Raw genomic sequence first — 72,089 nt, forward strand, 5'->3', positions numbered from 1 at the left:
CCTGTAGCGTTGAAGGCACCAGGTACTGGAGAGGAAATGCACGACACGGGAAAGTTAGAAGAGCTTCCGGTCGAGCTTCCGGGACTAAGCTCAGTGACGAACAGGGAAGACACTGATCAGGTTATTAGTGACTTAATCATTAAAGCACCGCTGTCGCCTGAGCAGAAAACCGAACTACACCAACTCTTACAAGAGTTTCAAGGTCAGTTCTCTAAGAGGCCTGGTAGGACTTCTGTCCTTACTCATGATATAGAACTTACCTCCCCAGAGCCAGTACGATCCAAGGCGTACCGGGTGTCACCCCGCCAGCGCGATATTATGGAGGCTGAGGTAAAGAAAATGCTACAGCTCGGTGTTATTGAGGCGGGTGAGAATGATTATACCTCCCCCTTGATTTTAGTTGAGGTACCGGGCAAGGAACCTCGTCCTTGCGTCGACTACCGCAGGCTTAATTCCATCACTAAGGATCAAATTTATCTGATCCCTAACATCGAGGAGCGCCTTGAGAAAGTTAGTAGCGCTCAGTTTATTTCCACCCTAGATCTTGTCAGGGGTTATTGGCAGGTTCCACTTACAGAAGAGGCTAGTAGGTATGCGGCGTTCATTTCACCAATGGGAACATTCCGTCCTAAAGTTTTGAGTTTTGGTTTGAAGAACGCGCCATACTGCTTTTCAAGCCTCATGGACAAAGTGTTGCGGGGACAGGAAGAATTTGCCTTACCGTATTTAGACGACGTAGCGATATTCTCCGCATCCTGGTCTGAGCATATGGCACACTTGCGGGCAGTGCTAACCCGCCTGCGCGAAGCGGGCTTGACAATCAAGGCTCCCAAGTGCCAATTAGCACAGGCCGAGGTTGTCTACCTCGGTCACGTGATTGGACAGGGTCGTCGCCGCCCCTCTGAAATAAAGGTGGCCGCTGTGCGAGACTTCCCGCAACCGCGCACGAAGACCGATATTCGGTCGTTCTTAGGTGTCGCCGGCTACTATCAGAGGTACATCCCCAGGTACTCCGATATCGCGGCTCCCCTGACGGATGCTCTAAGAAAAACAGAGCCCCAAACAGTCGTCTGGAGCGAGACAAAAGAAAGAGCTTTTAGCGCCCTAAAGAGCGCCCTAACAAGCCAGCCTGTGCTACGATCGCCAGACTACACAAAAGGGTTCGTTGTTCAGTGCGATGCTAGTGAGCGAGGCATGGGCGTTGTACTGTGCCAAAGGGACAATGGAGAAGTGGAACACCCCGTCCTGTATGCTAGTCGTAAGCTGACCTGTCGTGAGCAGGCGTACAGCGCCACTGAGAAAGAGTGTGCGTGTCTCGTGTGGGCCGTTCAGAAATTATCATGCTACCTAGCCGGCTCGAGGTTTATCATTGAGACGGATCACTGCCCTCTCCAATGGCTGCAGACCATATCTCCCAAAAATGGCCGCCTCCTTTGCTGGAGCCTCGCTTTGCAACAATATTCCTTTGAGGTGCGTTACAAAAAGGGGAGTCTCAACGGTAACGCCGATGGCTTAAGTCGAAGCCCCTAACGTAGGAATCCGCCTCAAAGTTGTTGGTTACTGATGTTTTCTTCCTGAGGCAGGATTTTTAACATATTGCTTTTGTTTAGTGTTTCTAAGTGATTATGTGCTTTCTAGTGCAATTTTCCAATTTGTGGACGCGTTCTGAGTGCTGCTTGACTACTGTAAGGAACTAGGCAGTAGTATAAAAGGGGAAAGAGCCTGGCAGAGCTTAGTGAGGGTTGTCTCGTGCTTGCTGACTGAGCGGTTGCGTTTCGGCGTAGTTCTAACGCTTGCTGGGAACGAGCACAAAAATGGCAACTCTCCCGAAGTCACTTTGCCGTGTCCGGTGTGATCCTGAACATGTGAACGAGGCCTTCTCTGTGCGCTGTGCTCAAGCAACGTCGAGGAACGATCGGTTTCGATTACGAGCATCATCGAGCGACATCCCTCTGGACAGCGGATGCAGTCCCCTGACCATCGGGATCTCCTTCTCCCGGCGGGGCGGTCTGTTACGTCTCGCCTACGACGCGCGGTATAGCCGGCGCTGATGCAACGGACGCCGCGGCTTCGTTCATCGCGGCCGCAACGCCTCCCGCCAAGCGCGTCCAGGCAGGTTTCAGTGCCACGTGTCGTCGTGCGTGCATGTGTGTGTGTGTGCATGTTGGTGCCCACGCTTGTCAAAGCGCGGCAGCCGGGGAGAGGAGCTCCCCAACTGGGAGGCGAGGAGGTCTGACCGCCGCCGGCCTGGCGGACGCGCCCGTCACGTCTGGACATGTTCAAGCGTCGCCGTATCGGACGCCTCTTCCCAAGCCGTTCCTTCTTGCCCTCGACTCCGAGGGTATAAAACGCCGCTGCCCCGGACGCCGAGACAGACTTCGATTTGCTTCCTTCGAGTAACGTGGTCGCCCTGACCGGCTGCTCTTTTGCGATGCCAGAATAAACAAGTTGTTCTGTTGCCAGTCGATTCATCCTTTGCCGGGACCTTCGGATGTTTCCAGCTTTGCCCCAGGCCGCCAGGCCAACGCTACCCTTGGGGCTTGCAACCCAAATGCAACACTCTGTGAGCTATATTTGCTTCTCGTGGGAGCGAAGGTGCGATATCACTAACTGGGACCAATTCGTGCAGCCTTGCTTTGTGATGTTCGTGTTGGCGTCGGATGGGAAATTTTGGCGAAAGGTGGTCCAATTGGGGATGTGTGCTTGTGTGGTGGGGCGCTTGAGGGGGCTTGTATAAACAGTAGTGTTGAGGATGCAGTGGTCGCTGCCGAGGGTTTCCTCGGTGTTGATCCAGTCAGCGTGTCTTATGTTGCGAGTGAAGGTGAGGTCCGGGCATGTGTCTCGGGTCACCGAGTTGCCTGCCCGCGTAGGAAATGCCGGGTCAGTGTGGAGGGTGAGCCCCAGTGTGGACGCCAACTCCGCCAGCATGCGTCCGCGCAATTCCTCCTTACGATAGCCCCATAGCTGGCTAGGGGCGTTGAAGTCGCCCACAATCAGCAGGGGGTCGCGACCCGCCTCTTCAAGTGCACGGCTAAAGAGGTCCGCGAAGGTCACTCGCTTCAGTTTCGGGGAGCAGTATACATTAAGTACGTGTAGGGGAGGATCCGACCGTCGAAGGAGAAGGATCCTTACCATGGCGTATGAGTACGGTGTATTGAGATCGAGGTCAATTTCAGAGGCGGTGTACGACTTGTGTACGAGGAGACACGACGAGGGATGTCGCTGGAACGTCGCGTAATTAGTCAACTTGGCCGCCGTTCCTGGCTCCTGGAGGGCGACCACGGCGGGCAAAGCCTCGAAAGTTTCTAGGTAGAGACGCAGGTTCGCGCGTTTCTGCCGGGCCTTGAAGCCTCTACAATTCCATTGCGTTACGGTTACCAATTTGTGTGTTTTCGGAGGAGGGGAACGCTTGTTAGGTCGTCCTGCCATCATTAGCAATGGAGGTGTCAGATGGGGGCTGATGGGACTCCGACCCAGAGCCAGCACCGGGTTGGGGTGCGGGGTTGGAGTTCACCGAATCCGCGTCTCTGGGAGTACCGATAATTTTCTTGTGCCTGTTGAAGGCTCGGATCCCCTCGAACCGCCGGCTCGTTCGGGAGGTGTTGGATTTCATGCACCGGCTGATAGCTGTAGGGACCGATGCCGAGCATTTGGTCTCCATGCAGCTCATCGCCGTTTCTAGCATTTTCTGGAAATGGGAGGTGAGACGCGCCTCCATTGCGGCCATTGCCGACTCGAACGCGGGCCATTTCGGGCTCACTCTCCATGGCGTCGGAACTCGGGATACCCGTCGCAGCAGCTAGCTTTTCTTCTAAATTTTGAATTTTGGTGAGCAAGTGCCCGATATGTGCTCTTAGCTGCTCATTTTGTCTGCGGCTTTCGACATCAATGCCGTAAGCCGAGGAGGGGGAAGAGGGTGAGGAGGAGGGAGGGGAGGAGGCGACCTCTGCCCAGCTGCTCACCTGAGTGTGTTGCTGCTGCGCCGGGGCGCGGTAAAGCCCTTGATAATAGGAAAGTACCGCCATCCATTGAACTTTGCCGCCGCCGCGCGACCTCCTCGCCTTCTCCTTGCCCCTTTCGTTCCCCTTCCGTGAGGGCCGGCTCTCCGCCCGATTTCCTGCGCGACGATTGGTCTCCCTGCCGTTGCCCTTGGAAACGCCTTGGTCCGGCGTTTTGCTTGTGTTTTTCTTTTTCCTAGGCTCGGCGAGCGAATATTACGCGAATATTGCAACGTGCAAGCGCTGTGCCGTGCTGTTGCGCGTACAACTGCAGCAAGCGGCCCGAATATGGTTACGTGGTATTCATGATACCTCAAGGCAAGCGTGACGGCTTGCGCAAGAAGCAATGGCTTCACAATATTGGCCGAAAGATCTTTATTCCTACCAAGAACAGCGTTGTTTGCGAGGTAAGGCGCCTTTCTCACTGCCCGTAATAACGCGTCACCTGACGCTGCGTTTTCTATTCTCCCTCCTTGCTCCTTAATATTTTTTTCTGCGGCAACTTGTTCATTCCATGAAAAAGAGGCTGTCCTCTGCAGCATGCTGAATATTCTGTGAGGCCCCATTTCATACGTTGTCGACTTCTGTACAGTCAGAAATACGGCACTATAGTCTGCTTTCTGCTGTCAATGATATGTGGGAAGGTACAGCCTCCTGATTGCATTTGTCGCGATTTTGCTAGGATCCCTGTCCTTTACTAAATATCGAAATTGTGGCTTGCAGATGAGCTAGTCTTTCCAGCTTGTACTAGTGTTCGTAGGTTACTTGGGAACAATTAATACTGGCCCTGAAAAACTCATTGGCAAGTAAACCTGCGGTATTACGGGTAATGAGCGCTAGCGAGTTCGCACTGCGTTTTTCTTTTTGAATTCTTGAATGTGTCTTGCCATGTTTCCACGCATGAGGGGGTTAACAGGTATTGCTTGGTTTTATCAGGGATACGGCCAATGTGCAGGGGGTGTTCACATGATCACACACGCTTCACTTTGATCGTGACTACTAAACGTTGGCCAGGAACCTTCTCTTTGAAAGCTGGAGCTCTAAAACCGCAATTCCGCGTTTTCTTTTTCTGCGGGAAACCTTTTCCCGTCGATGTAAAATCAGCTGGAATCATCGCGCCAATTTGCTGTATTTACGAAACCTAAACAATCAATAATGATTGTGGTTATGGCGTAAAAATAGGGGAACATTTTGCGAGCAACTTTGCGAGTTATTTCAATGGTATGCAAGATTTTTTTTTCATCTTGCCTGAGTGGTTAACTCGTCGCTCTATGTTCTAGCTACATTTCACTGAAGACAAGTTTGAGCCACGAATATTACACGAACTTGGGAAAAAAAAGCTGAGGCTCAACGCAGTTCCGACAATTTTCTCTCACCGACCTGTCCCGAAGCAAAGGAAGCCTCTTCGACGGAGACATGAAACCTCCCGCTGACAGCAGTAAGTTATTCTTGTGGCTTGCTGTTTTCCAATCTGCATTTATGAAATAAAAAACAAGAAAGTATAAGAAATTAAAGTAAATGTACAGATGACTCGTCAGATGTTATAATAGAGACAAGACTGACAATGTAGCCCAATGAAAATTGAGGTATATCAGTGGGTCACGTGACGGCATCAGATTATATAGTAATGGTTATGAATTGTGATAGCTAATCATGGTGACTGTTACGGATATTAATAGTAAATGATAGTAATAGGCCCGTATAGTGATGTGATAGTGACGGTTATGATAGATCACTTGACGGAATTACAGTAGATAGTGATAGATAGAGATAGCGATAGTTAATGATGTGGCAGTTATGCTCTCGCATTTCCACACGTTGGAGACTTAAGTGCACCCTGTAAGTTTTTTTATTGTTGCGTTCAATGAAATTACTCTCTTTTGCATAGCGCATGAGGCCACCGCATGCTTGCCCCATCACTGCAGTGCGCCGGCAATAGGGCCCGCCACTTCTCCTAGTGTACCTTGCTGTAAGCTGCTTTCTCCTTAAGCTCATGCAGCTGTTTAATTTTTCCATCAGCACCATCTAAAGACTGCCGTGGCGAACCTGGTGCGACCCACGAACCAGCTTTCATCAAAGGTAAATTATACATTTTATTTATTTCGTTGTTGAATTTTTGACATTGCGGTCTTTTACACAGAGGAGGGGGCCACCGCATGCTTGACCCATCACTGCAGTGCGTCGGCAATAGGGCCCGCCACTTCTCCTAGTGTACCTTGCTGTAAGCTGCTGTCTCCTTAAGCACACACGAAGTCAGTGAGTGGCCGCGTACTCATACAGTTGTTTAATTTCTCCATCAGCACCATCTAAAGACTGCCGTGGCGAACCTGGTGCGAGCCACGAACCAGCTGTCATCAATGGTAAATTATGCATTTTTTATTTCGTTATTGAATTTTTGACCCTGTGGTCTTTTACGCAGTGGAGGAGGCCACCGCATGCTTGCCCCAGCGTTGCAGTGCGTCGACAATAGGGCCCACCACTTCTCCCAGTGCACCCTCCTGTAAGCTGCTGTCTCTTTAAGCACACACGAACTCAGTGAGTGGCCGTGTACTCATACAATTATTTAATTCCTCTTTCAGCACCATCTCAAGACTGCCGTGACGAACCTGTTCCGTGCCCCGAAGCGGTTTTGCCCAATGGTAAATGGCCCCTTTTATGCATTATGTTGCGGCAGCCAACGATACAGTGCTCTCTAACGCAGTTTCTGCTGCCACCAGACCTTTCTTTCATACTTAGTCACAAAAGGGGGGCTTTCCGCGTCTGTTAGTAAATTCGCACGCGATGTTTCTCGTTCTTCAGTGCACGCTTGAACTACACGTACATTGCAGATACAATTTTTTTTTCAGCATCGCACCAGGCACTCTTGGAACGAATAGCAGAATTGGAGCACAATCAAGAGGACACAAATAGGAAATTACAAGCTGCAAGAAAAAGATACTTGAAGAGCGAGGCGCAAAAGGAACAGCTGAAGAAAAAGCTCAAACATCTTTTCAATGATGATCAGATGTCGTCACTGGAGCGGCCGTCAAATCAGGGATCGCGGTGGGAAGCTGACACACTTCTGAAGTCACTGAGGTTGCGGCTGGCATGTGGAACGCGGGGCTACAGTGTCCCAAGAGAATATAGTTACCCTTTGCCCTCAGAACGAACCCTGCAAAGGCACATCGAACATGCAAAGTTTCGACCAGGACTTCTTACTGATATTTTGGAACCCCTCAAGATCAAGGTAAATAGTTACCATATGCCAAGCCTGTTATACTGTGAGCTCAATTGCCTAGTATCAGGTCGCTTTGCGTAGTTGATTTTGACGGTTTTACCTTTCTTTTTATTGTTGCGAAACTAATATGCTGAACAGTTATACCTATATGTTTGGCTGCGTTTCTGCTTTTTTTTAGTGGTGTCTCCTGCGCGTCTTAAATCTGTATGTTTACTTAACAAATTAATACTATCGCGAGCTTTCAGTCATTCCTAACATCGATTTGCATTCTACAGGTGAACCTCATGAAGCCGGAGGAACGCCACGCCATTTTGATGGTAGACGAGATGCAGATCGCGTCGGGTCTCGTATATGATCATTCATGCTGTGAAGTTTTGGGCGCACCCACACTGCCTTTGTCCGATAGTTCGCTTCCTTATGACTGCTTAGCCACACATGCTTTGGTATTTATACTGGGAGGTCTTTCTACCAGATGGAAGCAAACCATCGGATATCAACTAACCGGCAACTCTATCCACACTGCCAGCTTTAAAGCTCATGTAGTTGACCTAATTACCGCCTGCGAGTCCATCTGAATCAATATTCATGTTGTTGTTTCTGACACGGGCAGTGCGAATCAGGCACTTTGGAAGTTCTTTGGAATCCCCGTAGGAAAGCACAGCAGGCCGCGAACCAGTTGCCCTCACCCCTGTGATCCACAGAGAAAGCTTTCGTTTATGACTGACATACCACACTTGTAGAAAAATCTAAGAAATCATTTGACGAAAGGCCAGCTCATTTGCCTTCCCGGCGAAATTGTGAAGAAACACGATTTGCCGACAAACTGCGTGAACGTCGAGTTTGTAAAGGCCGTAGTGAGGCATGACGAAAAGGATGACCTCAAGCTCGCGCCGCACTTGAACGCGTCTGTTCTTGACCCGAATCATTATGATAAAATGAAAGTAGGCCCGGCTTTTTCTCTTTTTCATAACGACACGGCTTCTGGTTTGCGTCTGCTTGAGGAAAAGAGAAAAATTCTCAGAAATGTGCGTACTACCGCGTGGTTCATTGAAACAATATTTAGGTGGTTTCGCCTGATGACATCACGAACGACAAACCTCGCTTTCAGCCATGCGGTTGAGGAGGCTTATCATGACAGCGTAGCATTTTTGCATGCGACAGCCGAAATGTTATCTAAAATTGTTATTGGTAACCAAAACAAAGCGGTTTGGAAGCCTGTACAAACAGGCATCATTTTAGCCACAAGAACATCTCTGGAAGTCCAAGATGTTCTTCTCAACAAATACAACTTTCAGTACGTCTTCCTAAGCAGATTAAGCCATGATGGTCTCAAAAATTTGTTTTCCACCCTGCGTGCGAAAAATCTTGTCCCGCGACTGTATGAATTTAAATGCAGCTTGAGGAGCGCAACTCTAGCGCAATTCCTCAAGCCCTGCAAGCATGGTAGCTATTCTGCTGAAGAGGAGGGCTATTTGTTGATGAATTTGCGGGATGCAAGTGAGAAAAAAATCACGACAAGCAACACTCAAGCCCCAGAAGACCTTGTAGATTTAAGTCCTGAAGTAGAGGAATCGATTGCCTACTTCGCGGGTTACGTTGTCTCCAGGCTGACAAAGCGGATACAGTGTGAATATTGTCATAATTCACTGGTTGATAATGGCATACCTTCAAAGTTGATAGAATTCAAAAATTTTTCTGAGCACCGTTAGTCTCTGGCTACTCCGTCTCAAGGCGTGATTGAGGTCATCAAAGTTGCTGAAAACTTCTTCCGCAACAATAAAGAAGCGCTGATACATAATTCTGTAAATGTGGCTGAGGTGCAGCAAAGCGTTACTCGAAACATTTCAGGGCAAACGTGCTTTCCTTCTTGTCACAACGTGATTCCTAATATTGTTCAGATATTCTGCAATCTGCGAATGCAGATTCTTGTGAAAACTGAAGCGTCAAAAAGATTTTCTGCGGCTGAAAGTGCGAGATGCGCCAGCAAGAGCATTGGCATGCGTGCCGCAGTGTCAACCATCAGGTGAGGTGGCAGTAAGCAGTTGCGCAAGACGTAAATTGGATGAAACTGCATCTGTAAAGTTTTGTACGTAACCTAAGTTTTAGGAGAGGGCGTAAAAGTCAAACGCCACAGTCGCTACCCACTGATATTGGTTAAGGCAGACTTTTGCGTGGTGTATGAAGCCAAGGTTACCAATATTCACTGCAGATATACTGCTATTTTCTAAGTATCACTTGCGCGTTTTATCTGCTACAGTCAGGTACAGCTCAAGAAGGAAACCAGAAGGAGACCCTTCGGCAAATGACATCGACCAATCACCATGACGGCGCGGTTAATCCTATTTCAGACAGAAACCTACCAGCCACATGCGATGTCACGTTATGGGATTAACCACGACGTCATAACAAACGGTTGACGCCGTTCGTTGGAAGGCATCCTTCGAGGGTTGTTTGCTGCTTCGTTTTTAGGTTATTTTGCAAGCGAGGACAGAACGCAACGAATCACCAAAGCATCCGCGCATTGCATCTTCTCTGCAAATAGCGTCTGGACTAAAAACGTGCTAGTTCTTGCTCCTGCAGCGTCGCCTTTGTAAAAACAATTCCGCAGTTTTTAACAGACAAGCTTTTAGTGTAAGATCCCATTGTCCGTCAACTTTCAGTTGCATGAAATTGCTGTATACATGTACAAAGTGATGTTGATTTGAGCTATGACATACACCACTGTTGTATTTCCATGAGCGTGTTTTTTCTCAACTGTCATCAATACTGCATAGCACATTTTTGTACTAGAGTAGATGCTTAATATTATGTGATACTCCCGTCTGTTACGTGTATCTTGTCAATCGATGTCCTTGTGCGTGCGCGAAAATAAATCATCCTGCTGACCATGCTCTCATTTTCTTTAATGATACATTTTTTGTGATGCCTAATCAAAATACCAGCTTTATATCCCCTACTACATACTGGAACCAAATTTCGGAAATTAATTCGGGTCGATAACTTGCGCAGCTCATTTGCATTCAACCTAAGCTTTCGAAAGGTTTATGACTCGATGCTATAATGCCAAGGGTAGTTTTTATTGCATATAGCTCAGTAACGCTAATTAATAGGGATCGCTAACTGATTCAGAGCATTTGCATTCATTTTAAGCTTTTCAACGATATATGACTTGATCGTATAGCTTAAAGTTTGGTTTCATACAAAATAAACTAATTAACGCAGATTAATGCGGATCGCTAACCAGCACAGTGCCACTACACTTGGCCTAAGGTTTCCAACGATATATGACTCGATGCTGCAGCGCCAATTTGGGTTTTATTTGTAATTTACTAAATATCAATTAATTTGGCTTGGTAATTGGTAAAATAAGTGTATAATTAACCACTTATCCAAACTAACGGTTGATCACGTGACATATACTAAGCTTAGACAGATAGCTTGGCAGTAGCGAAATAGACCATGTCCCGCTTTGACCTCTGATCTTGAAGTTCAAAACACCAGCCTGGGTCGTTTTCCGAAGTTTTACCGCGGTGACAGAGTTCACGCCCTAAGAAACAAACACAGACAAAGTCAGAGGCAGTACTAGATAAAGTGCACAAAGTAAAACACCTTATCATGTTACTTAAAAAGCGTCTGCAGTGCCGAACTCGCCTGAAAGCTTTGTTTACATCAGTATTCCCCATTCAAACACTCCTAAGAAGAAACCGATCTCTTCATGAACGTTACTTTGGGCATTCTCAATGCTTTTCTCGCAATTTTTCAAATATTTTGCGCACTCCTGGAGAGCAGACCTGGCCCAAAAACACGCGCTTCACTCACTGGTGCGGCCGACCGGCGAGCTCCAAGGAGAAAAAGCGTGTCGTGCGCAGAGCTCTCAGCCGCTGCGCGAGGAGAATCGAGGAGGAAAGCGCGGCGCGGGGGAGAGTGTCGCTACTTTCCTGTTATCTAGGGGTTTTAGGGATGGATGGATGGATGGATGGATGGATACGGCTGAACCCTTTACATCGGGCGGTGGCTCAAGCCACCTAGCCATGTCTTGTGAAATTTTACTCCTGTCTTGCTTTTAGCCACCAATCAGATAACCTTTGCTTGGTTACTTCTAACCTCTTAAAATCCACTTTCCCTTCACTATCCCTAAACCCCAATGCCTTGGGTAAGTCAGCTCCGCTGCCTTCCACTGTAGGGTGAAGCCCTTTACAGAAAAGTATCAAGTGTTCAGCCGTTTCCTCCTCCTCTCCGCACGCAATGCACAAAGTGTCTATCTCCTGGTACCTGACTCTATACTTCTTAGTCCGCAAAACTCCAGTCCTGGCCTCAAACAACAAAGAACTTCCCCTACAATTATCCTAGATATTTTCTTTGACAATTTCCTGTTTAAAGGTCCGGTATGTTTCTAGTGCCGATTTCGTCAGCATCCCTGTTTTCCACAAAGCTCTCTCTGTTCCTTTAACCTTTTTCTTAACCGATAATTGCTGATTTGCCCCCTTACTGCTGTCCAGATATTTGCTTGTCAATTTTCTAGTTCGCTTTCTCCATTTCGTGTCAACATTCTTTATATACAGGTATCTGAAAACTTTCCTAGCCCACCGCTTTTCCTCCATCCTTCTCAATCGTTCCTCAAATGCTATCTTACTGCTAGCCTCTCTGCTCTCGAAAGACGCCCATCCCATATCACCCTGTACCCCCTGATTTGGTGTATTGCCATGTGCTCCCAAAGCTAACCTCCCTACTCCCCGTTGCCTAATTTCCAGCCTTGCTTGAACATCTGGCCTCATACACAGGACCGCATTCCCGAAGGTCAGGCTAGGGACCATCACCCCTTTCCAGATCCCTCTTACCACCTCATACCTATTGTAATTCCACTGTGCCCTATTTTTCATGACAGCTGCATTCCTACTAGCTTTATTCATTACATATTTTTCATGCTCTGTCAGATACTCAACACTGTTATTTATCCACACCCCAAGATACTTGTACTCATTCACTACCTTTAGCACGAACTCCTGTATTCTATGCTCGCCGCCCTCTTCATTAAATGTCATGACTGCAGATTTTTCCTTACTATACTTGAAGCCTAATCTATCTCCCTCTGTACTGCATATGTCTAACAACTTCTGCAGGTCTTCCTTGTTGTCAGCCATTATCACTATATCGTCCGCATATATTAGTCCCGGTAATGTCTGTTTAATCAATTCCCCTTGCTTGAAAAAAGATAGGTTGAAACCTAGTCCGCTCCCCTCTAGCTTGGCCTCCAAACCTTGCAGGTACAACATGAACAACAAAGGGGACAGAGGACATCCTTGTCTAAGCCCCCGCTGTATCTCTACAGGCCCTGATACATTTTTTTCCCATTTTATGAGCACTCTGTTACCTCTATATATATATATCTTTTAAAAGATTAATTACTCCATTTTCCACGTCCAATGTGCCCAATATGTCCCACAAATGCTCCTGAGTAACGTTGTCATAGGCTCCCCTAATATCCAGAAATGCTAGCAATAAGGGCCTATGTTCCTTTTCCGCAATTTCTATACACTGTGTCAATGAAAATAGATTGTCCTCCAACCTCCTTTGTTTCCGGAACCCATTCTGTAGTTCCCCTAGCACCCCCTCGTTCTCCACCCAAGCCTGCAGTCTATCCTTTATAATTTGCATCACCACCCTGTAAACCACAGACGTCACTGTTATGGGGCGATAGTTACTTACGTCTGCTTTGTCCCCCTTTCCCTTATATATCATGTTCATTCTACTTAATCGCCATTCATCGGGGACTTTCTCATCCACTATCATTTTGTTCACTACCTGTATTAATGTTTGCTTGGATTTTGGTCCTAACTTCTTTATCAACATAATCGGGATACCATCTGGTCCTGTTGATGTGCCACTAGGAACCTTCTTCTCTGCCCTTTCCCACTCTCCTTGCTCAAGTGAAGCTATTGCTGTAACCGGTCTATCCTCCTTCGATAAATTATGTACCACGTGCTGTGCTGAAAATTTTTCCGTCATCCTTGTTCCTATGTGTTTTATTGCTTCATCCCCTTCTAGTCGAATACCCTCATCTGTAACAATAAACCTTTGTTCTAGCCTAGTTTTATTACTCATTGCATTTAGATGTTTCCAGAATTTTTGGGCTGCTTTTCTATCCTTTTTATTTACTTTTGACATCCATTGGGCACCCTTTTTTCTAATTTTCTCATTAATCAAATAGGATGCGTCCCTTCTACACTTTATGAAGGTATCCCATTTTCTGTCTACTTCGGGTTTTGGTTCCCCCCTCTTCTTGGAATATCTGTGTTCCCTGGATGCTTCCTTGCGCTTTTCTATTGCCCTCTTGACCTCCTCATCCCACCAACTCTTGGGTTTGCATCTTTTCCCTTTTAGCTTTACTCCCACCTTAGCTAGCTCTAGCTCCAGTAATCGAGTTAATTTGGTATAAGTCCATTCTGTTTCACTATCCTCAAAAATTAATTTCTCGATTTGTTTGGCTGCTACTTCCAATTGCTTTTCTGAGTAAAAATTTCCCCCTGATTGTTTATCTTGATTCAGTCCTACATTGCTTTTTCTTCTGAAGCTCAACTTGATACGCTTGTGGTCACTACCTAGACTTCTGGAACCATCTTCATCTATGCTCATTACCCCTAATCTGTTATACATCCTCTGTGACATTAGTGCATAATCTATCGTCGAGTGCAGACTCCCCGCCTCCCATGTTATGAGCCCTTCACACTTCTCGGTGCTGTTGCATACAACTAAATCATGCCTGTCACACATGTCCTGCAGCATGCTTCCTGTCGAATCCGTGTACCCATCCAGGTCTTCTATGTGTGCATTCATGTCGCCTAATATAATTATCTCGCCCTGTCCTCCTAGCTCATCAATGTCGCTTGCAATACATTCTAACATTTTCCTGTTTTCCTCTTTGGCATTAACCCCTGTCCACAGGTATACAAAGCCAAGGAGTGTTTGCTTGCCTGCCACTGTTCCTTTTAGCCATAAATGTTCCCTGCATCCCAGTCTAACCCTTTGAAAATTCATACTTTTATGAATGAATGCCCCAATTCCACCTCCCTTTCTGCTGCCCTCGGTTCTATTGCAATATTCCCATGCGTAGTCTGGGTTACAGGGTGGTTGCTCCATGTCTCTAAGATGTGTTTCCGCTAAACCATATACCATTAATTCCTCCTGTCTTAACTGTTCTTCTATTTCCTCCCATTTCAGTCTATTCCTGCCACCTTGCATGTTAATGAAACCTATATCTGAATTAACTTGGCCCTGGCGCTTGCGTCTCTTTCTTCCCCTATGGTTCCATTGTCCGTTTGATCTTAATTCTTCCTTCTCTACACTGGTTCCTTCAGAGCTCTGGGTCCCCCCAAAAAAGCTGTTGCCTGGCGACCTATCCTACTACCCACCTTCTTGCCAGTGGCACCACCGTAGTGGATGCCATCCTGTGCAAAAGGGTGGGGCCTAACCTCGTACACTTCCCTGTTGACCTCCATCACCTCGTATCGGGCTCCGGCAGCGCCACCTGGTTTGAGGGCGGGGAAGTGCTTGGCGTCGTCTCCGCTAGGGGGCGGTGGTGGCGCCTGCTTATTCTTCATTATCTTCTTTCGCTTCTTCTCTCCCGTTGACTTCACTCCGGGAGAGGAGGAGGCCGCGTTGATGTCTCCCTCGCGCGAGCCGGTGGCGTGATTGCCGCGTACCGCGCCGCCATTGGCTTCGTCGACGGGGGCAGCTTGCCTGTTTCCAGGCGCTGGCTTCTCGGTTACCCCATGTTGGGAGGGCTTGGCTCCGGCAAGATGAAGTCTGCGGAATTTTGCCTTACAATCTTTCGAGCCCATGGGGTGGGCTAGTCCACAGATTGCACAGGACCGGTTGCACTCGTGTGGCGCACGGCCGTCCTGCGTCACAGTCACAGTTTGGCCGCAAAGGCCGCACTTGGGCCAGTTAGGCGTGGGGCAAATGTCCGCGCAGTGTCCCACAGTAGCGCACTTCACACAGGCCGGCACAGTGCGCTTGTATTCTCGGACGGGGGTGAGTTCCCCGTTGTAGTGGACGTACCGCGGGACCACCTTTCCAACAAAGGTGATCACCCCGATGGATGATTTTCCGAGGCGGCAAATGTTGGCAACCTGGCCGCCTCGCCAGGCAATTTGGGCGGTGAGCGTTGCGCTGGTTTCTTCGTCGGCGATGCCTCCGATGACGCCGCGGCACACTTCCCCGGTTTGTTTCAAATGCCCGTGTACGGGCAGGGTGCCTTTGGTTGTCGACAACTTGAATTCGCCGAGCAGGCGATCGGCAATGTGTGGATTCCGTGCGCCCACAACGAGCAGATTCTGCTCCCAGGCGTGGACGATATTTAGAACGTGCTCGGCAGTAGAAATACCGAGGTGCGAGTTCAGGGCTTTGCCCAACTCACCACGTCGGAACGTATTTCGTAGGTCGGCGGTGACCCTGGGCTTGATTATGACCACGTAGTCTTCAGGGTGCATCTGTGGCATTGGGCGGGGTTTCCAATGACGCGACTGGGCTTGTTTTGTACGCGATGAGGCAGGCCCGTGAGTGAGGGCTTGCTGCTTGGCTTGGGACGCCGCCGATGTGGCAGCCGCCGTGTTGGAGCCGGCTCTGCCGCGCCGGTTGACAAGTTGAAAGAGCTCCTCGTGCTCGAAACGTGCAGGTTCCGCGGTAGCTTCAGGTTGAGGTGCCGAAACAGTTGTCCAGGTCATTTCGGCAGGGTCGTAGCCCCTTAGAGGGGCTTGGGAAGCCATCTTGAGATGCGGCGAGGGTGTCGCCGCCACGGGAGCGACGCAGCCGTTAGGCCTAGCGCCCGCTCCTGATGGCAAAGTGACAATCTCCCCTCGCAAAGCGAAAATTGGGCCCACCTGATGAAATTTGGTGTCCAGAGTCCTGGTGATGTTAGGGACCCACTCGATCAAATTTCAAGAGAGGCCTAATTGATGCGCCGAAAGAAATAGCGACACTTGACGGAGCCGATATGGCATGCGTCCGCTCGCGTTCCTTCCAACACGCGGCCGCAAGACGTGAAGGCATGACTCTTGCAAGCAGTTGAAGCTCTACAGCACGAGTACTGCGGACATCATCCAGGGGAGAACTGAGGCTAGCACAATGTGCCACCTTCCTCGTTTCCCTCAGAGGACGTTTGAGCTCTCCACCAAGAAGACAGTTATGGCTATTCAATGTCTTCGAAACCAATGTTGATATTAGTATTTTTAACGTACACTGAAGTCGATCGGCAAAAAAATTAGATGCAGTTTAACTACTGCTTGGCCTGCCTGGTTAGAGAGTGAAAGCTGTGGTGTATCGGGCGAGTAGACGCGGCTTGGCGTCTGTAACGTTGAGTGCGTTCCGCATACATAATAGGTAGCGCGCCCTCTCCGTTAACGATGAGTAGAAACTACTCAGACATTCTCGAGAAATCGACGTCGCGCGTGCCTATGTTTACTTCGGAGTGGAAAGCCCACAGGTTTACGCGCTGTCCGGGGGTCCTTCCCCGCTGTTTTTTTTTGTTTTATTTGATCGCGCGCGGGCGTGATTGCTTACGCGCAGCGCCGTTTTTTTCGAATATGCGCTGAATTTTGTGACACTGGGTGATGCACCCGGGCACACACTGAGCGTTCGCGTCAAAGCGCGCACTACCTGCAGATGAGTAAGCGGGATGCCAGGCTTGATGTTTTTACCGAGTGCTCGAAACCAACAGACGGTGAAGAAACGAGCCCCAAAAGAATTAAACTCGCCTCCAACCTACCTGAGCCTGCACATATCTCGAAGGTGCCCGGACAGTGCTGCACAGAAAGGTTCTCGGCACGCATCATACACAGTCTTGGAGGCGCAGAATCTGCGACCGCGCACGAGACCGTTAAAAGAACGCGTTAACATTTCCAGTCGTCCGAAAGCTGCAACATCACGCGCTGATGATGGTAATTAAGCCGGTCTCATGCCACTTTTCTTTCAGGAGACTGTACTCAAGCGCCACCCGCGCGTCGTTTGGAGCCAGAGAGTGAGAAACCAAAAGAACGGCGGTGGTGATCGTCCCTTCTGGTAGATACCGACGAAGCTTTCAGAGCGATGATGCAGTATGCACATGTGCCTGACTCGGCGCCTCAGTGTCGATCTTCTGATACGACACGCGTTACTGTGGAAGTGTATGGTCTGCCCGCCCCGCGAAAATATTATTTTTAAGAGCGTTAGCTCTTACTCATCATGTTTCGCGATTTCGGGGGACAGCGACCATCACTGTAAAAAAAAATCCGTCAAAATGACGGGAAATACCTTGGCAGCTCTATTTCCAAGCATTTGACCGTTAAAATGATGGCACCCCGTCATTTTAAAATGATGGTGCTTTTTCATCATTTTGATGTTTTTCTTGTCAATCTGAAATACAACTGAACCGTCAATTTGATTACATTTGACCATCACAATGACAGCAGAACATCATTTCTAAATGACAGTTTTTCCATCATTTTGACGTCTTTCTTGTCAATCTGAAATACAACTGAACCGTCAATTTGATGACATTTGACCATCAAAGTGACAGCAGAACATCATTTCTAAATGACAGTTTTTCCATCATTTTGATGTTTTTCTTGTCAATGTGAAATACAGTCGAACTGTCAATTTGATAGCATTTGACCGTAGCAGTTACAGCAAGATGTCATTTCTAAATGACAATGTTTTTTCCTGACTTCGATGTCATTTTTATCGATTTGAAAATATAGCCAAACTGTAATTATACCACTGATTGTCTGCGATGGCAAGCTGTCAATTTTAAAACTGTTTTTATGACTTCAAGACTTTTTGCAAATTTGAAATTATCTATAACTGTCAGTACAGCATTTGGCCATCAAGGTAATAGCAGGCTGTAATTTCGAAATGACTATGCTTTTAACCATTCCAAAATTTGGCTTGTCAACATGAAATGCAACTGTGTTGTCAGTATGATGGCCCAACACGACAAGTCTCAACATAATTCTGTGTCAATATATAGTGTGGTGAACCTGACCACATGAAAGTCACTTGCAGTGGGCAGTACCTCATAAACCATGCAACAAAAACAAATTTACATTTCTACTTGCACATTTATTCATAAATTAAAGTGCATTCAGCAGGCTCAGCAACTTTGGTGCGATTCCGCAGGCCCTGCCTTTGCCGCGCCCTTTCGTTGGGTTGCTCTGCCCAAGGTACCTGGAAACAAAACGAGGATAGAATAAATCCATGCTCCATAAACTGTGCCAATCACATACTCTGCCTACACGCGTGAAATGCCATGAATGTGTGAACTGCACTACCTTCTGCAACACACAGTATTACGAAATTGAAAGACGAGATTAAAATCAGGTAGCAACAAATGTGAGCACACTAGTAGTGCGCTTAAATAGCTACATATACATGCACTAACAATAGATGATGTACCTAAATGTAACCATTATTATAACTCGTAAAAACAGCCCACAATTGCACATACACACCGTATAGTATTTCTAGTAACAATAGGCGCTCATCATGTACAGGAACCATACACAGAGTCTAGAAACCATAACTATGCAAGAGCATTTTGCTGCATTTCAGTGTTTTCAGCTATCAGCCGCAAACATAGGTCAGTATTGATGTAACACCCTGATGTCCAGGTATAGGCTGCAATTGCACATGTGGCAACCATGCATACATTTAAAAACCTCATTATCATGCCTCATCATCTTACCATTTGCACAATGCTCATTCTAATTTCTGTGCCCTTGGCCACAAATAAGCGGAATTTCACACCTGAAATCTTCTGAGCAATCAACAAACCTGTCACGATGATGAATGTCTTAATTTTTTTTCTTTTACACTGCAACTGTTGACACAAAGGGCGGCCAACTTCTCAGGTGCCAACATAGCAGACTTCACGATGGCTCTTTCACCTGTCCATTTCAAGTACTGAGCAATTCTGGACAAATATGGGATCACAGCATAATTTTTTTTGAAAGGGGCTAATAACCCTGCCAGCCCCTAAAAGATCACCAGGTGAAAGGGGAAAGTGCCATGTAATGGTTGTGACAGTACCTGTGAAGCTGTCCTGCCTATGTGTCACGTCTCCCGTTTCAATGCAAAATGAAATCTGACATTCATCATTGCAAAAGGTTTGTTGAGTGCCCAGAAGGTGAGGTAGAGAGCTCTACTTTCTCGGGGCTGATTGTACACAGGCTACAGCGAGCACTGCATCAATGGTAACAAGGGAACCTGAGGCCTGTAAAAGTGCAGAGAGGCATCCGGCAACTTGCCACATGTGTGGACGCAACCCATAGTCAGACACACTGTAATGTTGCACTAGGACATTAGCCAGTGGACACGATACATAGTAGAGCGACTTAAAATAACTGCATTTACACTTAATCCTCGCTCCTATTTTTCCTGACGTCGGTACTTATAAAAGTGCTGCACACATTACATTTAGCAATAATTGACAGTCGCCCGTCCTATCTGGTTCTTCGTTCTAGCCCCTTTCTTGCAGTAGCCAACCAAAAAAATAAGCAAAACACTGAAAAGTGTTATCTAGATGCACTCACAGGACACGTAACCAAGTTTAGGCAATGCAAACTGCCAGGCTGGTGCATTCATCACATGACAATGATCAAATCCGCAATTCTGCAAGTGTCAGAATACCAGAACTGGGTGCAATTTAAAATTAAAAGTCCGGCCTTCATCTCGCAATTGCCAGAGCTAGCCAATGTGCAAGGCTTGTTAGCATGTACTGATGGCAAGCAGCACTATGTCAATAATCTTACCATTCTACTTTCTAAAGACGCCTGTGACTGGCAAATCACCATACAGGTGTGCCAAAAAAGCAACACGGTGCTGTGCCAGAGAACGAAGAAATGCACAAGAGGAATGTATGTGACGACATCAGAATTTCAGGGGAACAGGGCAGAACTGATCATTTGCAGGCATTGGCTAAGGAGGGCGAGTGCCTTTCCTCAGGAAAAAGAAGCCTGCTGCTCACACTATTGCCTCGGATTCCGATTGCTTATCAAACGCATCATCCACATTCACTCATTTACCTCTGCAAAAACTTCATGGTGAGGGGGCAGTCGGGAGGGTACGCAACGTTGAACACAAAGAAGGCACCAAGGAGGAGGCCCATGGCCTTCTCAAGGCTTCTTGTAGAATCCACTGCAACGATGATCTTCTTTATGTCCCCCATGCTTGATCCTGCAAGGAAAAAAAATTAGTCACACGCAAATGCTACCCACTAAAGGGGTGATCTAATAATTCGAGTAACTCTATGGCCTTCGATGTGTCCACTGAGAGAAGCCGAATTCAAATGTACTCGTAAAAAGCCATACTGGGTCTTGTTGCTAGGCCTTATGGTACCCTGGCAGTAGACAGACACATGCAACATGCCCTCCCTTATCAGTGCTTTACACGCCACTAATTATATCTGTTGAAGACGCTTGCTTCATGTAAACATACTACATAGAACTTGTTTATGGAAAAAGCTTTACAAATATTGCACGACAAAAAAGAATTAACTTTGTCGGCAGAATACTTCGTTTTTTTTTTTAAATAATGGGAAATAGTGATGAGGTAACGAAACTTGGGCAAGCACCGAGGCAACTTTTCAAAGGCCCTCCATTTTGTACCTAGCCTGCCATGACATTGATGAGAAAAGCCAAGCTCAGCTTCGTTCATGCTTTCTAGCAGAACGTCATGCTTTTGGCAAGTCAAAAGGCCGCACATTAGTCTCGATGAACTCTGGCATATCACCTTATAGTGCAGAGATTGCCCCACCCTCCCCACTTATCAACAGTACTGCTACTGAGTTCCAAATTTTTTGTACACTCTAATAAGAATGGAAAACTACTGGCCATACTTGCACATTGTTATCATGTTTAATTATTAAACAAACTGTACATACATAAGATGAAGCAGCAATTAAGCCTTTCATCCAGGGCTAGCCTCATTCCTAAGTTTTGAATATGTCCTACTAAGTAGAGTGAAGTTACACAAAATCAGGTTACATCGTAGAATAATAAAATACACTGTACAAGCCATGTATTGAGCCAAAGTTCTATAAATGACAAATACATACCAATCACAGCAAGGTGCGGAGTTGTTGGCAGTCCTTCCAGCCCCCCTTCAGCTGCATGCTGGGAATTCACAAGCCACATGTTATTAGACTCCAGAGAAAACATCAGTGATCAGATACATGCATCTCAATAATAAATCATAACCATACTTCCAACGATCCTGCTGTCATCAAGGCACTTTCTACACCTCGGGTACAGTATCATTTCAGCAGAAATGGATGAAAATGCGGTATAAAATTACAAGACTACAAATTTACTTGATTCAATAATTCCCAGCTAATGGATACGCCAGTCGAAAGAAATTTTTGGCCCTTGTTTGAGGCTTATAGGCAATAAGCTATAAAAATGAATAGAATTTATTTGGAAATAACTATTGCTGAAATAATTAGGCCCATATCTTAATGCTATACAAGAATGAAACTGCACACTATCAGTACACGAACTAAACACTGAGCTGCCCCATCGCCACCGGACACCGACGTATGGGGCTCGGTGTGCCAGGAAGCGAGGAACAACAAAAAAGAGAGAGCGTAAGAAATAAAACAGAAAAAAAGCTGATCAGTGCACGAAAAGTAGTCTGCTTTTTATTGACGAATACTTTTACGAACCTACGACAGTAGTGCCGACACCATGAATTCAAGGGAGCTGCAGATGGCCAGCATGGTAGTCATAGCACATGTCTTGGCCTGAATTACAACTGAAAATGTAAAAAATGGTTTTTACGACTATTTTTACTGCCCATTAAGCCCATTCATAAGGTGTTCTGCATTTAAACAGAGGCGCATGGCGCGCTAGAGCTCGACCAACTCGATTTCGATCCTTGGCCCGCGTAGCAGTAATCGTAACCGAAAGTCAGGCTCGATCGCGATTGTATGTGCCCGCATGATAGAGATACTATAAACGACTTTCTTCGACTTTCTTCAATTAACGTGCGCCAATGCTCTTCGTACGCTTCAGTGTTCCTCACAGGAAGTTTTTTTTTTACACGTGGGCGCACGCAGCCCCTGAAAATCGCTGCACGTGGCTGAACCATGAGGCCGCGATTCACGCTTTACGTAGAAGCACGTCTCTGAACGGCAATCTCGGGCCCACGGCCATCGGTGCGTGTATACATTACGCGTGAGAACTAGCGTGCTCCTCGTAGCTATGTGCCGCACAGAACGCGTACTGCACGAACGAAGCATATAAGCAGAACACTTACCTCTACCCGCTGCAGTTGATTTTCGGCTGCAGCCCATACGTTCCTTGATTGCGTCTTCGCGGCCTTCCAACGCGTCGCACACAAAAAGGCAAAATGGCGCAAAAAGCAGAACGCACACCCGGGCAGAAGCAGCGCGCACAAAGAAAAGCGAGAGGGAACCACGACAACCGGACTCCTTCCTTGACAGCGGGGGCCGGAAGCGCGCGTTGAGCGACGTCTCACATGACGTACCCCTACGCGCCAGCCAATAGAGTTTCTCGTTTTGTGTTGCGCTCTCCGTCTCTTTCTCCTCGCCCGCTCGTTCACGGCGAAGTCTCCGTCTTTCCCGTTTGACGCCGGCGGCTCGTCAAAATAGATAAAAAAGTGGCCGTCAAAATGACGGTTTGTTTTTACAGTGCACCTTTGATCACAGCGCCATCCGTGGCCGCAACCACTCATTACGTTTCGAGATTTCGTGAGGCCTTCTACCACCCTAAGTTCAACACGCTATCAGTGCCCATGGCTGCAACTAGAAAACAGTGCATCTAGCATTGAGACCTGTAGCGCCAACTACAATAGCACTGTAGAAACAACCACCTGCAGCGAGACAATGATGAATTCACGGTCCAATATGGTTCCTCTCAACACGGTCTCTCTAAAAGAAGCATCGACCTGATGCATTAAAACAAATAATGCGACTAGTAAGAGATAAAACGGATCTTGCGAACATAGAGTATGGAAATGCAGCGTCCTTTAGAGCGCATAATACGGCTTCAGACGGACTACATGGACAAGTTCTGTGGTCGTACGCGGCATCGCTGGGATGCAGTCATTGCGTCAGGGATGACTTCATAATCCAGTTCACCTAGCCGACGAAGAACATTGTACGGGCCGAAAAAGCGGCGCAAAAGCTTGTCACTGAATCCACGGTGGCGAATGGCCGTCCAAACCCAGACATACGTCTCCTGGCTTGTATTCCGTGTTGCGTCTTCGTAGGTTGTAGCGTCTGGCGTCGTTCCGCTGCTCATCTTTGATCCGTTATCGGACAAGCCTTCGAGCTTCTGCGCATTGAAGGTAGGCGGCAACGTCGACGTTCTCTTCTTCTGTGATGTTGAGCAGCATGGCGCCTAGCGTGTTCGTAGCCTCCCTGCCATGGACAATCCTAAAAGGCGTCATCTGAGTGGTCTCCTGCACTGCGGTTTTGTAGGCGCAGACGACGTAAGGCAGGATGACATCCCAGGTTTTGTGTTCGGCATCGACATACATGGCGAGCATATCGGCGATGGTATTGTTCAGGCGCTCGGTTAGTCCGTTGGTCTGCGGATGGTATGCAGTTGTCCTCCGGTGGCTGGTTTGGCTGTAACGCAGGACGGCTTGCATTAGTTCCGCCGTGAATGCTGTTCCTCTGTCCGTGATGAGCACTGGGGGGGGGGGGGGGGGGGGGGGGGGCGCCGTGTAGAAGAAGAATGCACTCCACAAAAAATTGGGCGACTTCTGCTGCTGCTCCATTCGGTAGGGCTTTCGCCTCGGCGTAGTGGGTCAGGTAGTAGGTCTCTATGATGATCCACTTATTTCCAGACGTTGAAGTTGGAAAAGGGCCAAGCAAGTCCATGCCGATCTGCTGAAAGGGACTTGATGGAGGTTCAATGGGGTTCAGAAATCCTGCTGGTCGTGTGAAAGGGGTATTTCGTCGTTGACAATCTCGGCAGGTTTTCACATAATGTGCGACATCGGCAGACAGTCGGGGCAAGTAATACTTGTATTGAATGCGTCGGAGGGTGCGAGTAAACCCGAGATGTCCAGCTGTCGGCTCGTCGTGTGAAGTGTGTAGAACTTCGCGGAGTCAAGCAGGAAAAACAAGGAGGTAGGCAATCGGCGTCAAAGTGGCTGCGTCCGGACTTGTAAACGACGGTGACGTCAAACTCCTGGAGACGCAGACTCCATCGAGCGAGTCGGCAAGAGGGGACCTTCAAATTGGCAAGCCAGCACAGCGCGTGGTGATCGATGACCACCTTGAACGGTCGTCCTTACAGGTAGGGGCGGAATTTGGACGTGGCCCACATGATGGCAAGGCACTCCTTCTCAGTTGTCGCATAGTTAGCCTCGGCCTCGGAAAGGGAACGGCTAGCGTATGCGATGACTTTCTCCAGCCCGTCGCTTTTTTGAGAACGGCCCCTAGGCCCACGCTGCTTGCGTCGGTATGAACTTCAGTATCGGCGTTCTCATCAAAATGCGCGAGGATCGTTGGGAAATGTAAACGACGCCGAAGTTCCTTTAAGGCTTCTGCTTGCGGCGCTTCCCATTTAAACGGCACGTCTGCTTTCGTCAGTTGAGTCTGGGGCTCGGCGATGCGCGAAAAGTTTTTCACAAATCGTCGGTAATGCGCACAGTCCGAGAAATCTCCGCACTGCTTTCTTATTTGCCGGCGGTGGAAACTGTTCAATAGCAGCTGTTTTCTGCGGGTCCGGGCGTAGTCTCTCCTTGCTAACGATGTGGCCTAGAAACACCAGCTCTCCGTAGGCAAAGCGGCACTTCTTTGCTTTAAAGGTTAGGCCAGACGAGTTGATGGCGTCTAGTACTGCTCGAAGTCTTTACAGGTGCTCTTCAAAGTTAGAGGCGAAAACAACATCATCTAAAAATATCAAACACATTTGCCACTCCACGCCTGCCAGCACTGTATCCATTACTCGATGAAACGTCACTGGTGCGGAACAGAGACCAAATGGCATCACCTTGAACTCAAACAGCCCATCCGGAGTGATGAATGCTGCCTTCTCGCGATCTCTTTCGTCGACCTCAATTTGCCAGTAGCCGCTGTTGAGGTCCATCGACGAGAAATATTTGGCGTTGCAGAGGCGGTCCAGTGTGTCGTCGATGCGGGGGACGGGGTAGACGTCCTTCTTTGTTATGTAGTTCAAGCGGCGGTAACCAACGCAGAGTCGAAGTGCGCCGTCTTTCCCACTAGAACAACCGGTGCCGCCCATGGGCTGTTTGAAGGCTGGATGACGTCGTCGTGAAGCATTTCTTCGACCTTGGTCACGGATGGCTTGTCGTTCTCGCGGTGACACATGGTAGGGGCTTTGACGGAGAGGTCGGACTTGTTGGTCCGTTATAACGCGATGCTTGGCAATTGGCATTTGTCGGACCTTCGGCGAAGTCGAAAAACACTCACTGGAGCTTCGAAGCAGATTGCGGATCTGGTCTTGTCTGTACTGGTTCAGGGCTGGGTTGATGTAAAAAGTGGGCGAGTTCTCTTGAGCAGGCGAATGTTCTGCGGAGAGGTCGGAGAGGGCGAAGGCGTCTCTTACGTCGGATATTTCGTCGAAGAAAGCAATCGTCGTTCCTCTGTTAATGTGCCGGTATTCTTCGCTGAAGTTAGGCAGCAGTACTTCGGCGTGGCCATTGCGGAAATGTGCGATGCCTCTAACGATGCAGATTCCTCGGTCTAGAAGCAACTGCATGTTCCCCTCGATCATTGATTCAGCGTTAATGGCTTTCGTGGCGCCTTCGGTCACGATAACACTTGAACGGGGTGGGACGCTCACTTCATCCTCCAGGACACTCAGGGCAACGTGATTTTCCCGAGTTTTCATCGAAGCGATGACTTCGTCCGTCGAAAGCGTGATCAGCTTGGATCGCAGGTCGATGATCGCCTGATGCTCATTAAGCAAATCCATACCCAAGATCACTTCGCGGGAGCATTGCGGTAGCACAACAAAGGTCGCAGGATAGGCATGTCCTTTGACAGTCACTCGCGCTGTGCATCGTCCTGATGGCGTAATGAGGAGGACCCCGCGGTGCGAATTTGTGGGCCGTCTCAAGCCGTTGTGACTTTTCTCAGATGCGCAGCGAATGTTCCATTCAACACCGAGTAATCGGCTCCTGTGTCGACTAGAGCGGTAACTTTCCAGCCGTCTATGGCCACTTCTAAGTCGGAGGTCCTGGCTCTTGCATTGCATGTCGCTCTCGGCGTCGGGTCACGGCTTCGTCGCGTATGCGAGTCGCGGGTGGGGCGTGCGGTCGAAGCTTTTCTGGGTGGCGGCGTCGTTTTGAAGGCAGTTTGCGTCGTGGTCGGGGTTGTCAATTTGTGCGGCGTCGGTGCAGCGAGTGTAGGTTCTTCATGCGGCGTCGCGGGTGCAGCGTCTTCATGGGCCGTGGTCGGTGGAGGATCTTCGGCGTTTCGCTGATGAGCAACCTCACCTCCAGAGGTTGCTGCCTTTAGTTTCCCCTACGGGGGCTGGGAGACCTTCCTTGTAACGCGGCTGCGTAGCTACGGCGTGGAGACGCTAAGCGAGAGGTTGACGGCGATGGTGAGCGCGAAAAGCGGTTCGGCGTGTGCTCCTCTCGACGCAAGCACTCGTCGATTTCCTGCGAACGTTGGCCGAAGCGTGGGCGTGGGGCGTTAACGGCAAATCCTCGAAGACCGATACGTCGGTACGCGCAGTGACGAAGAATATGGCCGGCCTCACCGCAATGGAAGCACAACGGCCTGTTGTCTGAAGTCCTCCAGGCGTCGCATTTCCTGGAGCTTGAGCTTTGATCATAGGCTAGGCGGGCTGGGGCAGGGAGGTGGCGTTCGGGAACAAGTTGTTCATGTCGGACAGGATGCAGGGGTTGTAGTTGACGCTGAGGACTCCTTACTGCAGCGGCGTAGGACATGGCCTGGGGTTCTGTGGCCGTCGGGGTGCCAAGTGCCTGTTGCACTTCTTCCCGTACCACATCCATCAGAGGCGCTGCTTGTGGCTGTGGGGAGGATGGTAGTAGTCGGCGTAGCTCCTCTCGGACGATTTCGCGGATAACTTCCCGCAAGCTGTCGCTGGTGGTGGCCGTCGTTTCCGAACGGATTGCACAAGCAGAGGAAGGGCGAATGTACTGCCGGGCTCGGACATACGTCGAGGGTCTTCTCAATCCTGCAGGCTTCTTGCATGAATTCCTCGACTGTTTTTGGCGGCTGAAGGACGAGGCTGCCAGAGTTGTTCTTTTACGCCGTGCATTAAAAACTGAACTTTCTTTTCCTCGGTCACCTCGGGGTCGGCGCGGGGAAATAGGCGCTTCATCACCTCGACATAACCGCGGACGGGCTCATTCGGAAGCTGGATCCTGGACTCGCGGAGTCGTTCAGCTCTTTCTTTCCTAACGACCCTGGTGAATACCTTCAATATTCTCTCTTGAATAGCTCCCATGTCTTAAGGGACGATTCGTAGTTTTCGTACCACGTGCGTGCGGAGCCTTCTAATGAGAAAAACACGTGTCCATTTTTTGCCGCATCATCCTACTTGTTGAATGACGCCACGAGCTCAAATTGGTCCAACCATTCTTCAGGGTCTTTGCTTAGGGATCCTTTGAAAGTTGGCGGCACCCGCGGCTGCTGCAGTATGATCGGTGTCGACATCTTCGGCGAGGTTGCGGTGCTCGTAGCCGCGTCTTTTCGCTGTCTGGTGCGGTCCGGCAGGGTCCCGAACTCAGGCTCCTCTCCCTGGAGACGTCGGCTGGCTCGCTGAGCTGCTTAGTTCTCGACTGCGAAGCGCTGAGGGCTGGCTTCACGACTTGAAGGGGGCGTCCGGAACATGGAAGGCTACCCCGCACCTCCACCAGATGCCACGTAGTGGTGACGGCAGTCGAAGGAGCGATGAAGAAGGGCGAAATGTCTTCAAAAAGAAAAGTGTTTATTGGGCTGACTTCCGCCCACAATGGACGGAATCACTCGGCGGCGGCGAAGCGAAAAGCGTGCTCAGCGGTCGTCGAACAGAATGCCCGTCGCTGTCGGCCGTGCTCAATTTAAAGCTGATCGCGAACTTTCGAGATAAAGCGCGAAATGTTACTAGAACTTTCCGGAACAACGTAGAATAAGCTGTGCCTGGCTGCGATCAATCGAGATAAATCTATATAGTCGCGTCTTGCGTCGCAAAGAAAGCGATAATGTGGTGTGGCGGCAGATTTGAAGAACGAACAAACACAGCAAATATTCGCGGCATTACTCCCCTCTCAAAGAAGCATCGACCCGATGAATTAAAACAAAAAATGCGACTAGTAACAGATAGAACGGATCTTGCGAAAATAGAGTATGGAAATGCAGCGTCCTTTAGCGCGCATAATACGGCTTCAAACGGACTACATGGACAACTTCTGGTCGTACGCGGCATCGCTGGGATGCAGTCATTGCGTCAGGGATGACTTCATAATCCAGTTCACCTAGCCGACGAAGAACATTGTACGGGCCGAAAAGCGGCGCAAAAGCTTGTCACTGAATCCACGGTGGCGAATGGCCGTCCAAACCCAGACATACGTCTCCTGGCTTGTATTCCGCGTTGCGTCTTCGTAGGTTGTAGCGTCTGGCGTCGTTCCCCTGCTCATCTTTGATCCGTAATCGGACAAGCCTTCGAGCTTCTGCGCGTTGAAGGTAGGCGGCAACGTCGACGTTCTCTTCTTCTGTAATGTTGAGCAGCATGGCGCCTAGCGTGTTAGTGGCCTCCCTGCCATGGACAATCCTAAAAGGCGTCATCTGAGGGGTCTCCTGTACTGCGGTGTTGTAGGCGAAGACGACGTAAGGCAGGATGGCATCCCATGGCTTTTGTGTTCGGCATTGACATACATGGCAAGCTTATCGGCGATGGTTTTGTTCAGGTGCTCGGTCAGTCCCTTGGTCTGCGGATGGTATGCAGTTGTCATCCGGTGGCTGGTTTGGCTATAACGCCGGACGGCTTGCATTAGTTCCGCCGTGAATGCTGTTCCTCTGTCCATGATGAGCCCATCGGGGCGCCGTGTCGAAGAAGAAGGCACTCCACGAAAAATATGGCGACTTCTGCTGCTGTTCCGTTCGGTAGGGCTTTCGCCTCGGCGTAGCGGGTCAGGTAGTCCGTCGCTATGATGATCTACTGAATACCAGACGTTGACATTGGAAAAGGGCCAAGCAAGTCCATGCCGATCTGCTGAAAGGGTCTTGAGGGAGGTTCAATGGGGTTCAGAAATCCTGGTGGTCGTGTGGGAGGGGTATTTCGTCGTTGACAATCTCGGCAGGTCTTCACATAAAGTTCGACATCGGCAGACAGTCGGGGCCAGTAATACTTGTCTCGAATGCGGCGGAGGATGCGAGTAAACCCGAGATGTCCAGCTGTCGGCTCGTCGTGGGAAGTGTGTAGAACTTCTTCGCGAGGACAAGCAGGTACAACAAGAAGGTAGGCTGTTTTGCTCGCTGCAAAGTTCTTCACAACGACCTCATTCTGCACACAGAAGGAGGACAGTCCTCGGTTGAATGAAGCGGGGGCTGAAGAAAACTTTCCTTCCAGGTACTCGATGAGGCGTTTTAGGTCGGGGTCCGAGCGTTGCTGCTGAGCAAAAGAGCTGGGGCTGATGGGTCCCAGGAAGGCGTCCTCATCGTCGTCCGGCGGCGTTGTACCTACAGGGGCTCGTGAGAGGCAGCGGCGTCAGAGGGCTTGCGTCCGGACTTGTTAACGACGGTGACGTCAAACTCCTGGAAACGCAGACTCCATCGAGCAAGTCGGCCAGAGGGGTCCTTCAAATTGGCATGCCAGCACAGCGCGTGGTGATCGCTGACCACCTTGAATGGTCGTCCTTACAGGTAGCGGCGGAATTTTGACGTAGCCCAGAAGATGGCAAGGCACTCCTTCTCGTTGTCGAGTAGTTAGCCTCGGCCTTGGAAAGGGAACGGCTAGCGTATGCGATGACTTCCTCCAGCCCGTCGCTTTTTTGAACGAGGACGGCGCCTAGGCCCACGCTGCTTGCGTCGGTATGAACTTTAGTACCAGCGCTTTCATCAACACGTGCGAGGATCGGTGGGGACTGTAAACGACGCTGAAGTTCCTTGAAGGCTTCTGCTTGGGCGCTTGCCATTTAAACGGCACGTCTGCCTTCGTCAGTTGGATCAGGGGCTCGGCGATGCGGGAAATGTTTTCACAAATCGTCGGTAATATGCGCACAGTCAGAGAAATCTGCGGACTGCTTTCTTATCGGCCGGCGGTGGAAAATGTTCAATAGCAGCTGTTTTGTGCGGGTCTGGGCGTACTCCCTCCTTGCTAACGATGTAGCCTAGAAACAGCAGCTCCTCGTAGGCTAAGTGGCACTTCTCTGCTTCCAAGGTTAGGCCAGGCGACTTGATGGCGTCTAGTACTGGTCGAAGTCTTTTGAGGTGCTCTTCTAAGTTCGAGGCGAATACAACGACGTCATCTAATTATACCAGACAAATCTGCCACTTCAGGCCTACCAGCCTGTATCCATTACTCGCTGAAACGTCGCTGGTGCGAAACAGAGGCCAAATGGCATCACCTTGAACTCAAACAGCCCATACGGAGTGATGAATGCTGTCTTTTTGCGATGTCTTTCGTCGACTTCAATTTGCCAGTAGCTGCTCTTGAGGTCCATCGATGAGAAATATTTAGTATTGCAGAGGCGGTCCAGTGTGTCGTCGATGCGGGGGAGGGGGTAGACGTCCTTCTTTGTTATTTTATTCAAGCGGCAGTAACCAACGCAGAGTCGAAGTGCGCCGTCTTTCTTTCCCACTAGAACAACCGGTGCCGCCCATGGGCTGTTTGAAGGCTGGATGACGTCGTCGCGAAGCATTTCTTCTACTTTGTCCCGGATGGCCCGTCGTTCTCGCGGTGAGACACGGTAGGGGATTTGACGGAGAGGTCGGACGTGTTGGTCCGTTACAATACGATGCTTGGCAATTGGCATTTGTCGGACCTTCGGCGAAGTCGAAAAACACTCACTGGAGCTTCGAAGCAGATTGCGGATCTGGTCTTGTCTGTACTGGTTCAGGGCTGGGTTGATGTTGAAAGCGGGCGAGTTCTCTGCGTCAGGCGAATCTTCTGCGGAGAGGTCGGAGAGAGCGAAGGAGTCTCGTACGTAGGATATTTCGTCGGAGCAAGCAATCGTCGTTCCTCTGTTAATGCGCCTGTATTCTTCGCTTAAGATAGTCGGCAGTACTTCGGCCTGGCCATTCGGGAAATGTGCGATGCCTCTTGCGATGCTGATTCCTCGGTTTAGAAGCAACTGCATGTTCGCCTCGATGATGGCGTCAGCGTTAATGGCTTTCGTGGCGCGTACGGTCACGATAATGCTTGAACGGGGTGGGACGCTCACTTCTTCCTCTAGGAAACTCAGGGCAACGTGATTTTCCCGAGTTTGCATTGAAGCGATGGCTTCGTCCGTCGAAAGCGTGATCAGCTTGGATCGCAAGTCGATGATCGCCTGGTGCTCATTAAGAAAATCCATACCCAAGATCACTTCGCGGGAGCATTGCGGTTGCACAACAAAGGTCGCAGGATAGGTATGTCGTTACAGTCACTCGCGCTGTGCATCGTCCTGATGGCGTAATGAGGTGGCCCCCTGCGATGCGAATTTGTGGGCCGTCCCAAACCGTTGTGACTTTTTTTTAGCTGCGCAGCGAATGTTCCATTCTTCACCGAGTAATCGGCTCTTGTGTCGACTACAGCGGTAACTTTCCGGCCGTCGATAGTCACCTCTAAGTCAGAGGTCCTGGCTCCTGCATTGCATGTCGCTCTCGGCGTCGGGTCACGGCTTCGTCGCGTATGCAAGTCGCGGGTGGGGCGTGTGATTGGAGCTTTTCTGGGTGGCGGCGTCGTTTTGAAGGCAGTTTGCATCGTGATCAGGGTTGCCATTTTTTGCGGCATCGGTGCAGCGAGTGCAGGTTCTTCATGTTGCGTAGCGGGTGCAGCGTCTTCATGGGGCGTGGTCGGTGGACGATCTTCGTCGTTTCGCTCGCGCGCCACCTCACCTCCAGAGGTTGCCGTCTTTAGTTTCCCCAACGGGGGCTGGGAGACCTTCCTCGTACTGCGACTGCGTAGCTGCGGCGTGGCGACGCAAAGCGCGAGGTTGACGGCAATAGTGAGCGTGAAAAGCGGTTCGGCGTGTACTCCTCTAGACGCAGGTACTCGTCGATTTGCTGCTGACGTTGGCCGAAGCGTGGTCGTGGGGCGTTAACGGCAAATCTTCGAGGACCGATACAATGAAAGCACAACGGCCGGTTGTCGGAAGTCCTCCATGCGTTGCGTTTCCTAGGGCTTGAGCGTCGATCGTAGGATGGGCGGGCGGGGTCAGGGAGGTGTTGTTCGGGAACAAGTGGCTCATCTCGGGGAGGACGTAGGGGTTGTCGTTGGGGCTGAGGAGACCTTACTGCGGCGGCGTAGGTCATGGCCTTGGGTTCTGTGTCCGTCGGGGTGCCAAGTGCCTGTTGCACTTCTTCCCAAGCCACATCCATGAGAGTCGCTGCTTGTGGCTGTTGGGAGGATGGCAGTAATCGGCGTACCTCCTCTCGGACGATTTCAGGGATAACTTCCCGCAAGCTGTCGTTGGTGGTGGCCGTCGTGCCCGAGCGGATTGCACAGGCAGAGGATGGGCGATTGTACTGCCGAGCTCGGACGTCGAGGGTCTTCTCAATCGTGCAGGCTCCTTGCATGAATTCCTCGACTGTGTTTGGCGGCTGGCGGACGAGGCTGCAAAGGAGTTGTTCTTTTACGCCGCGCATTAAAAACTGAACTTTCTTTTCCTCGGTCATCTCGGGGTCGGCGCTGCAAAATAGGCGCTTCATCTCTTCGTCGTAACCACGGACGGGGTCGTTCGGAATCTGGATCCTGGTCTCGAGGAGTCGTTCGGCTCTTTCTTTCCTCACGACACTGGGGAATGCCTTCCAAAGTTCTCTCTTGAATAGCTCCCATGTCGTAAGGGACGGCTCATGGTTTTCGTACCACGTGCCTACGGAGCCATCCAATGAGAAAAATACGTGTCCAATTTTTGCCGCTTCATCCAACTTGTTGAATGACGCCACGCGCTCAAATTTGTCCAACCATTCTTCGGAGTCTTCGCCTAGGGATCCATTGAAAGTTGGTGCCACCCGCGGCTTCTGCAGTATGCTCTATGTCGACATCTTCGACGAGGTTGCGGTGCTCGTAGCAGCGTCTTTTCGTTGTCTGGTGTGGTCCGGCCGGGTCCCGATTTCAGGCTCCTCTCCCTGAAAACGTCGGCTAGCTCGCTGAGCTGCTGGCTCGTCCTCGGGCGCGAAGCGCTGAGGGCTGGCGTCACGACTTGAAGGGGGCGGGGGGGGACGTCCGGAACATGGAAGGCCACCCAGCACCTCCACCAGATGTCACGTAGTGGCGACGGCACCCGAAGGAGCGATGAAGACGGACAAAATGTGTACTAAAAGAAAACTGTTTATTAGGCTGACTTGCGCCCACAACGGACTGAATCACTCGGCGGCGGCCGAGACAGAATGCCCGCCGCTGTCGGCCGTGCTCAATTTAAAGCTGATAGCGAACTTTTGAGATAAAGCGTGCAAAGTTACTAGAGCCTTCCGGAACAACGTGGAATCAGCTGTGCCTGGCTGCGATCAATCGATATAAATCTTGTCGCGTCTTGCGTCGCAAAGAAAGCGATTAAGTGGTGTGGCGGCAGATTTGAAGAACGAACGAACACTGGAAATATTCGCGGCAATATCTACTCAACCTTGGGGGATTCTCCTAAATATTTGAGTAACACTGTCGTTTGCCACATTGTAGAGCTTTCAAGACTTCATCTTTGCAAGTTTAAATCGGTACAGCGCCGAATAGTGGCACCGCGTTGTCTTTGTAATAATTCTTTGAACATTAGCCTTCATTGATGAGCATGTAGTATTCGCCGTGGAAATTTAACAATTTGCATTTCAGTTCTTGTCATTTTGTTTCAGGTTCAACAGCCGAACGATGACTATGACGTCAAGCTGAGTATTGGTTACGTGAGGCATGAGAAAATAATATTTTATCGCTGCTTCCTGTTCTTTGTGATTTCGGCTATTGAGGCAGGTCAGCTTAATTAGCTCAATGAATCAAAACGACTAAAGGCCATTATATTAGAATTTAATTTCTGTGCCTTCAATAACATACAATAAATTTCAATGTCACAGCTACTCCTGCGTATTTGAAGCCGAAAGCGAAACCGCCATAACAAAAATCTCAAAAAGGCGAGAAATGAAAATTATGCTACTGAATTTGCTTCAACTAATGGCCGCTCAGATCTCATGTAGAAAAAATGAATAATTTATTAGCACGGAACCTTAACCAAAATGCCATTTCTTCAATGAAAATAAACGATATTGAAATTTCCGAGCAGGATTTAGCAAAAACATTTAGTAAACAGTTTGTAAGTGTCTCTAAAGCTGCTCTTGTTGAAAACCTCCTAAGGGACGTGACGATAGTTCCAAATTCTATATTTCTTAAATCTGTTGATGAAGCTGGAGTATTTACACTTTTTCATGCAATAAACTGCTCTACGGCCTGTGACGTCAGCAGGATGCAAATGAAGCTGATCTGGCAAATTTTAATGTCATTTTGCTTTGTGTTACGCATATTATGAATGTATGTATTTCAAATGCTGTCTTTCCTAATGGTATGCATTGTGCCCGTGTTTCTGTCGTTTACAAAAAAGGCGATAGAAACGAAGTGAGCAAGTACATGCCAATATCAATACTTCCTATATTTTATAAGTTACTTGAAAAATTATCTATCAGCAATTTATGTATTTTGAATCTGATAACCATATATTTACGAGCTCTCAATATGGTTTTAGAAAATACTTATCCACACAATCTGCTTTACTAGGCCAGAAAGAAGACACTTTGAAGGAGCTTGAACAAAACAGAATAGTAATTGGAATCTTTATTGATTTCACGAAAGCTTTTGATCTTATTAATCTCAATTTGCTACTGCATAAGTTAGAACTATGCGGCTTTCGCGAGGACGCAGTCTCACTAATCAAATCATATTTAGACTTTCGCAAACAGGCAGTTACATTACAAGGTTTCACATCTAATATGCAGCCCGTCTGCCCTGGTGTTCCCAATGAAGTATACTTGGTCTGTTCTTTTCAATACCTACATTAATGGCATTGTTTGTGTTGTACCACTCGTAAAATTCGTTATTTATGCGGATGGCACAAGTGTATTCATATCTGGGGACAACATAGATGAGTTGGTAGATAGAGCAAACCGCGTGTTAGAGCATCTAGATCAATGGGCCTGAGAAACGCATTAAAAATATCACAAAGACGAAAGATGTAATCTCTGCTCTAAAAACAAACTAGTCAATTTGAGTGAAACTATGTATTTAATGTCCTGCCCTTCAGAAGTAGTAGCAACGTTCGAAACAATAGGTGTTGTATTTAATGAAAACAAGTCATGAGACGTCCACGTATTACATATAACCACAAAATTATGCCAAATTCTTAGTCTTCTCCGCCGTAATCGTCACGTACTCCCAAAATCTGCGTTGCTCTTAATCTATCATTCCCTTTTTAATTATCGCCTTAATTATTGTGACTTAGTTTGGGGTGCTACAACTCAGAAAATCTGCAAAAGATACACGTACTGCAAAAAAGTTTTCTCTGCCTTCTCGAAAACGTGCCGCGGTGTTATCGCACCACCGAACTTTTCCCGAGGCATAAAATAATTGCTATACCGAACATGTTGCCTTATCGTCTGTGTTGAGATTTCAAAGAAGAATTATCTAATCACGCACGCAGGACAGCGCCCGTCCTGTCTGGTCTTTCTGTGTGGTTTGTGTAAAAATTAGAGCTGTTTTTACTTTTGTTACACAAAGTTACACCAACTAGCCCAGCAAGAGGTACTGTTAAACACACGCTTCCTTCAAACTCTAGGAGAATTAGACAATTAAACTCCGACGTATGGAGCCAGAAGCAGGAACCAATGAAAAATAAAAACGTATCGAACTAGCTACGATGTACAAATGCTAAAAAATAGGCTGCCACAAATATTGAACGAACTTCTAGAACAGAACATAAATTTTCGGAATATCTCAAATAAACATTTAGCGGAACTATTCCTCTCTTACACATAACTTTTCTTGCATTTTTTCATGAGAGTGCTATTTCTTTTGCATGCATTGTCTCACCTCTCTGTAATATAAAAAAAGTGTCCATGGTTGGCTTTGTTCGTGTTTTTTATTTCTTGTGATCGTGTTGTTTTTCACCTTTCGTGAGTGCTTGTGTTGCCTTTTCTTCCACTGTAATAAGTTTTAATTTCGACCTTCCTTGCTGTTGCCAAAATGTAGGGGGTCCAAGGCTCTGTCAAGCTGTCAACGGGCAGCTTTTACTCCGGGCTCCCTGTCATCATGTACCGCTCTCGCGAATTGCTAGCGCGTCCCCGACTTTCCGAAGGGGAACGTTATCGCGTGCAGGTTCGAACAAGATAACAAAGAGATGAAACAAAACAAAACGGAGCCGTATTTTTAATTTAAAGGAAGAGGAGCCAATAAGAAACGCACACGCCAAAAAGAAAAGCACACACTCAACAAGCGTACAAGACTACAGAATAAAAAGAAAGAGTTCACCAGGTACTGAGCGTCCCAGGTTAAGCGGGGATGACTTGCCGGCAGGGCGAACGCGGGTCGATGTAGTGCGTCGCGTCGCTGGCGATGCATCGAAGGAAGCGGCGGAAGGGAGCCAGGTGGTAATAGGAGCGGACAGGAACACAGGGAGACTCCGGTGGTCTCCCGTCAACAGCCCGAAGAACTTGGCAGTCGCAGGAGGAACGTAGCTAGGTCTCGTCGACGGCGTCATGAAACGCCAGAGGCTTAAAGCAAGCTATCCAAGGGTGCTTTTCGGCCGCACGGACCCTCAATTCATCGGCTGCCACCTCCACACTTGCAAGGAACGCAGCAGACTTGCGTCGGTGATCCAAGGGACGTCACGGCAGCAGGGACCCAACGTCCGACGGCTGCCACCTCCACGCTTGAATGACCCAATCTCCGCTGCACTGTCTTCCTTCGCACCTCGGTTTTCTGACACGTCAGCTCTCCGCTCCTCGTGTTTGCCTCGCACACACCCTTCGCACGCGAAAACGCGCAACGCTGGGCTGGCACGCGCAGCGCTCCGCTGTCCGACGCACCACTGTTGACGCACGTACCGCACTCAAAAATCCCATAAAATAAGTTGTGCAGCTCACAACCGCATGATGGTCGAATAAAAAGTGTTATTATTATTAGTGCATGAGAGCATACTCGGATTGCAGGCAAATGCGTTTTGATGATACACAAGTGCAGCTTTATTAGAGGTTTAATTATAACCCAACTGTGAAATAATGCAAATTACCACTATGAACACATTAATGGTTGGCAAAGGTGGGCCGCTAGCCGTTTCTTTTAATGTTTGTCCCGCGTCGCATCAAGCAGTTTAAGACAGCAATATAAAACCAGTGCAGTACGTTTTTGACAGTAACTGCGAGGCAGCTGTTGAATATAGTGAGATACTGTTATGATCACATTGATGGGAATGCTCTAATCATGAGACGTGTAGCAAAATATTTCTTTCACAATAAATTGCAGAAAACTACAGGAGTCCCGACGAAGCATCTTAGGATGCAATGATTGTTATGGTGCTCTTTTGCGATATGGGAAACATTGCGTTCATTAGCAACTTTCCGCTCAAAAAAAAAATGTGTTTGTTGAAATTTTCTGCGCATGATGTGTACTATTTTTTAGCATGAATAGAAAAAAATTGAGAGCAAGCAGGCGAAAATTTGGTGTTCATGCTCCTTTAATACCTACAACTACTACTGCTGCTACTGAGTTCGTAAATTCGGTGAGAGGTCGTCTCTTCTGCTTCCTTCAGGCAGGCTGTCCTCCCATGACAGGAACACTTCTGAGCCGTCCGGTGCCTCATTGACAACTGGCAGCTGCACATGATGAAACATACAAGACATGTTATCATCTCAGAAAAGAGAGCAATCATCCGCTTCCTCAACATATTAGAAAAACACGAACTTGTGATGGCCAAACTGGAAAGAAGGCCGCGGTTCAAATTTTTGTTTTCCTGAACATAACTAAATAGATATATGAAGATCCAGACATGTACACCAGCCTTCCCTAGCCCCAACTTTCACATGAACCAATGGGTTCAGTGCAGTTTTTTTTATTACTGTTGCGGAGTGCAATCGCCTTCCTTTAGGTTTATGTGACTCGAAATATTTTGTGAAGGAGTTGGAGAATTTTTGTACGGCTCCTAGTGTTGGTGTTGTGATGAATGTTGGATTTTATGTCCTTTAAGTGACTTGTGGCTGTGGTGGCTAATGGTTTTATGGCTTTTATAATTGTGTGCCACTCCCGCTTGGGCCAAAGTTATGGCGCGCAGTATGTACAAATAAATAAATGAATGAACAGCTGAACAAGACACTATACCAAACTGATAAATGTCAACAACAAGCAATATGTTAAACATTTGCAAGCATGTGGGGCATGGTTGACCAAGGGTAAACCGAGCTGATGAGGTTGAGTTGAACAGAAGTACATGGAAAGTGAGGTGCGAACTCTGGCACATCTAGGCGCTGCGATTTGAAGACGCAAGTGCCATTTCCGCTCCCGACTGCCATTAATGCCCATGGTTGTGGGAGTAGCTTACTCTGAATCCCCACCCTCTCCCGAGTCTGTCCAATTGTTCCAAAGGAAGGATTGCTGGGTCAGTTGGTTCATCATTCAAGGCTTAAAAACTGCACGAAAAATGGGATGATACAGAAAGAAGGAATAGACAGCACTGAACCTGCAATTGAGTGTATTTTATGTGAAATGGCAATATACAGAAAGCATGCACAAAGAGCTCATAGACAAAAACTTAATACAATACAGATATTACATACTTCGAACGAAGACAGCGCAAAAAAGAACAACGACAGAAGAGGACACTACAAAGAACGCTTCTCTTCTGTGGTTGTCCTTTATTACGCTGTCGTTTATTCCAAGTATGAATCACCAACTAGCCTACCACTTTGTTTTATTGAATTACTTGGACATTACAGATATCACATAGAAATTTATTATCTCTTTGCTACTTACCTTCAGTGTCCCTGTAGAGAAACAACAGTTCGCAATAACAGCTTATGATCCACAGGTTGCTGTATTACTCTACTGTATTCAAGCCCAGTTGCTAATAGAATCAATGGACGAAGATGAGTATCTACAATAGAAGGACGAAGGTGAGGCTGCATGTGCACAGGTGTGAAAGATGAATTGTCATACAGCACTAGCAATATTAATATATCACGCAAATAAAGGCACCGAAATTCTGGTGCGTACCATAACTTCATCTTACTAGAGACTTAAGTCGTATCCATCCGCAGTGTGTGCCTTTTGACATGATTCCCACCCGAAATAAAAAGGACGTAACCTAAACCAGCAATGCACATTGAACTCCTTGTACAACAAAGCGGTCTTTTCTCTGGCATGGTAATATTAAGTATATGGGGAGACAACCAGCTAACTACCGATATGTATAACTGCTAGAAAAAAACAAGGATTTATGGACGAGAAGTGGGAGTTGCTTGGCTAGTTGGTTCACGTTTCGTGACAAAGAACAACAGCACAAGGAAAAAATGTAGACGTGGAGGCCAGTGCCCATGTTTGTGGGAGTGGCTTACACAACTGCTCGAGTCTGTTCTTTATTACCTATTGTTGGCCAGCCTTTTTGTAATCAGTATAAGTTCCGCACTGAGAAATGAGCAGCAATAGAATTTTGAAGTGATCTGAACGACAGATTACACGCAAAGGTATAAATCACAAATTACCTCTAAACTTTCCTCGACTCGCCCATCGTCGTTGATGGCAAGGCAGCCGAGGAAACTGGAGCTGCCAGTAGAAAATCCATGAGACACCAGGCGACCCAGTTGAAGTGCCTGTCTATCTCAGCTGCCTGGACAAAAATGATGTGAACTATTAAATGTGTTGGTAAAAAACATTTGAAGGTTGTGATCACAGCATTTCTCTCAGTGGATTAAGCTTTACTATACAAATTCTCAATGCAAGAATAAAATTTCATAGATAAGTGTCTAATGCATATGCACAGGTACTGCTGAAATTAATGCATGCAATTTACATCTGCAATGTGGCTAAACTACATCCTGCTAGTTGCTGCTTTGCAATTCAAGCCACGACTGTGCATTATGGTTCAACTATTGTCATTCTAGCAATATCTTACTTGGTTAATTTCTAGGTTTATTTCTTTCATATATCTTTCCCAGGCTGCACTGCGTATACTACTTCACAAATGCTGCTAGTACACAGTGAAGCCTGATAAAGAAATATGAAATCCAGAAATTCAATTAACTACATTGTTGCTCTAGCTGGTGGCCAGAAATAGCGACGCGTACAGCAATGCTGTCAGCGCTGCAGCTCGCAATTTGCAAATAAAAACGACGAACAACACATGTGTAACGAGGAAGACGAAGTTTGCATGCAGCGCCGTGCACCCGTGCACGAGCGAAGATTCTAAGTGCTGCGTATGCTGCTCCTGCCTGAGGACAATACTCTCGAGTCCTTACTATCTCAACAATGCATTCTCAAGATCGTTTTCGACGCTCCAGAACTGTGCGACGACGGCGAAGAGAATCGACGCGTTGCTCCAGCGACAACACATGCTACTGTCGCACATGCGACGCTGACTTAAGCAGTTCAGCTGCACTATGAAAACAGCGCCAAGAACCCGATGGCACGAGTATCGTTCGAGCCTGAAAACGTCATTGAAAGAAGTTATTTTTCATCAATGACAAGACTTTGCCCTTCTACATGCTGATAAGAAGGGAGGCTTCGTCGTCCTGCCTTCAAGAATGTTTGGTGAGAAAGCCACTCAAGCAGTCCAAAAGAATATTTTTTCAGAATAAGGTGGAGCCTTCCAAGGTAAAGACCCAAGCGTATAAGCTGTGCAAGGACCTTGCTTTAGAGGAACTTTGTAGAGCTGTTATTAACTAAAAGCGCGATAGCTTAGAACTGTTTTTACCGCAAAAACCCATAAGGTTGACGAACTCTTTAGGTGCATAGTAAATGAAAAAGGTACATGGCAGCGTGAATTAAGCGGGTTTCTTCAAACGTGTCTAAAGTAGGTGGTGGCGGACGACCCGTACTTGTCTAGGAACTCGGGAGATATAGTCACTTGCATACAGGGCGCTCAGGTATAGGCTATTCCTTTTAAACTGTCATCGAAAGCCCCATGCCCCAGGATACCCTGTTTTGCGCTGTCAGGTCTTGTATTGAAGATGTGGGTGTAATAGCCTTTGAGAACGCCTGTGGTTTAACGCGGAATGATTTCATGTCTTTACTTAAATTTTGTCTTGGTTCAAACCTTGTATCGTTTAACGATTAGGTCCTTGTTCAGCGCAAAGGTATTTGCATTGGTTCGTGTGTGGCACCTGTACTGGCTGACATCTTGTCCAGCATTGACCGTTATATGGTGCGCATTTGGACGACGATACAACTCTGAGAATTTTTCGGTATGTTGATGAGTTTTTGGGGTTTATTCAAAATAAACTCGGTGTGACGCACACTGTAACTGCGGAAGAGGTTGTGTCGGTCTTCAGACGACATGGGAACGGTCTAACCTTTACTCACGAATTACCGGGCCATGACAAGCTACAGTTTTGAGATATTTGACTAACACCAGATCACGTATGCTGGATGTGCTCGCCACGGGCACAAAAAGACCTGTTGTCTTTCGAGTCAGCACATTACAAGACTGTAAAACGTGCCATCGAAACGCATTGCTTGCAATGCATCCTGTCCATGTCTTGCGCACATCTGATACATGAGAGCCTCGATAATCAGGTCATTAGGATGATGAAGGCTTGATTTCCTGTTTAGATCATTGTTGCGGTGGCAGAGAAGCTACTGAGCAAACTGAAAGATAGGACGTGCCGGAATAGTGGCCGTTCTAAAGAAATGAGGCCAACGGTTATACCGTATGTGCACAGGATTTCCCACAACCTGAAGAACGTGGCAAAACGCTATGGTGTGCCGGTTGTGTTTTCCACCCCGCGCAAGTTCACCGCATCGAGATCCAGAGAAATGGTTGTGCCGGGGTCAAGGGCAGTGTGGCAGATGACATCCGCCGGTGTAAAACACGGCAGTATAGCGAGCTGCATAGATTCGAGCATATGCTGCAACGTATTCCGACGCGTGTCGGTCGGCGTAAGTCAATACAAGAACACTCAGGCCCCAGCATGAAAAAAACAGGAAGCCAAGCTCCAAGTGTCCACCTCACATAGAAATCTGAACCCTGGCCATGTCACTTAGGACACCGCAACATAAAGAGCCCTAAAGAAAGAGGTGGACATGAATGCTCCAGGAAAACCAACCAATAGGTACCGCGCACTTGTCCATCGTCCCCAGTGCGCGAGCGAATAGGGCACCACATTAATAAACTCCTTCGTTAGCGAAACTCAGCCCGTCCCCCAATGTTTCCTCGTTCGACTTCTCGACTCGGCGGACCAGGAAAAAACAAAAAAACAAGGCAAGCGCCGATCCATCGAGCAGCCAGCTCCCTTCACGCTGCGTCTACAGACCTGCCAGACTATAGAGAGAGCTCAAATAAGCAATCCGAAAGCGGCTCCCTCTTCCGCTCCGGACAACGAATCAGCAACAAGTCTTGGCCAGCTTCAGCCATCCATAGCCGGCCACCCACCTCTTCGGCCCGTAGCGCAGCCGCTGCCACCGCAGTCAACCCGAAACCTGCCGTAAACCTATCGCGGCTCCGTACCACTTCTTGTGGATCAGTTTGCCCTGGTTGGTTGAGACCGACGGCACCAGCAGGAGTCCAACCAGTCAATAAACCTGTTATCCTTCTTACCATATATTGTCGCTTTCCTCTAACTCTGCGTGGATCCAGGCTCACGAGGAAAGCGTGACAAAGGCCAAAATAGGACTGATGATGGGTTCTTCGTTGCCGGTGTCTTCTGTGCCTCATTCAGACTTGCCGGCTTCAGGAGACTCAATAGAGGTCTAATTGACAAATGGTTTATAGGCAAGAATTATGTACAAAGTATTTCCAAGAACTTGCAGTGGACAAAATCTCTGGCTGCCGCGTGCGGACCTCAAGTCAAGTCGTCCTTTTTATTTACATGAGGACGATGCAGGTAGGCCAGGGCAAGGAAGTGAAACACATTTCACTGGAAGCAGCCCGGGCCCCCATGTACAAGGCAAAATACCACGAAAACGACAGCGCATGTTGGATAACTAATGTACTATCGGGGACAGAAGTGCTATACTCTACGCAGCGGGAGCGGGGCAACGGAAAACTGCATCGCAACGCCATGTACAGGCGACATCTGGGATCGAGACAGTCAGTGCGAGCCCTTTATTAACTGCAGGCATGTCTCTTGACTCGTTTCAGTGTTTCGTGCTTGAGCGCGCCAAAATGCTGAGCGGCGCCGCAGCAGTAGCAATCTGGTGGCCCTGTTTTCATGTTGTGTCTTCTTTTTTTCCATGCACGTTCGAGATATGGCTTGAGAGCTGGCGCGCACGGCGCCGCTCGGCATTTCAGCGAGCTCAAGCACGAAACAATGAAACGAGTCAAGTGACATGCCTGCAGATAATAAAAGGCTTTCATTGGCTCTTGATGCCGCCTGTAGATGGCGTTACATGCAGTTTTCCGTTGCTCCGGCTTCCGCTGTGTGGAGTATACCACTTTTGTCCCCGATAGCACACTACAGATTGGCTGGGCAAGAAGGTACGTGAATTCAGCAATATCTAACAGTGCGGGTCGATTTGGTTAGGAAAAAAAAGCAGACAATACGCAGATAAAGAAGACTGACAAGAATATTTACTTTTTTTCATATTTTGAGAGAAAGTGTGTATATAAAACTTTAGCTAAGGAAAAAGATGAAAACAATCGCGTGTATCCCAGCGCAGATATAAAAGAAAGCATTAAAGACCCCGTATCAGAGCGTCACGAATTTCACGCAGCCTGCTCTTTTCCACAGATATGCCTTTACTTATCAGTTTATTTAATTACTATGGGAAACGGCAAAGCGCAAGAAAATTTTTGTTTTTCTCTTTTTTATCTTGTTGTTTTTCTTTTCTGGTTTTCCTATCAAACATGGCGCAAATTTGGCCAGCTTAATGCAAAAAAAAAGTGCGTGCACCCCACATCTGCGGCCTACCTGCTTTAAACGCTGGGAGAACTGATTTTTCTTCTCTGAGAACAAGAGAAGAAAAACAAGACCAAAAAGAGGAAAAACAAAAAGGTCTGCGAAGTAAATCACGACCTGAAGTTCGTCGCATGTGTCAAGGGTGTGGTGTATAGTGTTCTCTTCACGTGCGGGAAGAGCTATATAGGCCAGACAGCGAGATGCCTGAATACTCGCCTGCGTGAACACAGCACTGTTTTGAAAGGGGCCCCTTTTTCAAACCTAGCTTCGCACTACAAAAAATGTAATCGCAACAGTTCAAAGCTTACTGAAGAACCATGTATACTCCATTTTTTAACGATAGTAAGGTCTTGTACAATCACAAAGATAAACTAACTAGAGAAATCCGGAAAGCATTTCATATCCACAATACCTGCGACACATGCGTAAGCCCCCCACCCGTCCTCGTTCATGTCTGTGAACTATTGTATCTCGATCACTATGACTGAAGTTCACAGCTTATCAGTGTTGTTTGTGCAACTAGCTCATGCGTGTTTTGGTTGTAAAGAGAGTATATTTTGTATCTTCCTTTTCAATAAACCTTCACTTGCTGTTCAGCGCCTGTCTAGTCTCATTTCTGTCCCTGTTGCTGCGCTGTTTTTGTTCTTGAAGTAATTACCAACTCGCTCAGTTCGCCGTTCTACAGAGGAACCTTGCTAGTTTGACACGACACTGAATCTACTCTCACATCAGTTTTTCAAAAATGATGGTTAGTAGCAGCTACGAAGGGGGCACATTGGGTGCAATTGATGCCATAACCACATAAACAGAGAAAGAGAGCTTGTGGCGAGGTTGAGTTAGACACTATACTTTCACTGCTTTTAGCTTTGCTGGCTGGAGGAACCTGGCTGAAATTTGATAACCCAATTGAAATGGTGCAGCGTTCATTTGACCTGTAGTATTCTTTCCCAGCAAAAGTGCAGCCAAGATATAGCTTCTACGCGTAACTGGGAACCATTGGGCTAAATGTAGGACGTACAAATGCAAGCATGACAGTTTTGCAGTGCACGTAAGGTGTTCGGATGCATGGCACAGCATAGTGATGCATTTGTTGAATGGCACCACAAGCAACGTTCGGTGAATTTTCAGTGCGTCGACATGGGCTGATCTGTCCTCCAACACCGAAAAGTGTGCGAACAGTAGTTTCATTAAAGTCTCTCTCTCTCTCTCTCCATTTGCAAAGATTGGGTTGCCTGTCACGCATTCCGCGTTTTCTCGCACGCGGACATGCACATGCAAGATTTTTTGAAGCACACCGACACCAGCTCGGTGTCAATGCCGCGGCAGCGGCCTAAAAACCTATTATAAACGTACGCATGGTTCTGCATTCTTCCCATAGTGTCTTTCAAAATGCTATTCAAAGCCTCTTTTGCTCCCTCGCGCCCACAGCCGAAGACGATTTCATAAAACCGCTTTTCCGACATACGCACTGAACGCATCTTTTTGTATAAGATCACATGCGGCGATAGGTGTGAGAACATATGAAGAACCGGTACGTTCGAAAGAGCCCAGAAATGTACGAGCAGCATGATGTGTGCTGGAGCAGCAAAATTTTGGAACTGCAACGAAGCGAACAGCAAATGGCCGGGACGCTATATGCGCGAGTATGTACAGTCGATTTAGGGAGAAGCAGCATGGTGTCTGCGAATAACGGCGTTGTGTCTGCTAGAGTGACAAAGGTATACACACCTCCGCTCCGCAAACAGTTAAGATCGCACACAAGTGAGAATATACAGGCTATGAGCCTGGCTGTTTGCGTGTTTAACGATGCTACAACGATGACAGTTGATATATAATGAAAAAAAAAACATCCGACACAACTGCTGGGACGCCCTAATGTTGCAAACAACGAAAATAACCAGCAGCAAAGTGGTACCTTAACCACATCGCTTAACAGTTAGAGATTCCATTGCGCTCTGCGGCTGCTGGCTAACTCTGAACTGCCTCAGACATCGTGCGCCTGCCGCTTCGGAATCGTTGGCCAGCATGTCGACAATAAAATTGTCCTTGCTTGGAACGGCAGCATCTTCTTCCGCACCGTTTTCATATCTTCCGCTTCTGACCCAAAATAAAATTTCAATCCTTCTTTGAGTACTAAGTCGTACGTACTCGGCGACATAGTGCCATGCGGCTGGCGGCACTCGGTCCGTCTTTCTTTGTTTACGAGTAGCATGTGCTTTTCAAGCAGACGACGCACCTACCCGTTGTCGTCACAATTATCTGCACCGATTTCTCAAGGCCACTGTTGTGGCTGCCAACTTAAGACGTCACGCAAAATACAGGAAACCATGGATCGAACCCGAAAGGCTCGCTGGAACTAGTACGACAATAAATTATATAATGCTTGTTTGCGCTTCTTAAACCATGTACTACGCTATCAGCATCACTACGTGCCTATCGGAATAATGAACGACAACCCAAAAATTTGATGTCTCTACGTTTTTAATGATTGGGACTGGGGATTCGATAGTACTGCCCTTAAAAGAGATACTGGTATCGTCTTCATATATCACATATAGTGCCTTACTACTTATTTTGACGATGTAATTAATCTAAGGGGTGAAGAGTAGTGGCCCTAAAATTCTTCCCTGTGGAACCCAAGTCCTGATGTGCTGAAAGGAAGATAACTGTTTTCGTATTTCTACGCATTGGGAACGTTGTTGCAGACAAGATTCTAGGAGAATGAGTGCTTCGCCACGTAAGCCATAAAGTTCAAGTTTCTGCCGTAGTTTTTGATGATTTAGGCGAACGAAGCACTTGGAAAAATCTATGAAAATTCCTATGCATACCTCTTTATTTTCTACTGCTTCAAGAATTATCTATTTGTTCCAGTGAAGCTGTTTCGATGGATCGGCCTTGCACAAATTCATGTTGAATTTGCTACAGAATTCACGTAGCTTCTTAAAATTATTTTTTTTGAACGTTTGGGAAAAAAAATTGTCCTGCTCGAGCTCCGTGCCTACTCGAGCGAGGCTTCTGCTCACAGAGCTCCACAAAAAACGACCCCCGAAAAGTGATGTTGCGGCGCATGGATATCAAAGTACCTCTCACCCCTTCCGCACATCAAACTAAATGAAACAAACCAGCGCTCCCCCTGAAATCATTGTGATGAAAAGTGAGCTTTCCTACTCGTTAAAGGCGATGTCAATTAAATTCCTGGATAGCAAAGTACCTCTCACCCTTTCCGCACATCAAACTAATAGACATGAACTAGCGCTCCCCCTGAAATCATTGTGATAAAAGTTGCGAGCTTTCCTGCTTACCAAAGGCGATGTCAATTCAATTCAATTTAGCTCTTTATTTACGTGAGAACTGGAAGGTCTCTAGGGCTAAAAGTTGGAGGCAGCTACTTGACTGGGCCCTGGAGCCGTTAACAAGGCAGCAGCAGACATTGGTTGCCGAGTGGGATTTCTAGAGAAGAAAATTTCTAGAGAAGCAAATAAATCCGTCTCAAAAGTTTACGGAAAGGTAGTACCTTTTCGAACTATTATTTGATCAATATTCACTCTCGTGGTGCTTGCCCACACTAAACTGCAATGTCAGGGCTGCTCACTCCCCTTCGTTTAGTTTACCTTCTGTTTGCGTAAGTTCGTGTATCACACGGGGAGCCATCAACAAACTCAAGCGGCAGGAACTCGATCTTTCGGAATTCCAAGCGGGCAGAATGCGAGCTGCCGACTAAAGAGCATCTTACAACGTTGTCACGTTCAGCGGCCCATCCGGTGGCCCAGCTCCTACGATGTTCGCTTCGATAACTAAACATGTTACAAGAAATGCAGCGCATCGCCGTAAAGCGAAACTTATGGTCTCGGTTTCAGCTCAACTCGCGGGCAGTCGCACAATAAAATACGCAAAAGAAAATTGGCAACACATCGAACCTTGCAACAGGGAACCAACCGGCAATATTAGAAATATATTTAATAGCCGTGGGTACGCGGTCAAATCTGCCAGGAGCTTGTAGATGCATTTGTATTATATGGAACACGATTATCCGGATTTGTTATATTGTTCAGTTTGCGTCTCTCAAGTGGTAAAACTATTCTAGTTTGTGCAAAATTCAAATAAAGCAAAGAGAGACACACTGTTGTTTGACCCGGTTTTATTGAACTGAAGCGTAACAACAAGGAACCATCGGGTGCGTGTCGTATACGCTTACTGTGTACGCAGCCTGGGACCCCTAGAAGGTGTGTGTGGGGAAGAACGGCTGGTGCATAACAGGATACGCGCCATTTTGTCACGTCTGGAGGCGTCCCGTGGGTCCTGTTGGCAGGTGCACTTTCTTCCGCATGAATCACCGATGCTTTTTCCCCAACACTGCAAGAAGTGATCGGAATGCAGCGAGGATTACTCCAATATTGTGCAGAATAGGCAATTTTGTTCTTGCGAAAAATATTTATATGCACAAAATCGAAAAGTCAAAATTTCGCAACGTTTCTGTTATGTGCGATTAATATGTTAAATTCCGCCAAAGCATGGCACAAACACCTCTAACGCGCTGCGCGGGGTGCTCTCTAGGTTGCGTAAAACAGTTCCTTACATCCAAGGTTTGGCGGCTGTCGTCTGTCACATCTACATCGCTCAGAGCGTGCAGTGCACGCTAACGTATTTAGACGCGCCTATGGAAGCTCTTTCGCGGCTACCATTTAAATCGGTGGGTATAACATAGAGGCCTGCGTGCATATTCGTTGGTACACAAAGCAAAGCGCTGACGCACGCAGTGGTCGCACTGCCTCGCCTCTTTCACCGCAGTCCGCTCACCTCAAGCGCGGCACCAGGAAACTTTATTACCATCTCTCCGGCGCGCTCCTCCTCCACATCAACCTTTCGCTTGACAATGGCTCTAGAGCACAAAATCTGGCCAAGAGTATATCAAACCATACACCGTTTGTACGACGGACATAACCAGATGAGACACCACACACTTATATAGGCGCACAATTGAACTCTTAAAAGGCTTTGGCTGTTTCTTGCAATAAACTTCGTGTGTGCTTGCTGTCTCGAGGAATGCGCCATTTTGGGAACTTCTAGCAAGCTCGGCGGAAACGGGCGGGTACAGTTGATGAATTCAGCAGATTATACTTGCAAGTGGCTTGTGTGATTATGCTTGCAAGTGGCTCGTGAAATTTAAAAAGGAAGTAATTCTTTTAACTTAACTTAAAATATCTATCGGACGGCTCATTTGAAGCCACGAATACGCTCTTATACAGACTACTTTGGAGTAAAGAAGTGACAGCGACAGGTGTTGGCTACACCACCCGGCATTGCCATGGGTGCGTCATATTACGTGAAAAAGTATGTTTTTTTATGGCCATCTCAAGCATTTTTACGGCAAAGGCGCGCTACGGCAGCACTAGAGTTCAGTAGCTGGAGAATGAGGGACATATTTTGGTTTCAACAAGACGGAGACTAAACATCTGGAACCACTAGTTAATGTAGAGACATTACTGAGGAGATAGCCAAAATTTTGATACTTTGAGTGGCAGCTGTGCAGTGGACGTTAAAACAAGTTGAGTTTCTTCTCCCTCTTTTAGGTACTCAGCTACCAAGAAAGCAATTTTTGTGTTGCGGTAGAGAGCAGAAAGGTAATGTTTCAAGCCCGGCATTTTCAGTCATAGTATCCTCGTTTACCAAGTTTAATATGGTTTAGTGTACACAAGAGCACCAATATTTCTCTATACGAGGACTCTTTGTTCTTTTCGGCGTGCTATTTCCAATAGCAGTTGAGCATTTGGGCATGAAACTCAAAAATATTCTCATAGGTCATTACCGGATTTCCGCAATAGGGAAATAATGTTAAAATCACGGGAATTCATTACTTAATGCGAAGTCCATTTTTTCTAAAAAGAAATTTTCACGCGAAGTTCAAAGTGGGACCTTCGGTACACATGGCATGGTGGAAGCATGGAAACCTGGTAATGTCACAATTAAACCGAGCTGTTCGCTACTTTTTGCTATGGCGCGATGTGTCAGCTAACTTAAGACTAATTTTCAGCACGCGGAATGTCGTGCTGTGTTCCACAGTCATATCTATGTATTATCCGTATCCTCTAGCCCATGCCTATAACCATTAAAATGGTTTGAAATTCTTTCGACATTGGCTATAAAAGTTTAATGGGATAGTGACTTCATGTTCAAAAACGTTTGCTAACATCACGAATTCTTGGTTGAAAACGTTTCGTACCAGTTCGCTGTTTTTGTGCATTTGTGTGCAAAATGTTTCGCATACCACTGCAGGGAACGAGACAGGCGATGCTGCAAAGGGAATCTTAAACCCCTGGCGTTACATTACCTGTACTCGAAATGTTTGGCTCAACTGTCAGGCATACTACACTACAGAATATACACTGCATGCATGTTTGGGTTATATATAAGGCAATATGAAGGCAAGGACGTTAATAATGGGAGGCTCTTTAGCGAAGAGAAATCCTAGATGATTATAGAAGAAATATCTGAAATGGAAGTGAACACAAGTGCGGAAATAAGTGCTGGAATAACAGATGCTTCTATTCTGGGTTGTGCATTAGTGTCGAAACAGAAAAAGAAAGGTGATATTTACGCTGCCGCTGCAACTCCCGGATGCGCCGTAACTAGCGGGAAGAGCTCTGAAATTGTCACAGAATGGAATAAGGAACAACGCCACAAAAAGGCAGCGCTCATTATGACTTCATGCAGGTACTTCGTAAGAAAGTCTCAGCAATAATTGAATTTGGGGAATGCAAAAATTCAGTACGAGTTTCTTTCTAAGCTGGTTTCCAAGCTACAACAAAACACCGGACATCGCGGAATTTTGGATCCGTTTTCAACACAGCCCATTCGAGTACTCAACTGATTTTTGCGCATAGTGATTAAGAGCTCTGTCTGAACATAGGCTAGAGTCGAGGAACATGGAATTACGTTTATATAGAGGCTTTATTTATTCAAACGATGAGATGCCTTTTTTGTCTGCCATATGAAGAGTTAAAAATCATATATCTGCTGGTAATTTTTGCTCCAGGACTATACAACAGAGCCCGAATTTGCGTATTCGTACACAGTTAATATTATTTTTCTTTCTTTAGGTACAAAGTAGTACAACCTTCATTAAAAAGTCTTCAAGCCGCAGGGTTTCCTTTCCAGCTTTACAATAGGACATTCAAGTTCTTGTCGAGCTGGGAATCTTTACCCTAGCCTTTAACAACCCTCTGGCTTTTAACACTGGTATGAATGCTACAAATTGCCCCCTTCGGCCCGGAAGCTTCTAAGCTATGTGTGTGTGCGTAATAAAATCGCACCTATAATCCTAACAGGATTTCATGACATTATGCTAGTTCTTGTCACGCGAACAAAGCTAAACATCAATACTTTTCACCTACTCGGACATGATCACGAAGACCGTGACAAGGAGGAAGCAAACCACCGTCGCCCTCATCTCGATCGGTTGCGCCTTCCTTCTCAGAGCAGGAACGTCGATTCGAAAAGAGACGAAGTTCTATCAACTGCTGAGGGTGTTCTGGCTTTTATACATAACTGAGGAGAAGCGAACCGTATTTGGACTTTTAATTTGAAATTAATTTTAATGGTGGCCAAAACCGAAGCAGTTTCATAACGGGAGGCACCCGCTTAGGTTAACTGCTAGGGATGTCTTGCCACATTGTTCATCTTGCCTAGCAAAATGAAAGAAGGTAACAGAAATGCGTCATCAGAAATGAATGAGCCAGAAAATGACACGAAATATTTGAAGTAAGAATATATTTTTTTCTGCATTTTATTGTTCGAGCGTTTCATGTTGAAGGAAGCGCCGATTATGACATGCAGCTGCTGACCAATCTTGGCGCTGAAGGGAATACTAATAAGAAAAAAAGTCAACTTATGCATGTGGCTCTTTTTGGGACGTTGCTGGAGGATACGGAACGGTGGCATAAATATTTATTACATTACATTGCAATTGCTGGGGTTCTGAAATCGAAAATTGTGGTTTCCGATGCTGTCGCCATGCTGCTGAGCTGCACATAATTATCTTAGACTCCTGAAATATATCATCAGTCGACAATACATATTTGCAGGCATATCTCAATTTAAAATTCCGGAATAACATTTTCAACGGTTCCATCCAAACTCGGTTCCATCCAAAGCTAGAAATAATGCTTCAGTATATGTCAGACCGGTCAATATTTGAAGTTAAATACCGCAGAAATCTACTCCTTATGAACTTAGGCTATATGCAATACAAATGCCCAGATCACGTACCAACCATGGCGATCACAGGTTATGCACACAAATACCAAGCCTACTGAATCAATATCCTGCCATTTGTGAAATACCTTCAGCAAATACTTCACAAAGGAAAATAAAGAAAGCATTGAAACATATATGTACCTATGGAGGTATAGGTGGAACTTTCTTATGCCATTTGTATCTTATTTTATTTCGTACAAAGACATGCGATACCCTGAATTGGTAAAATGCATTGAACAGATATGTTTCCATTTACTTTTCATCTGACTGACTTATTTGGTCTATGGTGTCCATACACAGGCATTTCTCCTTTATTTTCTATCTTATAGTGCTTTTGTGTTGTGTGGCAGATATGTTATTTATTGTACCTACAATTACGCTGTCATAACTTGGTTGTATTGTATTGCAAGCATGTATGTATTGCAAGCATGTATGTATTGTATTACAAGTGCTGTTCTCAATCTAATCCTGTAAGTAGTTACCGTTGTTGTTATGGGTGGGATGGCCTCGTCAGGCGGGAAACCGCCTTTAGCCACTCACCAAGGACAAATTTTGTAAATCTTTGTCCTAAGTAAATTGCACTGCTGCTACTACTACTAGTACTACTACTACTACTACTACTACAGCTGCTGCTGCTGCTGATACTACTACTGCTAGTACTACTACTATTACTTCTACTACTACTACTACGCACGAGATACACCCGATTGATTACTCTGTTTCTTTTTTCATTTCATGCTGAACGCAGCCTTTATCAGTAACCATTTTATCTTATTTTATGACTGTAGCCATACGTAGTGATGAGCATTTGGTGTAAATGAGTAAATATAGTTAGTTTATCGGGGTTTAACGTCCCAAAAAGCGACTCAGGCTATGAGAGGCGCCGTAGTGAAGGGCTCCGGAAATTTCGACCACCTGGTGTTCTTTTACGTACACTGACATCGCACAGTGCACGGGCCTCTAGAATTTCGCCTCCATCGAAATTCGACCGCCGCGACCGGGATCGAACCCGCGGCTTTTGGGCCAGCAGCCGAGTGCCGTAACCACTCTGCCACCGCGGCGGCAAGTAGTAGCCAGTACTGGTCCTTAAAACTGCATCAACTACAAGGGAGTACGATAGAATTATAATAGCATTGTAATAAAATGCATTTAAATGTCGTGAGACAGCCCTTACAACGACCGCAGCGGTTGCCAGTCAGGCATTACAGGGCATAGCTTTCTATGTATATGTACCCCTCGAACGACACACTTCCTTGCGCGGTGATGTTGTTTCGAGTCAAAGTTTGACTCTCCGCATGGTGCACAAGTACGAGGCGGATGCTTTCGAATCTTCGTGGGATATAGCTCATATTCACTAGCCGTAACCTGAGTCAGCTGTCAAACGGGTGTCGAACTGTCGACCAACAAATACAAGTGCGATGGGTGCGGATCGCCCGGTATCGAAAGCTCTTTGGTGGAAGCAAAACAATGCTACTGCATTGTCATACGTAATTAATGAGAACGTGTCCACCTAAAGTTTTTCTGCGGTAACACAAAGGTCTGTTTGCCTTTTCTCAAGGTCTTTTATTTTGTTTCATGAGGGTTAAGCTCGTCATGTGTTGACGGTCCATGCATAGACGCTTCTTTCTTCTTTCCTTGAAGCCTTAACGTGCGCAAATGTATTTAAAAAGACACATCATCCAATCACTGTAGGCGACACCTGATTGCATGATTCATTTTCTTTTCGGTAGCTATTTTTCTTCGCGCTACAGTTTTTGTTTCAGGTAGTTTTTTCACATTTTCTTCTTCCACCTCGGCGTCTGCGGAAGCTTCTGAAGTCATGGAATGAGGACCACACCCACAATCCGATCCGGTCTCTTTTTACATAATAAACGTTTTTTTTCCTTTTCCTTCCATCTCGGCACTTACCTAAAATCATAAGCTGCATCGGTGAGCAACTTTTTATTGATTTGATCCTGAATCACAGCGCGACTTATTTAGGGCACCTCTGTCCGTGATTAGCACATTGTTTGAAATATGCTTCGGAAGCTGCTGATCTCTTTTGGGTGCGCCAAGCTATTAAAAATCTACTTGCTAAATGTGCCTTATAATGAAGTCGGCATAACGACAAGGACAGTAATGTCACAAGCTGTGACCTTTTGCGATGCAGACCTGGGTAGTTTCATAATAAAATGATCACTCATTCAAGCTTGATCTTCTAGAGTGTGACACGCGCAAATTGTGGTTTTTATGAACTATCATGATGACATATATTCTCCATGCGTCAGACCCGCAGGACACCGCTTAATAGCTCGCTAGCTTTAAAATGTTTATTGTGTTAATGCTTAAGCAAACAGGCACAGGTTCAGGGACTCAAAACCTTTCCTGTGCGAGCGTTGCGTTCTGTGCGTTCCGCTTTGTGTATTGTGTACGTTCAGATAGAGTAGCGAGACTTCTCTGAAAGAATTCAGCCGATTCAGCCGGATTGACTATACTGTGATTCCACAAGAAAAGCAAAGATTTGCGCATTGTCATTATAGACTACCACGCCGGATGAGAAATGTGGCATTAGGATTGATGACAAATTTCAGTAGTTTCAGTACGCGTAATACGTAGTGCATCTACCGAGTATCCTACATTGTACGGCCGTGCAGAAATATTTGTTAAAAAAAGGGTTTCTGAAAAAAAAAAGGTGATTCTGGACGTTGAAGTGAACTGAAGATTTTAAGTCGCCACGCCGTGCGGCGGCTGTGATGAAGGTAGATATGATGGGCATCAAGGCTCCAGAATAATTAACCATCCTTCGCTTTGAAGGCAAATGCTAAGGATAAGGAACACTAGGCACGCTGGGCACCCACTGCCACTTTGGCACACTTTTCCTGCTATATGCGACTTTATGTTAACATGAATTCACAACAAGCAAACCCCAAGGATTATATACTGCTAGTTTTTTTTCGTACTCAATGAAAAATACCACAATTTTAGAGTTTTACAACGGTAGTTCTAAAACAGCGCAAGAAGTTGGGAGTGCAGTAATGCACCAAAGCACAGAGAGGATTGTCTGGCTGCCGCAGTGCGCTTCAGGCTTTACAGCATAATGTGATGCCATTACTAGTTGCAGAAGCAAAAATTATCACAAATGAAATCATCGAAAACATCTGCACTGGCTCCCTCGGTAAGTGTAGTCCTAGCACTACACACCGTAAATGCAGTTCGATCCATAAAATGAGATGTAATGATTCTTCCAATGACAAGCTAAAACACAGTGTCAAATAATTATGATCTGCTGGGTCCCGAGCCACGTGGTAATTGGCGGAAACGCAAGAACTTGTGCATGGATAATTTTCACACGCTCCAAATGCCGAAATGAAAAAAAATAAATTTGCCAGATAACGTTGCATGAAGTTTGTACAAAGCATACTTAGAGAAAAATGGTAGGCTTTATGGGACAACGAGCTGAACAAGAAATTGCGCATAGTTAAATCAATGATCAAAAACAGAAGAGATGATCAACAAAAAAAAACGCTTTATCGATGTACTTTTATGCTTTCTCATCGGACGCACGCGTCTGGCACGCAGCTAAATTCTCGCGCAACAAGACAAATCGAAGTGTGAAAGATATGGACGTCAGCTCACAATAAACCACAAATTACTCTTATGTGCACAACTCGAGAAGCTAAGCGTAAAGCATTTTATACCAAACAGGCTCACACCAAACAGATCTCATTCAACCCCAACTTAGCTTTAGGACAGAAATTAACTCACAGAACTTTGCTGTATTGTTTCGTTCTTAAAATTAAAGCTTTTAAACCAGTTTGTACTAAACAGAATAACTGAGTTCCCTCCTGACTAAGACACATGTTCACCCTTTTGTTTGGCGCATGGTTACCTTAGTTGCTATATGCGACAAAACCCAACAGAACGCAAGACGTGGGGGTGTTGCAGTGGTCGAAAGGCTGAATTCATTTTTAGATTCTATGTTGAAGCTGATCGCAGTTAAAGATGCACTGCTTTTGAAGAAATACAACACGGTCGATGGAATCAAAGGTTGGACGAAAGTTGATCTAGCTGCATATATGGAATAAAGTGAATCACGGTCATTTAACAAGGCTAATGATGTATCGACGTTTCAGAACAGCTTACGTATTCCTTGTTCAGTGAGTCAGAAAAAAAAACCGTCGTTACTTATGTACCCAGCACGTAAAGGCTTGTACGTGCAGCCATCTTTTACGTCCAGAATCAGGAAGTCACAATCAAGCGCATTTTCGAAATACGATATGCGCATTGCCTGCATACCATCCAGCAAGCGCTGGAACCAGCGCCTGAACGTACAAGACAGGCTGCCGATTAAAGCGTTCCAGGAGTCGTTTACAAGATTGCATGCGCCGATTGTCATCAACTATACGTTGGCGAAACAAGACGGTTTCAAAAGGACTCAAGAACAACAAATCAGACGCAAGAAATAGGATTCATACGACGAACGCCATGGCCGAGAGTGCTCAGGAAGATGGAAAAGTGGCTGGAACTACGCCATTATTGCAGACAAGGAAAAGTGTGTCTAATCCCGGCTGCCGCTGGAATCACTAATCACTCAGTCGACGTCAGCTACTGTGAACCAGACAGAAGGGACAATGCCGGCCACTTACGCACGCTTGTAGCGTCATGTGCTGGGTACATAAGTGACGCTGATTCCTTGTCCGACTAAGTGAGAAAAGAACCCGCGCCCGGTTCCAAAACATCGATACTGCATCAGACTTGTTCAGCGAGCCCGATTCGCTTTCACTCGATCGATTGTAGTTGCCTGCTTATGGTTGTCCAAGAAGGCCTATTCACTGATATTTTTCCATCCATGCACGATGGCATTGCATGGAGCCACCTTGACTTCTAGCGTACATGCACATAGTCCGCCAGGGCTTCTACTGGCCACACATCTATAATGATAGAAAACGATATATCGCGACCTTTGGCCAGTGTCAACGTTTGAAGCCCCGCTCCGCTCTTATACTATAGGTTTCATAGAGTCTTAATGCTCAACCACCACCGTCACCTTTTGAAAAAGCCGTATTCTTTCTCCTGGGACCATTTACAAGGTCTTCGGATTGCCCCCACTTGGTTATCTTGTGCGTTGATTATCTGACGAGATACGTACGAACTGCAGCGGTCGTGTCCACCAGAGCAGGTGACGACTGGTTCTTTATGCTCAGTTCCATCATTCTTCGACACGGCCGTCTGCGCCTTATATGTACTGGTCGCGGCCAGAAGTTTGCGGCCGAAGTGTTGAAAAAAGTACTTCGTCTGGGTAACTCAGGCTAGCGCCATTCAACGCCGTACTGTTCACGAACAGACTCAGTAAGCGCCCAAACGGCACCTTGTGGTGCATCGGACCGCAAGAACTGGGACGCCGAGTTGCCCTTCATGACCTACAGATGTGATAGTGCGAAGGATGAAGTTTATAGGTATTCTACTTCTATTAGCTGTACGCCAGGATGCTCTTCGCTTTTCAGACACGCATCTCCTTTTATCGCCTGAGAAATACACTTGAATCGCCCACATGTTAGAGAAAGATGAGGAGGGAAAGGCAGGGATGTTAACCACAGAGGGGTTCCGGTTGGCTACCCTGCACTGGTGAAGAGGAATTAGGGGACTAAAGAGGAGGAAGAGAGAAGGGGAAAAAGGCATAACACACACACACACACACACACACACACACACACACACACACACACACACACACACACACACACACACACACACACACACACACACACACACACACACACACACACACACACACACACACACACACACACACACACACACACACACACACACACACACACACACACGCCCACACACACACACACACACGCCCACACACACACACACACACACACACACACACACACACACACACACACACACACACACACACACACACACACACACACACACACACACACACACGCCCACATGTTAAGTCGCACTCAAGAAACTAGTCGGCTTGTCCGCGTGCGCAGGTTGAGCTCTCATGTTCACTACAAAGATCGGTACGAGGAGCAACTACAATGCGTCCAGCTACGATGCAAGTTAGATGGTTTGGCTTTCGACGCCCTTGCTTAAGCGAGGCTCGCAGCGCAAAATTTTGTACGCGTATTTGGGGGCTTTCGGCGTCCTGACCTGGTTGACCGACCTCAGCTATGTAATCGCCAAAATTACGATGGTGCACATGGCCGACGCACTTCTCCCACGTGGCTCGCCTGAAGCTGAACCATGGTCCGTCACCATGACTTGCTCAAGGACGAGCATGACCAGCACTCGAGAAACTTGTCACATCGTGCGGCGTGTTTTGAACGGAGAGATGATAAAGACGTGAGGAACATTCGCGTGGTACCATACTGTGTTGCTCCCAAACCTATATCTCACTGAACCTGTAAACCAACCCATTTCATCCATAATGATAAGAAAATGTGGAAATTAAAGAAATTTGTTTAATCGTGAAGTTTGGTCATATATGGAGTGCAATATCACGCTCCGGTATTTTGCCAGTTTTTTTTTTCTAGCGTGAATGGAGAACAGGGGGAAGCAGCAAAGCGTTTATTATAGTGTTCAAGATTATTGAGTATGAACGTTGCCCGGAAATCACTATCGCCAGGAGAAAGCTAGTGACCACGAATTAAGTTCATGCATATTCTTGGAGTGATTTGTGACCTTATTCTGCCAGGAAACGATCCTTGACACATAACCCAATGACCGTAGGCGTGAACTGTGGCATGTAAAGTTATTTCAGTAGTTTTTTCCTTCGTACTACAGCTTTTGCTAAAGCTGCAGGTAGCATCACCGCTAGCAAGACAACTGCTGGTTCTACGAAAAAGGAGGATTACAAATATTACGGCGATTATGACAATTACGGCGAATGTGTATTTGTATGTGACGTGTCTGAAGTAAAACTCATTTAAAGTTCCGGGCTCAGTCTTGTCCCTTTCCTTCTGCGTCCATTGTCGTTCGCGCGGTTACAAGATGCATTCAAGCATGGAAACTTTCTTTAAACGATACGTTTTATCGTTGCAGATGGTTTTCCGGATTGGATTCAGAACCACAACATAAATTTCTTAGCGGAGATGTGTGTACGATTAGCTCATGTTTGAAATATGACTCAGCAGCGGCTGACCTTTTATTGTTGTTTACAGCTTTTAAAGGTCTCGTCGCTAAATCTGCTTCAGAGCGAAGTCGGCCTAGCGACATGAATGATGATGTCGCAAGCTGTGACCTCTCATGACGCAGACGTCGGTAGTTCCGGAATCTTAAATGATCAATCATTTGAGCGTTTTTCTGGATACTGTCAGACGTGCAAACTGCCTTTTCTGAGAAACATTATAAAGAAATATCGCGCCAGAGATTTCGATGCATGAATTTCTGGGGTAAGAGAGAAAAGTACAAAACTTAGTGCAGCGATATTTCATACATTGTCAATGACGCATAAATTTTTGATATTCAAATGAATTGATCTTGTACGCTTCAAATGTAATAACTACCACCGGAAATAGCATGAAAATTTGGAATCACAGAGTAGCTACAGATGTTTTGAAACGAACAACGCAGACAAGAAAACTCAAAAAATTTTCTAAAAAAAAAGTCCATTACCGAAGTGGCAAAACCAATGTTTCAGGAAGCTGAATGGGTTAGCAAATTGTGTGTAGCCTCTATAGATTTTGGAGTACACTTTGCGTTAAAGTTTCCACAACTTCGCAGTGAAACACAACAGGCACTAACTGTATACCACCCAAATTCATTGGAGAGAAATTCAATGCATACGGTAGGTTGAAGGTTTGTGCTTCTGGAACAGAGTCACTGGAATCCTGCTGCGTGATTCACTTTATTAAACAACCTGTACAGTTTCACTTATGTTTGACCCGAGAGTACACATTGTTATAGCGTTGCAAAGTATGTCGAGTGGTGTATGTATGTATGTATGTATGTATGTATGTATGTATGTATGTATGTATGTATGTATGTATGTATGTATGTATGTATGTATGTATGTATGTATGTATGTATGTATGTATGTATGTATGTATGTATGTATGTATGTATGTATGTATGTATGTATGTATGTATGTATGTATGTATGTATGTATGTATGTATGTATGTATGTATGTATGTATGTATGTATGTATGTATGTATGTATGTTTGGGTTCGGTTATGGGGGTTTAACGTCCCAAAGCAACGCAGGCTATGAGAGACGCCGTAGTGGAGGGCTCCGGAAATTTCTACCAGCTGGGGTTCTTTAACGTGCACTGACATCGCACAACACACGGGCCTTTAGAATTTCGCCTCCATCGAAATTCGACCGCCGCGGCCGGGATCGAACCCGCGATGTATGTATGTATGTATGTATGTATGTATGTATGTATGTATGTATGTATGTATGTATGTAAGTATGTATGTATGTATGTATGTATGTATGTATGTATGTATGTATGTATGTATGTATGTACGTATGTATGTATGTATGTATGTATGTATGTATGTATGTATGTATGTATGTATGTATGTATGTAAGTTTGGGTTCGTTTATGGGGGGTTTAACGTCCCAAAGCAACGCAGGCTATGAGAGACGCCGTAGTGGAGGGCTCCGGAAATTTCTACCAGCTGGGGTTCTTTAACGTGCACTGACATCGCACAACACACGGGCCTTTAGAATTTCGCCTCCATCGAAATTCGACCGCCGCGGCCGGGATCGAACCCGCGTCGAACCCGCGATGTATGTATGTATGTATGTATGTATGTATGTATGTATGTATGTATGTATGTATGTATGTATGTATGTATGTATGTATGTATGTATGTATGTATGTATGTAAGTTTGGGTTCGTTTATGGGGGTTTAACGTCCCAAAGCAACGCAGGCTATGAGAGAAGCCGTAGTGGAGGGCTCCGGAAATTTCGACCAGCTGGGGTTCTTTAACGTGCACTGACATCGCACAACACACGGGCCTTTAGAATTTCGCCTCCATCGAAATTCGACCGCCGCGGCCGGGATCGAACCCGCGTCGAACCCGCGATGTATGTATGTATGTATGTATGTATGTATGTATGTATGTATGTATGTATGTATGTATGTATGTATGTATGTATGTATGTATGTATGTATGTATGTATGTATGTACGTTTGGGTTCGTTTATGGGGGTTTAACGTCCCAAAGCAACGCAGGCTATGAGAGACGCCGTAGTGGAGGGCTCCGGAAATTTCTACCAGCTGGGGTTCTTTAACGTGCACTGACATCGCACAACACACGGGCCTTTAGAATTTCGCCTCCATCGAAATTCGACCGCCGCGGCCGGGATCGAACCCGTGATGTATGTATGTATGTATGTATGTATGTATGTATGTATGTATGTATGTATGTATGTATGTATGTATGTATGTATGTATGTATGTATGTATGTATGTATGTATGTATGTATGTATGTATGTATGTATGTATGTATGTATGTACGTACGTACGTACGTACGTATGTATGTATGTATGTATGTATGTATGTATGTATGTATGTATGTATGTATGTATGTATGTATGTATGTACCGGTACTCACCTACGGGGCAGAAACGTTTAGGCTAAGTAAAAGGGTTCATCACAACACAGCGAGCCATGGAAAGAAAAATGATAGGTGTAACGTTAAGACACCGGTAGCGGGCAGAGTGGGTGAGGGAACAAACGCGTGTTAATGACATCCTAGAAGAAATCAATAGGAAGAAATGGCTTGCGCTGGGCATGTACTGCGAAAGCAAGATAACCGCTGGTCCTTAAAGGTAACGGAGTAGATTCCAAGAGAATGGAAGCGTAGCAGGGGGCGGCAGAAGGTTTGGTTGGAGGATGAGATTAGGAAGTTCGCAGTGGGTGTAGTCAGGCTGATGATGATGTATGTATGTATGTATGTATGTATGTATGTATGTATGTATGTATGTATGTATGTATGTATGTATGTATGTATGTATGTATGTATGTATGTATGTATGTATGTATGTATGTATGTATGTATGTATGTATGTATGTATGTATGTATGTATGTATGTATGTATGTATGTATGTATGTATGTATGTATGTGCCGGTACTCACCTACGGGGCAGAAACGTTTAGGCTAAGTAAAAGGGTTCATCACAACACAGCGAGCCATGGAAAGAAAAATGATAGGTGTAACGTTAAGACACCGGTAGCGGGCAGAGTGGGTGAGGGAACAAACGCGTGTTAATGACATCCTAGAAGAAATCAATAGGAAGAAATGGCTTGCGCTGGGCATGTACTGCGAAAGCAAGATAACCGCTGGTCCTTAAAGGTAACGGAGTAGATTCCAAGAGAATGGAAGCGTAGCAGGGGGCGGCAGAAGGTTTGGTGGGAGGATGAGATTAGGAAGTTCGCAGTGGGTGTAGTCAGGCTGATGATGATGTATGTATGTATGTATGTATGTATGTATGTATGTATGTATGTATGTATGTATGTATGCATGCATTATGCACATTGTAAGCAAGGGAAGGGACATGAGGACACACACACACACACACACACACACACACACACACACACACACACACACACACACACACACACACACACACACACATATATATATATATATATATATATATATATATATATATATATTAGGAAAGCAGCGATGGCGTAGAGGTAGAACGTCCGCCTCGCGTGCAAGAGGACCGGGGCTCAAATCCTGGTGCCGCGCAATTCTCCACCGGGCTTCAAGAAAAAAAAATCCGCGTGTCGATGGAATTGTATAACCAGGCCTGGAGTGCGGCCTGATCTCGGTGACCAGAACCGACAACGCACTCTCTCACCAGAGCAGGATTTGGCCACCCTAGTGTAGTACTTGGCCACAACCTTCTATGATCAAACCAATTAACCCTCGGCCCTCAGTCCCCAGCGGCTGCGGAGCAATTGACCATGGCGGCGGTCAGACCTGTGACGCAGCGGAGGGGGCTAAGAATCTCTGGCTCCGGACAGGCCGCCATTGGAATCTGAACCTGGCAACGTTTAACGTTAGAACTTTATCTAGTGGGGCTAGCCTAGCAGTGCTGTTCGAGGAACTAGCGGGAATTAAATGGGATGTGATAGGGCTTTGCGAAGTTTGGAGGACAGGTGAGGCGCATACAGTACTAAAGGACGGACACATACTGTGCTATCGCGGATTAGAGGATAGGCGAGAACTAGGTGTGGGATTCCTCATTAATAAGGATATAGCTGGCAACGCAGAGCTCTACAGTATTAACGAGAGGGTAGCAGCTGTAGTAATTAGGCTGAATAGGAGGTACAAGCTGAAAGTAGTTGAAAGACCGTTGAAAGTTTCTATGAGGACGTAGAATCGGCAATGAATAAAGTAAAATCGCAGTACACTGTACTGATGGGCGACTTCAATGCGAAGGTGGGCAAGAAGCAGGCTGACGACCACGCGGTAGGTGACTATGGGATAGGCTCTAGAAATAGCAGGGGAGAGTTATTAGTCGAATTCGCGGATAGAAATAATTTACGGGTCATTAATACCTTCTTCCGCAAACGAGAAAACAGGAAGTGGACCGTGAAGAGCCCCAATGGTGAAACTAAAAACAGAATCGACTTCATACTATGCGCTAAACCTGGCATCATTCAGGATGTGGTCGTCCTCGGAAAGGTGCGTTGTAGCGACCACAGAATGGTAAGGTATAGAATTAGCTTAGACTTGAAGAGGGAACGGAAGAAGCTGGTGAAGAAGAAGATGATTAACAAGTTAGCCGTAAGAGGGAAAGCACAGGAGTTTAGGATAGCGCTGCAAAACAGATACTCGGCTTTAACTGAGGAAGATGATCTTGATGTTCATTCAATGCACGATAATCTGACATCAATAATTACGGAGTGCGCACTAGAAGTAGGCGGTAGGACAGTTCGAAAGGATACCGGGAAGCTATCCCAGGTGACGAAAGATCTGATGAAGAAGCGCCAAAGCATGAGGGCGTCTAACCCTACCGATAGAATAGAACTAACAGAGCTATCAAAGTTAATAAATAAGCGCAAGGTAACCGACATAAGGAAGTTTAATATGGAGAGAATCAAGCATGCTCTAAAGAACGGAGGTAGCCTAAAAGCAGTGAAGAGGAAACTAGGCATAGGTAAAAACCAGATGTATGCATTTAGAGACAAGCAGGGCAATGTCGTTAGCAATATGGATAAGATAGTTAACGTAGCCGAAGAGTTCTACACAGACCTGTACAGCAGCCAATGCAATCAGGGCATTAATGAGAAATACAGCAGTGCACAGCAGTGCGTCATCCCGCCAGTAACGAAAGATGAAGTAAAGAAAGCCTTAGAAGCAATGAAAAGGGGAAAAGCAGCTGGCGAGGATCAGGTAACAGCAGATCTGTTGAAGGATGGAGGGGACAACGGGCTAGAAAAACTAGCCACCCTGTATACGCAATGCCTTATGACCTCGACTGTACCAGAAGCTTGGAAGAATGCAAACATTATCTTAATTCATAAGAAGGGAGACGCCAAGGACTTGAAAAATTGCAGGGCGATCAGCTTACTATCCGTTGCCTACAAAGTATTTACTAACGTAATCGCTAATAGAGTCAGGGCAACGTTGGACTTTAATCAACCAAATGATCAGGCAGGCTTTCGTAAAAGATATTCCACAATAGATCATATTCACACTATCAATCAGGTGATAGAGAAATGCGCAGAATATAACCAACCTCTATATATAGATTTCATTGATTACGAGAAAGCATTCGGCTCAGTGGAAACCTCAGCAGTCATACAGGCATTGCGTAATCAGGGGGTCGAAGAGCCTTATGTCAAAATACTGGAAGATATATATAGCAACTGCACAGCTACTATAGTCCTCCATAAAGTCAGCAATAAAATTCCAATAAGGAAGGGCGTCAGGCGAGGAGACACGATCTTGCCAATGCTGTTCACCGCATGTTTGCAGGAGGTATTCCGAGGCCTGAATTGGGAACAGTTGGGAATAAGAATAAATGAAGAATACCTAAATAATCTGCGATTTGCTGATGACATTGCCTTGCTGAGTCACTCAGGAGGTGAACTGCAAATCATGATCAATGAGTTAGACAGGCAGAGCAGATCGATGGGTCTGAAAATTAACGTGCAGAAAACCAAGGTAATGTTCAACAGCCTAGCAAGGGAACAACAGTTCACAATTGGCAGCGAGAGCCTAGAAATAGTGACGGAATACGTCTACTTAGGGCAGGTAGTGACAGCTGATCCGGATCATGAGAGGGAGATAACTAGAAGGATAAGAATGAGGTGGAGCGCATATGGCAAATTCTCGCAGATCATGAGTGGCAGTTTACCAATTTCCCTCAAGAGGAAAGTGTACAACAGCTGTATCTTACCGGTACTCACCTACGGGGCAGAAACGTGGAGGCTAACTAAAAGAGTTCAGCTTAAGTTAAGGGCAACGCAGCGAGCCATGGAAAGTAAAATGATAGGTGTAACGTTGAGAGACTGGAATCGGGCAGAGTGGGTGAGGGAACAAACACGGGTTAATGACATCCTAGTCGAAATCAAGAGAAAGAAATGGGCTTGGGCAGGGCATGTAATGCGAAGACAAGATAACCGCTGGTTCTTAAGGGTAACGGAGTGGATTCCAAGAGAAAGTAAGCGTAGCAGGGGGCGGCAGAATGTTACATGGGCGGATGAGATTAGGAAGTTTGCAGGCAAAAGGTGGGTGCAGCTGGCAAAGGGCAGGGTTAATTGGAGAGACATGGGAGAGGCCTTTGCCCTGCAGTGGGTGTAGTAACCCTGATGATGATGATGATGATATTAGCAAATAAGGCATACGAAATGAGAGGCTCGTTTGACAAAACATATCAAGGAAACCAACAGTTAACGCAACCAAGGTGCACAGGGGAATGTTTCTTTTTTTTTAAATTTGTAGTGCCAATCAATTGGTTTAAAGAAAATAACTTATAAAGCACCAGAAAAACAACCATGCCGCCGTTGGGACCCGAACCCACGACCTCCGAGGTTGGCGCTGGTGAACCCTCTCAATGTTAGCTTACACGCAAGAAATAACCACCCACCGAAGCAGCAGATTGGACAGCCGTCGCCGTAGCTGAGTTGGTAAGAGCACCGAAAGCGATATTCGGAGGTCGTGGGTTCGGATCCCACCGGCGGCATTGTTGTTTTTTCTACTGCTTAATAAGTTATTTTTGTTAAACCAATTGATTGGCACTACAAATAAAAAAAAAGAAACAGTCCTCTGTGCACCTTGGTTTCGGTGACTGTTGGCTTTCTTCAATATATATATATATATATATATACACAGTGTGTCCCAGCTAACTTTAAGCAAGGTTTGAAAACACGCCAGGCACTCTATGACGATGCGACCAAATGCATGTTTCTGCTATTCTATGAAGCAACTCACACTACTTTTTTTCCATTTTGCTTAATTGCATAAATAGTCGAGAATTAATTAACCAACTTCGGAAGCAATGAAGATAGGCGGAAAAGTCCAATGAGAAAGCCGTAGAGCGGTCCGCGAAACGTCCAACTGAATAGTTTCTATCTTTATATCTACTACATTTCGGCTTTTTTTCTCTCATTGCAGATGCCCGTGAAATATAGAAAAAAAATACCACGTGACATGCCCGCATGCCCGCCGCAATTGCAGTGCTCTCAAAAGTTCCCTGTAGAAACGAACAGACAATTTAGCCCAGTGTGCTGCCACTTAAAAATTGACAGGGCAGCGACGCAGCAGCTGGCTGTGCGATATATTCCAGCGGTATGCTTCCCTTGCGCTTTATAGCGTCAAGCAGACACAGGTGCTTATCGCTTGAGATCGTGTAAATCGCACAGCCAGCGCCTGTGCCGCAGCGCTGTCATCTTTTAAGCAGCAGCACACCGGGCTAAATGATCTCCTCGTTCCTACGCGGAATGTGTGAGAGCGCTGCAATTGCAGCGCGTTAGTGGACATATCACGTGGTATTTTTGTATTTAGCGGGAATCTGCAGAAAGAGAGAAAAAGCCGATACGTAATAGATGGAACGTTAGAAGCTGTTCAGTTGGACGTTTCGCGGACAGCTCTTCAACTTTCTCATTGGACTTCTCAGCCTATCTTCATTGCTTGCGAAGTTGGTTAATTAATGTCGAGTATTTATGCAATTAAGCACAATACAAAAATAGTGTGTGTTGCTCCGTAGATAAGTCAGAAACATGCATTTAGTCGCGTCTTCATCGTGTGCCGCGGCATATTTTTAAACCTTGCCTAAAATTACCTGGGACACCCTGTATATGTCAGTGCACGTTAAAGAACCCCAGGTGGTCGAAATTTCCGGAGGCCTTCACTATACGGCGTCTCTCATAGCCCGAGTCGCTTTGGGGTGTTAAACCCCCATGAACCATGGATCATATATATATATATATATATATATATATATATATATATATATATATATATATATATATATATATATATATATATATATATATATATATATATATATATATATGAAGGGAGCCAACAGTCCTCGAAACCAGGGTACATAAGGGAATGTTAATTTTTTTGTTAATGTGTTGTGCTTATCTGTGGGATAATAATACTGAGATTGTGGGATCCGAACCCACGACCTCCGAATATCGCGTCCGGTGCTCTACCAACTGAGCTAGGCGACGGCTGTGCAATTTGCTGCTCTCGTGGGTATTTTTATGTATTGGTTGTAAGCGAACCTTGAGAGTGTTCAGCAGCGCCACCCCCGTCCATAGCGGCAGACGTAGCACGTCCTGTAATATATATATTTATATATAAATGACACCCATGAAGAGGCGAACCTGCGACTACGCAGAAGTGGAGAAGAACGAGGTACAGGTCCCCTGAAGACGGATCCCCAGCCGCAACTTCGCCGGAATCGTGGCCTTGCTGGTCTGCCGCCTTCTGTGCCCATGATAGTCCTGGAAGGCGACGCTCCGAGGACCGTGCCCAGCTGTTCGTGGCAGCATTACCGGGAGCCATGGTCGTTCGCGGGCTCAACCAGCGAGGGCATGGATGAATGGCTTACCCACTACCAACTGGTCAGTCGCTACAAAATTTGGGACACTTGCGCCAGGCTTGCCAACGTCGTGTTCTCTCTTACCGACGCTGCCCTAACATGATACGACAACCACGATACTTCTTTCACGACACGGGACTCTTTTGCACAGAGGCTGAAGAACTATTCCGGCGACCCTGTCCAGACGAAGAAGCGGGCTGAACAAGCGCTTGCACAATGGGCTGAGCTTCCCGGTGAGACATGTATGAAGTACATTGAGAAAATCTTGAAAACATGGAAGGTCGTCTGTCCTCGCATGACAGAAGATGACTAAGTTCGGCACTTGCTTAAAGGATTTGCCGAAGATATCTACATTATCGGTAAAGCAAGTCACTAGTCCGTGTACGACGTCATCTAGCACTGCCGCACGTTTGAGAGGAATTGAAAATGCGTCGCATACACCGAAATTCGGACGTTTGGCCGAAGCAGCGACGGTGGCAGCTGTAGACACAACATAGTCCTGTAGTCTTGCATCCACGACCGGCCAGATCGTTCGCGAAGATTTGACTATGTCACTGGGATTCACTTGGAACTCCTCAGCGCTCCCTCCTGAGAATTCCACGCGCCATCCTCCGCCACCAGCAGTTAACGCAGCGGACTTTGAGTGGAACCGGGTACCCTGAAGGCTGCGTCCGGGCAACATACCGCCATCGCTCTGGAGCCACGACCCCGCTTTTACCACCATGCGCCTCAACATACGACGAGAACTTCCGGCCCAGTACTAGGTACGGTGATTACTTGCCGGTGCAGCCTGCTCCTGGTCCCTCTCTTGTATGTTACCGCTGCAGTCAGCTTGGTCATGTCTCACGATTTTGTGCATACCGCCAACAATCCCGTTGCTGCTACTCAACCTATCCTCCGTGGCCGGATTACAAACCTGTTCCTTCTAAGTGCCCATCCTATCCACTTCATTCTGGAAACCCATGGCCTGCACAAATGCACAAATACGCAATCGTTCGTCGGCATCGGAAGAAGCGTGACACCGCCTCCAGCCTACCGCTCTCGTCGATCGCCATCACCCCGACACCGCTCCTCCTCGCCTCCGCCGGAAAACTAGTCGACGCGGTCTATGGGGGTGAGGTCGCTGGATGTCGGCCTCCGGAAGAGATGCCCCTGCATGTTGATATGTTATGGAACAAAGTGTCTGTCTTAGTGGATGGTACACCTATGATGGCTTTAGTGAATACCAGAGCTAGTGTTTCTGTTCTATGTGCTGCGTTTAAGTGTCTCCTCGGACGTAAAGTTTTCTTTGGCTAGGACAAAAGTGACCAGTTTTATGGTGTGAATGGCGAACCGTTGTCCTGCGATTAGAGCGCGCATTGTTAAGGTTTCCTAGAGTGGCGCAGTGTTCAGCACAAGTAGCAGTGCTCGCCCGATCGACGCCCGACGTCATTCTTGGGCTCGACTTTTTGCAGATATGTGGCGCTAGCGTCGACTCTCACACCAGTGACCTCAGCGTCGTAAACTGCTTCACCCCTGGTCTTGTGGAAGAATCGTGCAGTGGAGAGAGTGTGTTTTATGTTAACCGTGAGACCGCTGTTCCTCTTTCTTCGGCTGTATGCGTACCGGTTTCCTTCCCCGATGCCATGCTGGGCGTGTTTGATGCGACTGTGCAGCCGAACCCTTTGACCTGCATGAAGAATATCTTTATTCCTCATGCCATGGTTTCTGTCACCAAAGGTAGCAATGAACTATGGACAGTGAATTGTTCAACAGATTCGGTAGTTGTGCCTGAAGGCTTGTAGCATGCGTCATGGAGCCACGACTCGCCAGGAGAGAAACTGAGGTTGTTGCAAGCTACTAGTGTGGTTAGCTTTGCTGATTCTGCCGGCAATGGCTCCACCGTAGCGGGACTTAAATGCTAAATGAAGTCCACAAATCAGGCACATACCTGAGATCTGACAGATCTACATAGGTATAAATACAATCACTTATAACCTTCGATAGTCAACTCCAGCTATCACCATCTGGAGTCCAAATCCGAGTCCTGGAAAAACTTTAAAAGAAGGCGTGAAGCCTCCTTTCAACACGACTGTTTCCGCGCGGGTAGAAAATGCCCTGAAGGGAACTGTGATGGGCTCCTGTATTCTTGAGGGAAGCGAACGACACACGCCTTTCCGCGTTGTACACTAGACAGCACATACGACAGTGTTCTCTATCACTGCACACTCCACATGTGGACCACAGAGGAGACGTTGCCAGACACTTTTTATACATCCACGCAGGAGTACGAGCAGAGCCCGTACGAATGCGGTGTAGTAATGTGGCCTGGGACCGTTTAGTCTCTTGGTCACACATGGCTGGTTGTGTGAACTCCACGGGGTACTGAAATGGCTTACCACCGTTTCTCTGAAGACTGTATTAGCATCTTGAGGTACTTTTTTATTTCTTTATGAATTAGCTTACGAGAGCTTTATGGGCCAGAGTGCCGACTACCTGGTTGCCTGTGACACCTATATGTGAGGGCACCTATTGGAAATGGATGGAAACGCCTCTGCGATGCAGATTGCGCTCCATGCGTATAGACGTATAGAGCTAACAGAGAAAGCATCAGTTGTCAACCCCCTTTTTAACGTTTGATGGGTAGATTTTGAATCGGTCCGGAACACAATAGGTTGAGCCGGACAAAACCCTATAGTAGGATACAACTTAAAAAAGCAGCAGTTGTTAGCGCTGGGCCACGATCCGTGGCGTACTGTGTTACTCCGCTAGCCAGTCACAAAAGTAAACGAAGTCAGCTGTTTAATGTTTGACTTTATTAAACAAGCCAGGTATCAAAATTATAGAGCTTATAACTTTTTTCTTGATTAGCTTGTTGTTTAGGTAACGAGAGAAGTTTTTAACAACAAACTGCTTTTTTGTCGTGAGGAACTCTGTGCGCCGATCCTAGATATGAGCGGAGCTTCACTGCAGACTTATGTTTTATCCGACTATAGCTTCCGTAAAGCCACCTGAATTGCAAAGCCTTCTGCCGTTGTGGAGGGCACGACTTCATTAAAGCTTACAGACCAGGTAGTATTCAAAGAAGGAATGTTAAAAGCTGCTGTGCTAGTTCCTCTGACCCTATAGACAGAACCATCAGCGAAAATTTGAAGATGGCAGGGAAATTCCGTTTCTAAATGTTCGAGTACGAGCGAACGTGTTACCGCGAAAGGAGAAATGCGCTCAGCGCGCATGTTAGGAACAGAGACCGTACAGTAGAGGTTCGCAAATGACAAGGGTGGCTTTAACCGCTTGCTTTGTCCTCGAAAGTCAAAGCCTAGGGAACTAAGAGTGTTAAGTGCCCAGTAGGAGTTATATGTCTTTAGGAGCCGCTGCAGAAGGACTAGCCCTGCTGCCGTTCCTCCG

General features: G+C 46.7%; 1 protein-coding gene and 2 long non-coding RNA genes across 5 annotated transcripts; 1 reads left to right on the forward strand and 2 right to left on the reverse strand.

The window, feature by feature from the left end:
- The first annotated feature begins 6,023 nt into the window (after positions 1–6,023).
- LOC144105473 (uncharacterized) lies at positions 6,024–7,843 on the forward strand. The gene is made up of 7 exons (XM_077638596.1): positions 6,024–6,077; positions 6,139–6,219; positions 6,299–6,358; positions 6,418–6,498; positions 6,578–6,637; positions 6,845–7,224; positions 7,491–7,843. Exons 6-7 carry the CDS (start codon positions 7,003–7,005, stop codon positions 7,788–7,790), a joined length of 522 nt encoding a protein of 173 aa, XP_077494722.1. The 5' UTR covers positions 6,024–6,077; positions 6,139–6,219; positions 6,299–6,358; positions 6,418–6,498; positions 6,578–6,637; positions 6,845–7,002; the 3' UTR covers positions 7,791–7,843.
- An 11,956-nt stretch (positions 7,844–19,799) lies between these two features.
- LOC144105476 (uncharacterized) lies at positions 19,800–22,894 on the reverse strand. Of its 3 annotated transcripts, XR_013308804.1 has the most exons (4): positions 22,501–22,894; positions 21,908–21,996; positions 21,302–21,359; positions 19,800–20,421 (listed from the first exon to the last, which is right to left on the reverse strand). It is a non-coding gene; the product is annotated as an uncharacterized LOC144105476 (long non-coding RNA). The 3 variants fall into 3 exon arrangements; XR_013308805.1 differs by lacking the exon at positions 21,908–21,996; XR_013308803.1 differs by lacking the exons at positions 21,908–21,996; positions 22,501–22,894 and having other exon boundaries at positions 21,302–21,901.
- A 25,637-nt stretch (positions 22,895–48,531) lies between these two features.
- LOC144104916 (uncharacterized) lies at positions 48,532–51,957 on the reverse strand. Its single transcript, XR_013308656.1, has 3 exons — positions 51,802–51,957; positions 51,006–51,051; positions 48,532–48,763 (listed from the first exon to the last, which is right to left on the reverse strand). It is a non-coding gene; the product is annotated as an uncharacterized LOC144104916 (long non-coding RNA).
- Positions 51,958–72,089: the final 20,132 nt, after the last annotated feature.

Source organism: Amblyomma americanum, chromosome 9 (genome assembly GCF_052857255.1).
Source record: "Amblyomma americanum isolate KBUSLIRL-KWMA chromosome 9, ASM5285725v1, whole genome shotgun sequence".
Lineage (NCBI taxonomy): Eukaryota > Metazoa > Arthropoda > Arachnida > Ixodida > Ixodidae > Amblyomma > Amblyomma americanum.

Excerpts from the sequence above, each read along its gene's own strand:
- LOC144105473 (XM_077638596.1), top strand. The coding sequence starts at position 7,003 with ATGTCGTCACTGGAGCGGCCGTCAAATCAGGGATCGCGGTGGGAAGCT. Across the intron at positions 7,225-7,490 it reads TGGAACCCCTCAAGATCAAG|GTGAACCTCATGAAGCCGGA; the intron begins GTAAATAGTTAC and ends TGCATTCTACAG.